We start from the raw sequence: 66069 nt of genomic DNA, 5'->3' as shown, positions 1-66069 counted from the left end.
TTATTGGTTGTTGGTCATAGCCCATCCTCCATAGACTATGGTGATGTCTCTTTGATGGTCTCTCTGATTCCACATTTGATTCTCTATAATCCATTTCCACATCACAGGCAAAAGTAATTCATCTTCCAGAACATAAACCTTCTTTAAAAACCTTCAGTGGCTTTTTATTTTATTTGTAACAAATCCAACCTCCTTGCAAGTCTTGTGGGCTCTGTCGATCTACCTGATCTGTCTCTGCTGATCGCTCCAAACTTATGCTGCACTACACCATCACTACACCAAAGTCACTCTTTTTCAAACACACGCAAATCTTTCCTACTTCAAGATGTTCACACATGCTGCTCCTTCTGTTCTTTTCTCTCCACTGTTGACTCGTGTGACTTGCCTGTTGGAAATCAGCTTAAATATTGTCTTTGACGTGGATGGCTTTTTTGATCAATCAGACTAAAGTAGGTAGCATTTCTATTCCATCTATCTGTGAGTGATCTAAATATCTTTCAAATGACAATTGCTTATTTTCAATCTATTCTCAGAAAACAACTTCTTTCCCTAATGGTGATATAAATCCCAGTGATCTATTCTTGGAAAAGCCAGTTTAAATATAAAATACTGACTGTGATATGATAACAGTTTCATGACAATGGATTTGGATTCAAATTTGAGCTTAAACTTGTTGCTTTAAAATCAGCTCTTCCTTCCTCTGTTTCTTAATTAGCAGATAGATGATAAATCAAACAGAATGAGATAAAGGAGAGACGGAATACAACTGCTGAATGATAAGACAGTATCGTAAGACTTCCTGCATTCAGGAACAGAGGAGTCATGAGGAAAGGGTCAAACATTCATTAGATGCTTGCTCTGTATGAGGCACTATGCGTGCCTGCATCCTCAGTCACTTCAGCCGTGTCCGACTCTGTGACCCCATGGACTGGAGCCCACCAGGCTCCTCTGTTCATGGGATTCTCCAGGCAAGGTTACTGGAGTGGGCTGCCATGCCCTCCTCGAGGGGAACTTCTCGGCCCAGGGATTGAACTGAGGTCTCTCTCCTGCACTGCAGGCGGATTCTTTACCACGGAGCCCCCGGGGAAGCCCCGTTGGGTACTGTACTAGATACTTAACTAGCTCTTCTGACTTTACAGCATTACTGGCCCAAAGTCGGGGCTGTTGTTGTTCAGTCACTGAGTCATGTCCGACTCTTTGAGACCCCATGGACTGCAGCAGGCCAGTCTTCCCTGTCCTTTACTATCTCCCAGAAGTTGCTCAAACTCATGTCCATCGAGTCAGTGATGCCATCCAACCATCTCATCCTCTGTCATCTCCTTCTCCTCCTGCCTTCAATCTTTCCCAGCATCAGGGTATTTTCAAATGAGTCAGTTCTTCGCGTCAGGTGGCCAAAGTTTTGGAGCTTCAGCTTCAGCATCAGTCCTTCCAATGCGTATTCAGGGTTGATTTCCTTTAGGATTGACTGGTTGGATCTCCTTGCAGTCCAAGAGGCTCTCAAGAGTCTTCTCCAGCACCACAGTTCAAAACCATCTTTGGCACTCAGCCATCTTTATGGTCCAGCTCTCACATCTGTACGTGACTACAGGAAAAACCATAGCTTTGACTATATGGGCCTTTGTTGGCAAAGTGATGTCTCTGCTTTTTAATGTGATTCTAGGTTTTTCATAGCATTTCTTCCAAGGAGCAAGAAGTCATGGGCTATTAACTCATACTATTTTAGAGCTGGAAAGAATCTCAAAGATCTAAGATCCTTTAGTTTATTATGTGATGAACATGCTCATTATGTGATTCCTCTAGCAATACATCATCTAATGCTTTCCTGGTCTCCCCTTGAACTCTCTACCTCCCACTACAGCTCATTCCATGGTTAATAATTCTAATTACCAGAATATTTTAGCTCAATGGCCTGTAACTGTCTCCATGTAACTTCTACTCACTATAACTATGTCTATGCCCTGCAGCCCAGCAAAGTGAGATGTCTCTGTCCACCCCATGAGTCATCCATGTATTAGAAGGTGGTCATCAAGTGGCCTTCAGGGCTCCTCCAAGCCAAATGTTATCAAGATGGTTTTAGACTTAGGGTTACTGTGATTTGAGGCTCACTGACCACAACTAGAATTCCTGCAGACTTCCTTCCTTCATTTTTCCCCTGTGCCTCTGGGCCAGGTAAACATGGTTGAGATCATTTTGCAGTTCCTTATCTCTAAATAAATATTTTTAGGTGTAAGGATGCTCCTATTATTATTGTCCATAGAATAGCTGCTCTTTAAATGCTGCATTTTATTTGTGCTGCTGCTGCTAAGTCGCTTTTGTGCTAGATGTATATTAACTTTAATCCAGTGGCTTCCCAGGTGGCTCAGTGATAAAGAATGTGCCTGCCAATGCAAGAGACACAGGAGGCCTTGAGTTTGATCCCTGGGTCGGGAAGATCCCCGGGAGGAAGAAATGGCAACCCATTCCAGTATTCTTGCCTGGGAAATTCCATGGACAGAGGAAGCTACAGTCCACGGGGTCGCAAAGAGTCAGACATGACTTAGCAACTAAGCAACAACAAAAACAACTTTAACCCTCACAGTATCCTTGGATGGTAGGTAATAGTTTGAAACATATGAAACCATCATTTTTACAGGTAAAAAATGGCTGACTAGCAGAGATATTACTTTGCCAGTGAAGGTCTCTCTAGTCAAAGCTATGGTTTTTTCCAGTAATCGTGTATGGATGTGAGAGTTGGACTATAAACAAAGCTGAGCATCGAAGAATTGATGCTTTTGAACTGTGGGGTTGGAGAAGAATCTTGAGAGTCCCTTGGACTGCAAGGAGATCCAACCAGTCCATCCTAAAGGAAGTCAGTCCTGAATATTCATCGAAGAGACTGATAATGAAGCTGAAACTCCAATCCTTTGGCCACCTGATGCTAAGAACTGACTCAATGGAAAAGACCCTGATGCTGGCGAAAATTGAAGGCAGGAGGAGAAGGGGAAGACAGAGGATGGGATGGTTGGATGGCATCACTGACTCAATGGACATGAGTTTGAATAACCTCTGGGAGTTGGTAGTGGAGGACAGGGAAGTCTGGCGTGCTGCAGTCCATGGGGTTACAGAGTCGGACACGACTGAGTAACTGAACTGAACTGAACTGATCAACAACTTCAAACAGTGCAATTATTACTAATCTCATTTTACAGATGAGAAAATCAGAGACTTAGACTTGCTACATAGCTTGTTCAAGGTCACAAAGCCAAGAGCAGGGTGAGGTCTACCCCTACATCCGTCCAGCTTGAGAGGTGGCTCATTGGCTGCACGTGCTGCTTCCTTTATGCATTGCAGATGCAAGAAATCTAGGTAAAGAGAAAGAGACCACAGTCGCCCATAACACGGCAAGGCAGAGTGGAAAGGAAACAGGAATTTGAGGGAACTGTGTATTTGCTAATTAAGTCATTATCCCAACACTTACTATTTGCCTGACCTTGAGAAAGTTACTGAACTTCCCTGAAGGCCAATTAGCGTGTCTCTAAAATTGGGTTATTAATATTTCACTTGCAGGGCTTGTGTGAGAATTCCGTGGGTTGACATTCTATCGAGCTCCCGCCCAGCACCTTCCTGGCCTGTCTTGCTGTACGGTTTCAGCCCACCCACTGTCTCATTCTCCTACATCAAGGGACAGTCAGTTTTTTCCTAAAAGGCCATTAGTAGATGTTACAGACTTTGTGAGCTGAGAGTAAAAACCCTGAGCTCTTCAAGCACCTGTTCTCACCAAAAGGCTATAGTTATCTTTACATTCTACTTTGAAAAAATGTAAAAGCCATTCTTAACTCACAGGCCATATAAAAAGAGGTGGGCCAAGGGGCTGGGGTTTGCCAGTCCCTCCACTAGCTGGCTGTTAGCATATTTTGCTCTCTCTTCTCAAGTCTCCAACACTTTCTCACTCATGTGTGTGTGAGCTTAGTCGCTAAGTTGTGTCCAACTCTCTGTGACCCCATGGACTGTAGCCCACCAGGCTCCTCTGTCCAAGGGGTTCTCCAGGCAAGAATACTGAAGTGGGCTGCCATTTCCTCCTCCAGGGGTCTTCCTGACCCAGGGATCGAGCCTGTGTCTCCTGCATCGGCGGGCAGGGTCTTTACCACAGAACCACCTGGGAAGTCCCTCTGGCTCATGCTCACTGTCAATGATTACATTGCTTCCTCTTTCATTGGGACAATAGAAGCAATCAAAAAAGACATAGCGGCAGCTCCCCTGGCCTCACCTCCCTTTGTTGTGCTTCAGTCTCCTCGTTTCTTTAACTAAAGAGCTCTCTGGGCTCCTGACACAAGCAACCACTTCTGCTAATGCACTCAGTTCCATTGCCTCCTACTTACTCAGAAACAATGCTCTAACAATTTTCCCCTAGCTCCTTCAAGGCACTGACATTTCTTTCCCTGCTGGGTCAAACATGCTGTGATTTCTCTCACCTTAAGGAAACTCTCCCTTGACCCCACTTTCTCTTTCACTTACCACTCACTCCCCATTTCTTGCAGTAAAACTCCATGAATGGATTAACTATGTGGGCTAACTCTAATTTTTCTTTTCTCTTTCTTCACTATCAGTAATGACCTCTAGGTGGCCTACGTGAATGAGCAGTTCCCAGTCTTCATTTAGCCTGTTTCATCAGCAGTGTTTGCCACAGGATTATTCCTTTCTCTCTGAAACCTTCCTTCACTAGCCTTCTTGGGTACCAGCCTCTACTTCTTGTCCTCCTTAACCACTGCGGCTCCTTCTCAGGATCTTTGCTGTCCCTCCTCATCTTCACGACCTCTTAATGCTGGAGCATCCCAGGGACTGGTCCTTAGCTCTCATCTATTTTCTATCTATACTCAGTCTTGTAATAATCTTATACAGCCTTATGGCTTTATCTATGTGTTATGACTTCCATATGTCTATTTCCAGCCTGGCTTATTTCTTGAACCCCAGATTTTTATATCTGACTGTCTGTTTAACATCTCTGCTTCCATATCTTATAGGTATTTCAAGTTCAACGTGCATTTCAGCTCCTGCTATTTCCCCATCAACAAAATAGCTTTCTCTCTCTTTTTTTTTTATTTATTTTTAGACCTCAGTTTCGATGAGGAGACGGTAGTGAGTTCTCACTCATAGCTTTCTCTTTTTGTCCTTCTCATTTATGTAAATTGCAGCTCTATTATTTTGGTCACTTAAGATAAAACCCCTAGCTTTATCCTCTTTAAAAAAATTTTAATCAACTTTTGAGATATAATTTATGCTCATTAGACTGTCCATTTAAAGTGCACAATTCAATGAATTTCGACCGATGTACATGTCATGAAACCACCGCCACAATCAATATACAGAACATTTCTATTTCCCTTTGTCACCCATTTGCCCGGCTACATCTTCAACTACTTTCTTTTTCTCACATCTGAAATTCCATCCATCAGCAAATCCTGTTGCCCAAGTCTTCAAAATACACCTAGAATCCTATTCCTTCTTATCCTATTACTACTACTGTTCCAAGACACTCATTTTTTGTGGGTTTTTGCGATGACTTCCTGCTTATGCACTTCAGTGTATTCAAAACACAGCAGTTGAATATACACTTGTTAAATATGAGTAGTTTCTATCACTCCATTGTTTAAACCCTTGATGTCTTCCCTTTTCAGGGCAAATGCCAAGCTCATTACAGGGGTACACTTCACTCTTTCCAATCTGTCCATCCATCATGCCCTTATCTTTCCACGTTCCGACTTCTCTCTCTCTCCTTTCCTTGTCTCCACCCTATTCCTTGAATATACCAAGTCTGCTCCTACCTCAGGGCTCTTGCATAGGCTGAGTTCCGGCCCCTTTCTTTCTCAGGTACACACATGACTTGCATCCTCACTTCCTTAAGATCTTTACTGCAAAGACCCTTTTCTCTATGAACCTTTTCTTGATTCTCTCATTTAAAATTATACCCCCCTCCCACTCTTTATTCCATATTCCTACCTTATTTTGCCATTGTACTTATCACTATTTGGTAGTCAACATATGCAGGTTGTGCCAGTGGCAAAGAACGCCCCTGCCAATGCAGGAGACGTTAGAGATGTGGATTTGATCCCTCAGTCAGGAAGATCCCCAGGGGGAGGGCATGGCAACCCACTCCAGTATTTTTGCCTGGAGAATCCCATGGTCAGAGGAGTCTGGTGGGCCATGATCCATCAGATTGCAAAGTGTTGAACACAAATGAAGCAATTTAGCATGCACCCACACATACATTTGTTGACCCTGCTATATGCCAATGACTATTCTAGGCACTTGGAATGCAGTATTAAATGAAACAGTCGGAAATGTCTATCATCCTGGAGTTTTCACATATTTTACTAATTTTTCCTGCTTCTCAGTCATCTCCCATTAATGAGAATTAAAGCTCTGCAATAACAGGGATTATGTCTATTTTGTTCAATGCTATATCAGTAGTGTCCAGAAAAATGCTGGCAAGTAGTGGGATTTTAACACATACCAGCTGTTGTCTTTTAATTTTATTTCTTGGGATAAAAAAGCAACCTCTGGTCCAAGCTTTATTAATGTAGAATAGATTCCTGCAGTGTCCTACTTTAGACCTTGAGGGAATTTGCAGCCTGTGAAAATTGAAGACACAATTGAATTACTAATTAAAAAATGAAACCAGTTCAATTCTGTGATCCTCTAAGAGTGGGATTTAAACTCTGAAGTGGTATTAATCTAACTTTCCAGAGAACTTATCAAGAAAACTCCAGTTCTCTGCAGACAGCCTTTTCTAAGACTTTTGGCTTGATGAGCAGCTGCCTGCATGTTGAGTAATGAGGTGGGCTATGCCACAGATTGCTCCTTCCTGAGAAACGTGCCTTATAACACTATTGTCTGGATTAGTGCTTCCCAAAGTGTGGTCCCTTGACTATCTGCATTGGCACTGATCAACTCGAACCACTAAATCAGGATCTCTGGGGGTAAGATTCTAAAATCTTCATTCTTTGCTAACTCCTGATATAGATGTTTCTTTGAAGTTTACAGTTATTTGGCTTAAAATTTGTCTGAGTTAGGACAACTGGGGCTAGCAGGATTGAATCACTGTAGCTGAAAGAGAAAGTCAAGAATTCTCAGCAGGTGGGTTGCGGTGGTCAGGTGAGGATTGAAAGATGTGATTGAATTCAAAGGTTAGAATTTCTGGCTATGCTCTTGTTGTGGGTTGAATGGTACCCCTACAAAAAAGAGAGTCCCAACTCCCAGCCCCTCAGAATGTTACCTGGTTTGAAAATTGTTGCAGATATAATTAGTTAAGATGAGGCCCTATGGGGGTAGGTGGGATCTCTAATCCAATATGATTGATGTCCTTACAAAAAGAGCTCAATGTAAAAACAGGAAAAATGCCACGTGAAGATGGAGGATTTGACGATGAATCTATAACCCAGGGGACACCAAATTGTCAGCAAAGCATGTGAAGCTAGGGAAAGACAAGGGAGGATTTCTTTATAGGTCCCTGAGGGACCATGACTCTGCCCACATCTTGATTTTGAATTTCCAGCTTCTAGAAACGAGAGACAACTAGTTTAAGCTCCCCGGTTTGTGGTATGTTGTTTGGCAGCCTCAGGGGACCAGGAGTGCCCTTGTCCTTCAGTTATTTATCAGACAACTACAAATGATGTTGTTCAGACTTATGGACGAGGGGAGAGGGGAGGAGAGGGTGAGATGTATGGAAAGAGTGACATGGAAACTTATATCATCATATGTAAAATAGACAGCCAATGGGAATTTGCTCTCTGGCTCAGGAAACTCAAACAGGGGCTCTGTATCAACCTAGAGGGGTGGGGTGGGGAGGGAGATGGGAGGGAGGGTCAGAAGGGAGGGGACATATGATTCATGTTGCGGTTTGATAGAAAACAACAAAGACTCTGTGAAGCAATTATCCTTCAATTAAAAAAATAAATTAATTAAAAAAAGAAAAAAAATAATGTTGTTGAGGTGGGATTGTAGATAAAAGAAGAAGAGGCTAGAGTAACAACTTCAGAGACTTCTAGACTAAGGGAATTTTCAAAGTAGACTGGAAATTTTTCTAGAGGATAGACAAATAGACCAATGGAAGATGAAAGAAGCTAGAAAAATGTTCATACTGCATCAAAGCTGATGTGTGACAGAAATGGCATTGTTAGAAAGTGAGAGAGACATGGACTAAATAATATAAAGGAGTGAAAAATTTGGCTATCCACATACAAAAATAAAATTAGATCCCTACTTCATGTAATAACAGTAATGACTTAAACACATTTAGTAGGTACAGTTCTAAGAGCTTTTTGCATATCCCTGTTGCAACTTCACACTTACCTATCAATAGACACTGTAATTTGTATACCCATTTTACAGATTAAGAGACTAGGGCACATAAAGGTTAAGTGACTGGCTAAAAAGCGATAGAGCTGAGATGTGAGCCCAAGCAGTCTAGTTTCAGATTCCATGCTCTTAATCACTATGCCATACTATTTCTCACTTCATAAAGAAATCGAGTTAAGATATATTAAAAATTTGACTCTGAAGATAAAAAAACTGAAAAAATTTAGAAGAAAACAAAGAAGAATATCTTTAAGACTTCTGACATGAAATAAATAAAACTGGTAAAGTACAAGTTATAAAAAATATGGATGGCATATACTATGATGAAAATTTTCTTCATCAAAAGACATCACAATAAAAGTGAAAAAGATATCTGCAGCATGTACAATCAACAGAGACTTAGTATGCAGTCTATATAGAAGAAATCATTCTCATCACTATGGAAAGGACAGACAAAACAGTAAAAAAGTAACACATGAAAAACACACGGTGACATGGAACCTCACTGATGAGGAAACAGAAATAACTAATAATCACTTGAGAAGATGTTTGTAATTTCACACCTGTCACATTGACAGAAATTTTAAAAATTTCTGACAATACTACAATACTACATCATGACAAGAATGTAAAGCAGTGGCAAGTCCTACACACTTCAGGGGGAATGTAAATTGGTGTAGCCGCACTGGAGATCAGTTTTACAATATTTAATAAAGTTGCAGATTCACTTGCCTTATAACTCAGCGACCCACAAGAATATACCCCATGGCAACTTGTCCAGGAGACAGAGATGCTCACAGCAAAATATGTTTTGTTAAAGTGTTTGTAATAGCAAACACTAAGTCATCAACAGAAAAGTGGATAAACTCATGATGGTATATTCACACAAAGGACTACTATGCAGCACTGAAAATTAATAAACTAGGGCCAAGTATATTTATAAAAGAACCTTATAAACATAGTGATACTTTAGAAAATTGAAGAATATGTAAAAGTTAAATACATAAAGCTATATAAATGTTAAAAAGTTAAAAAATATATAATGGTTAGCAAATTTAAAAAAGTATATAAAAAATAAAAAGTATATAAAGGTTAAAAGCATATAACACAATTCAAGAATTGTTAAAGGTTAGATATACACAGAATAAAACTACCAAAAATGATTGGAAAAGGCAAACCCTAAATTCAGCGGTGGTTACCTTTAGAGTGAAGGGGGGGATATATGTGTAATGAGTAAGCAGAGGGCATTAAACATACTGGGTTAGTGTCTTTTGAGATGAGGTGGTCACATAGCATCAGCCACCAATTCAGTGGACATGAACTTGGGCAAACTCTCGGAGATGGTGAGGGACAGGGAAGCCTGGCGTGCTCCATGGAGTCACAAAGAGTCAGACACGACTTAGTGACTGAGCGACAGCAGCAACAAAGTGCTATTTTATTCCTTAAACTAAGGGTGGGTGCATGGTACTTACTTGCTGTTTCCTTTTCTATGTATTAAATATTCCCCAAATAAATTTTTTTAAGAGAAAAGAGCTGTAAAATGCAGGCAAGTCATCTGAATGTTAATTGTTGTTGAGCTTTCAGCTCAGAAGAGGCAAGAAGTGACCACATTGCCTCCTGTGGCATCCACTCTCTTCCCTTCTCTTATTCCAGGAAAGAGAAATGCTGTTAAGAATATTTTTGGACTTCCTCTTTCTGAGAGCCAGGCTCTTTGTGTTTCTGTCCTAGGATTCCCTTCCTCGTGGTCTGGATAGGGTACTGTTTGGGTAAAGCAAGCTCTTTGCCGAGTGAGTACTTTTTGCAGAGTCACTGAGGTTTCTAGTCTTCTGTGTTTGACAAGCTGTTTTTGATTGAATGTTTTTTAAGTGTGCTTTTTATTAACATGCTCTTAGTGACAAAATTCTCTCACAAATAAAGTGTGCCTGACATATAGCTATATTCCTCCTCTGCACAACCAAAGGGTCTTCTGGATGAGCCATAAATAAGAATGGAAGAGCTTGGTGTCTGGTGCCTCTGGAGGGCTCATAGCATCTCTCTGGGAATCTGTTTGGTCTCAACCAAAAGGAAAAGCTGGAGAGAAGGAGGTGTTTTTCACACAGTCGTGGTGTTTTCTACACTCTTCTGTGCAGCAACATCAACTGAAAATGTCATTCTGGTTGTGGATGTTATTGTGTAATATCAATACTTTGCCACAGTGAGTTTTACCCAAGTATTTTAGTATAGTGGGTAGAATAAATCTGAGTTCAGATATTACTCTTTTTGTATTATTTCAGTAGTATTTTCCCCTTTTCAGCATCCTGGCCATCAGCTTTAGTATTTGCAAAGCACCAAGGGGAGGAATAGAAAGCAGCCGACCACCTCTTTGTTTACGTAAATTCAGAAGGATTCAACCTGGAAAACTATTATAAAAACTGGAAAAAAAAATGCTTTCTCTCCCTTGAAAATTTACATTTCATAATAATCATTATTTTGATTACAGTGGCAGGGAAAATTCTTCCAGGGAATTCAGCATTTTTTTATTGTTTCAAGGAGTTTTTTTTTTTTTTTTAATTTTTTGGTTTTGTCAATTGCTGGTCATTTAAATTTGGTTCCACTACTGAAACTGAATTTGGAGTTTAAGAATGGAAAGATTTATTTTAACAAACTTCTTAAAGTACATGACTTTCTAAAGTGGTAATAAGAGGGAGGCATTGCCTGGATATGGTAGGATCGGGGTCAAGGAACAGGTATGATCCGAGAGTTCTCCTTGTCTGCAGGAACATTCCTCTGTAACAGTCATCATTATGAAGTGGCATGGGCGGGGGTAGACCTGCCCCTGGAGTCCTGTTTATTGTGCATAAAAGAATGCCTTTTTATTGTGCAGTTGCCAAGTTGTCTCCAACTCTTCACCACCCATTGGACTGCAGCATGCCAGGCTTCCCTGCTCCTCACCATCTCCCACACTTTGTCCAAGTTCATGTCCCTTGCATCAGTGATGCCATCCAACCATCTTAGACACCACTTAAAGCCGTTGCCTTGATATCAATGTATGACAAAACCCACTGGAAAAAAAAAAAAATAATAATAATAAAAATTAAAAAAAAAAAAATAAAAACAAGTGTGACCCCCCCCCCCCCAAAAAAATAAATAAATAAACTCCTGTGATGCTGGAATGGTGAATTTAAAAAGTATTTATTTATGTGGCTGCCTCACACATTAGTTGCATCATGTGGGGTCTTTCCTTGGGTCGCCCGAGTCTCTAGCTGTGGCCCGCAGGCTCCAAAGCAGTTGGGTTCAGTGGATGTAGCACTTTGATTGAGTTGCTCTGTGGTGTGTGGGATCTTATTTCCCCAATCAGGGATCAAACCCATATGCCCTCCATTACAAGTCAGATTCTTAACCACTGGGCTATCAGAGAAATCTCTGGAATGCTGAATTTTATCACCTGATTAGCCATTTTCTACCAGCATCCAGTAAACACTTTCTACTCTGCAGTCCTCTGAGTGAGAACAATTTTTCAATAGTATTATTTAATCCTTAGAAGCATATTTATTTTCCTAGATCACTTGCATTTGGTTACTTAGCAAAGAATGTACGAAAACGTCCTTGTTAAGCATGGAGCATGCGGTGGATGTGCCTGGATGCACGGCAGACCTGGGAGGCCGGGCCGAGTGCTTTTATATTGTTCATGTGGATGCTATTGTCCAAATTTCCGTAGCTGTGTCACAACAATATAGTTGTTCTAAGGGGTTTGTAGTGTGGAAGAGGGAGATGTCAGGGTAGAAGGACATGCGCTCATCTTCTCCTGCGAGAACTCCGAAATTACAACTTGCTGCTGAACAACTGTTGACAGGAGAATGTTGGATCCCACCAGAAAAAGACACCTCACGTCCAAGGGCAAAGAATCCCCAGCAAGATGGTAGGAGGGGCGAAGTCACATTTGGAATCAAACCCCATACCCGCCAGAGACATTTGGAGGGCTCAAACTTTGTGCGCACCAGGACCCAGAGACCCAACAGAGACTGAGCCAGATCTGTGTCTGAGTGTCTCCTGCAGAGGTGAGGGTCAGTAGTGGCCTGCCGCAGGGGCAGAGGCTCTGGGTGCAGCAGACCTGGGTGTGGCATAAGCCCTCTTGGAGGAGGTTGCCATTAACCCTACCATAGAGTCGCCAGAACTTACACAGGACTAGGGAAATGGACTCTTTGAGGGCACAAACAGAACCTTGTGTGCACCAGGACCCAGGAGAAAGGGGCAGGGACCCCACAGAGACTGACCCAGACTTGCCCGTGAGTGTCAACGAGTCTCCAGCGGAGGTGTGGGTCGGAGGTGGTCCGCTGCAGGGTTGGGGGAACTGAGTGCAGCAGTGACTGCTTGGGACCTTTTGAAGGAGGTCTCTGTTATCTTCATTATCTCCACTAGAGTTTGGCCTCAGGTCAAACAACAGGGAGGGAACACAGCCCCACCATCAACAGAAAATTGGATTAAAGATGTACTGAGCATGGCCCTGCCCATCAGAACAAGACCCAGTTTCCCACTCAGTCAGTCTCTTCCCAACAGGAAGCTTCCATTAGGTTCTTATCCTTATCCATCAGACCACCAACAGAATGTAAACCACAACCACAGAAAACTAATCAGACTGACCACATGGACCACAGGATTGTCTAATTCAATGAATTGTCTAACTCTGAGCCATGCCGTGTAGGGCCACCCAAGATGGACAGGTCATGGTAGAGAGTTCTGCCAAAATGTGGTCCACTGGAGAAGGCAATGGCAAACACTTCAGTATTCTTGTCTTGAGAACCCCATGAACAATTTGGAAAGGCAAAAAGATACAATATTGAAAGATGAACTCCCCAGGTTGGTAGGTGCCCAATATGCTCCTGGAGATCAGTGGAGAAATAACTCCAGAAAGAATGAAAAGACCGAGCCAAAGTAAAAACAACACCCAGTTGTGGATGTTACTGGTGATGGAAGTAAAGTCCGAGGCTGTAAAGAGCAATATTGCATAGGAACCTGGAATGTTAGGTCCATGAATCAAGGCAAATTGGAAGTGGTCAAACAGGAGATGGGAAGAGTGAACATTGACATTTTAGGAATCAGTGAACTAAAATGGACTGGAATGGGTGAATTTAACTCAGATGACCACTATGTCTACTACTGTGGACCAGAATCCCTTAGAAGAAATGGAGTAGCCACCATAGTCAACCAAAGAGTCCTAAATACAGTACTTGGATGCAATCTCAAAACTGACAGAATGATCTCTGTTCATTTCCAAGGCAAATCATTCAATGTTACAGTAATCCAAGTCTATGTCCTGACCCGTAATGCTGAAGAAGCTGAGGTTGAATGGTTCTATGAAGACCTACAAGACCGTCTAGAACTAACACAAAAAAAATATATCCTTTTCATTATAATGACTGGAATGCCAAAGTAGGAAGTCAAGAGATACCTGGAGTAACAGGCAAATTTGGCCTTGGAGTACAGAATGAAGCAGGGCAAAGGCTAACAGAGATTTGCGAAAAGAAGGCACTGGTCAGAGCAAACACCCTCTTCCAACAGCACAAGAGAAGACTCTACACATGGACATCACCAGATGGTCAATACAGAAATCAGATTGATTATATTCTTTGCAGCCAAAGATGGAAAAGCTCTATACAGACAGCAAAAACAAGACTGGGAGCTGACTGTGGCTCAGATCATGAACTCCTTATTGCCAAATTCAGACTTAAACTGAAGAAAGTAGGGAAAACCACTAGACCATTCAGGTATGACCTAAATCAAATCCCTTATGACTATACAGTGGAAGTGAGAAATAGATTTAAGGGACTAGATCTGATAGACAGAGAGCCTGATGAACTACAGATGGAGGTTCGTGACATTGTACAGGAGACAGGGATCTAGACCATCCCCATGGAAAAGAAATGCAAAAAGGCAAAAGGGTTGTCTAAGGAGGCCTTACAAATAGCTGAGAAAAGAAGAGAAGCAAAAAGCAAAGGAGAAAAGGAAAGATATTCCCATTTGAATGCAGAGTTCCAAAGAATAGCCAGGAGAGATAAGAAAGCCTTCCTCAGTGATCAGTGCAAAGAAATAGAGGAAAACAACAGAATGGGAAAGACTAGATATCTCTTCAAGAAAATTAGAGATAGCAAGGGAACATTTCATGCAAAGTTGGGTTCGATAAAGGGCAGAAATGGTATAGACCTAACAGAAGCAGAAGATATTAAGAAGAGGTGACAAGAATACACAGAAGAACTGTACAAAAAAGATCTTCATGACCCAGATAATCACGATGGTGTGATCACTCACCTAGACCCAGACATCCTGGAATGTGAAGTCAAGAAGGCTTTAGAAAACATCACTACAAAGAAAGCTAGTGGAGGTGATGGAATTCTGGTTGAGCTATTTCAAATCCTGAAAGATGATGCTGTGAAAGTGCTGCACTCAACATGCCAGCAAATTTGGAAAACTCAGCAGTGGCCACAGGACTGGAAAAGGTCCGTTTTCATTCCAATCCCAAAGAATGCTCAAACTACCACTCAATTGCACTCATCTTACACACTAGTAAAGTAATGCTCAAAATTCTCCAAGCCAGGCTTCAGCAATACATGAACTGTGAACTTCCAGATGTTCAAGCTGGTTTTAGGAAAGGAAGAGGAAATTTGCCAAGATCAAATTGCCAACATCTGTTTGGATCACTGAAAAAGCGTGAGAGTTTCAGAAAGACATCTACTTCTACTTTACTGACTATGCCAAAGCCTTTGACTGTGTGGATCACAAAAAACAGTGGAAAATTCTGAAAGAGATGGGACTACCAGACCACTTGACCTGCCTCTTGAGAAACCTATATGCAGGTCAGGAAGCAACAGTTAGAACTGGACATGGAACAACACACTGGTTCCAAATTGGGAAAGGAGTACATCAAGGCTGTATATTGTCACTCTGCTTATTTAACTTACATGCAGAATGCATCATGAGAAACGCTGGACTGGAAGAAGCACAAACTGGAATCAAGATTGCCAGGAGAAATATCAATAACCTCAGATTTGCAGATGACACCACCCTTATGGCAGAAAGTGAAGAGGAACTAAAAACCTCTTGATGAAAGTGAAAGAGGAGAGTGAAAAAGTTGGCTTAAAGCTCAACATTCAGAAAACTAAGATCATGGCATCTTGTCCCATCACTTCATGGGAAATAGATGGGGAAACAGTGGAAACAGTGTCAGTCTTTATTTTTGGGGGCTCCAAAATCACTGCAGATGGTGATTGCAGCCATGACATTAAAAGACGCTTACTCCTTGGAAGGAAAGTTATGACCAACCCAGACAGCATATTAAAATCAGAGCCATTACTTTGCCAACAAAGGTCTGTGTAATCAAGGCTATGGTTTTCCCAGTGGTCATGTATGGATGTGAGAGTTGGACTATAAAGAAAGCTGAGTGCTGAAAAATGGATGCTTTTGAACTGTGGTATTGGAGAAGACTCTTGAGAGTCCCTTGGACTGCAAGGAGATTCAACCAGTCCATCCTAAAAGAGATCAGTCCTGGGTGTTCATTGGAAGGACTGATGCTGAAGCTGAAACCTCAGTACTTTGGCCTCCTGATGTGAAGAGTTGACTCACTGGAAAAGACCATGATGCTGGGAGATATTGGGGGCAGGAGGAGAAGGGGCTGACAGAGGATGAGATGGCTGGATGGCATCACCGACTCGATGGACATGAGTTTGAATAAACTCCAGGAGTTGGTGATGGACAGGGAGGCCTGGCATGCTGCGATTCATGGAGTTGCAAAGAGTTGGACATGACTGAGCGACTGAACTGAACTGAACTGAACAGGAGCCAGGGATCAAGACTATCCCCAAGAAAAAGAAATGCAAAAAAGGCAAAATGGTTGCCTGAGGAGGCCTTACAAATAGCTGACAAGAGAAGAGAAGCTAAAGGTAAAGGAGAAAAGGAAAGATATATCCATTTGAATGCAGAGTTTCAAAGAATATCAAGGACAGATAAAGCCTTCCTAAGTGATCAATGCAAAGAAATAGAGGAAAACAATAGAATGGGAAACACTAGAGTTCTCTTCAAGAAAATGAGAGATAGCAAGAGAACATTTCATGCAAAGATGGCACAATTAAGGACAGAAATGGTATGGACCTAACAGAAACAGAAGATATTAAGAAGAGGTGGAAAGAATACACAGAAGAACTATACAAGAAAGATCTTCATGACCCAGATAACCATGATGGTGTGATCACTCACCTAGAGTCAGACATCTTGGAGTGCAGAGTCAAATGGGCCTTAGGAGGCATCACTATGAACAAAGCTAGTGGAGGTGATGGAATTCTGGTTGAGCTATTTCAAATCCTAAAAGATGATGCACTCAATATGCCAGCAAATTTGGAAAACTCAGCAGTGGCCACAGGACTGGAAAAGGTCAGTTTTCATTCTAATCCCAAAGAAATCAATCCCAAAGAATACTCAAACTACCATACAGTTGCACTCATCTCACACACTAGTAAAGTAATGCTCAAAATTCTCCAAGCCAGGCTTCAGCAATACATGAACCGTGAACTTCCAGATGTTCAAGCTGGTTTTAGAAAAGGCAGAGGAACCAGAGATCAAACTGCCGACATCTGTTGGATCATTGAAAAAGCATGAGAGTTCCAGAAAGACATCTACTTCTGCTTTACTGACTATGACAAAGACATTGACTGTGTGGATTGCCACAAACTGTGGAAAATTCTGAAAGAGATGGGAATACCAGACTACCTTACCTGCCTTCTGAGAAATGTGTATGCAGGTCAAGAAGCAACAGTTAGAACTGGACATGGAACAACCAACTGGTTGCAAATCGGAAAAGGAGTATGTCAAGGCTGTATATTGTCACCCTGCTTATTAACTTATATTTAGAGTACATCATGTGAAATGCTGGGCTGGATGAAGCACAAGCTGGAATCAAGATTGCTAGGAGAAATATCAATAACCTCAGATATGCAAATGACACCACTGTTATGGCAAAAAGCGAAGAGGAACAAAACAACCTTTTGATGAAAGTGAAAGAGGAGAGTGAAAAAGTTGGCTTAAAACTCAGCATTCAGAAAACTAAGATCAAGGCAATCTGGTCCCATCACTTCATGGGAAATAGATGGGGAAACAGTGGAAACAGTATCAGACTTTATTTTCCTGGGCTCCAAAATCACTGTAGATGGTGACTGCAGGCATGAAATTTTTTTTAAAAGACACTTGGTCCTTGGAAGAAAATTATGACCAACCTAGAGAGCATTTTAAAAAGCAGAGACATTACTTTGCCAACAAAGGTCTGTCTAGTCAAAGCTATGGTTTTTCCAGTAGTCATGTATGGATGTGGGAGTTGGATTATAAAGAAAGCTAAGCACTGAAGAACTGATGCTTTTGAACTGTGGTGTTGGAGAAGACTCTTGAGAGTCCCTTGGACAGCAAAGAGATCCAACAAGTCCATCCTTAAGGACATCTGTCCTGAATATTCATTGGAAGGACTGATGCTAAAGCTGAAACACCAGTACTTTGTCCATGTGATGGGAAGAGCTGACTTCTTGGAAAAGACCCTGATGCTAGGAAAGATTGAAGGCAGGAGGAGAAGGGGATGACAGAGGATGAGTTGGTTGGATGGCATCACTGACTCGATGGCCATGAATTTGAGTAAGTTCTGGGAGTTGGTGATGGACAGGGAACCCTGGCATGCTGCCACCCATGGGGTTGCAAAGAGTCGGACAGGCCTGAGCGACTGAACTGTACTGAAGGCGTGGTCTGTAAAAGTAGATGTGATGGTCTTGTTCATGCTCTGTATTCATATGTAAAACAAGGTCTGCCACATAATACATGCTGTTTGCCCATTGAAGGAAAAGAAGCATTAATGAATGAATAGGTGACAGATTGAATACAAGACTTTTTATGTTCATCATGTTCATTCTTCTAACATTCCAGAATACCAGTTTTCTCTAACTAGGGCTGCTGGGAGATACAAAGAGCAGTAGGAAGTACCCAGAAAAGAGACAAGAAAGCAGCAGCTGGGAAGCACAGGCAGGTCGTAGGTCTCTAATCATTTTCTGTTTTATACACACAAGATTAAAGATTCCCTCTGAGTTTTGATTAAGGATGCACAGTTACAAGATTAAATATGGGTGAGTCAAATTAGAAAAGGTTTAACTCCAATCTCAGAATTAATCAAGGCTCCCTCTGCTACCCGCTCCCTCCCATTAAGCTGTCTTTACAGCATGGGATTAGAGAAAACCATCTAAGACTTTGTGTCCTCTGGCTCTCTGGTACCTTTTCCATACAGCTGTCCTCGTTCAGATCACAAACAATTCTCCCGTCAAGAATCAAAGCTCATTTCCCCTTGAAGTTTCTGTTTATAAGCATGACAAAATTCATTCCAGAGTCTGCACATATTTATTTATTTTGGCGACTGGCAGGGTCTGGTATCAGGTACAGCATGCTCTCACCTTATGCATTGTCACGAAATGTATTAAAACTTGGTACGCTTGTCTATGTCCAAAAACACCTCCTTAATCATTCCAGTAATTATGCAAACGCTCCCATGGGTCCGACTATAAACATGTCCTTCCCTTCCCAAGAAGCCTTCTGATTCTCTCCTTGGAAGCCACACCAAAGGGAGTGTGGGCAGAACGCACCATTAATAAATCCACTGAGGGGAGGTTAATTTGATCACGAGGCATCTGTGAAATAAAGCTGTCATGGCTTTATTAAAGGCTGTAGTTCAGGCACAAGCTTGCATGGTAACAATCAAATAATTCTTAAGAAAGAAATAAAAGGATCAGAAAGAAAAATGTGGATCCTAACTGTAGACTAGATTCCAGATTTTGCAAATATGTTTTCTTGATTGATAAAGAATAAGAGCTATTGCCCTTTAAATGCGTTATTGGTTGTAAGAAAATGTTCAAGTCCAAGAAAACTCTATAGAGACTTTGTTACTTATGGCTCAAAACCTGGCAAGAGTTTCCTAAGCACACTGAACCCTCGGTGGTCCATATTTGATGTAGGTCCATCTCTTCAAGGGGTAGATGATCATGCTTATTCATGGAGGTCTTCCTTTCCCCCCCATGGGAGGGGACCATGAGTTTCAGAGACTCAGAGTCATTTAAAAAGGCTTATATTATCTTCTCTATCTTCTCTCTTCTTTGTTTTCTGTTTTGTCTTACCTAGTACCAAGGAAGACCAGGAGAAATGTGAAAAGTTAGACCCTAGGTTCTTATGTAAGGTTCGAAACACAAAAGAGCCTTCATGATCCGGTGTGTGTGTGTGTGTGTGTGTGTGTGTGTGTGTGTGTGTGTGTGTGTGCATGCACACTCAGCTGTGTCTGACTCTTTGTGACCCCAGGGACTGTAGCCTGCCAGTCTCCTCTGTCCATGGAATTTCCCAGGCAAGAACACTGAGTTGGTTGCTACTTCCTTTTCCTGGAGATCTTCCCAACCCAAGGATTGAACCCTTGCATCTCCTGCATTGGCACACCTGTTCTTTACCAGCTGAGCCACCATTATCAGATAAAGATATACAATCTCACAAAATGGAAAATGTCAAATATAAAGATACTGGAACTCCATTGAGTGCTAACATGGACTCTTTAAGGAACCTGGGCCAAGGGAGAACCATAGACTCTGACGTGTGGCAGCCCACATTGGCTGTTTATAGTTGAGTGAAGGAGTCGATGCTTTGGGTTCCCAGATCCCAAATCATTGAGACACAATTTTCATTTCAAACTGTCTGCAGGGCATGATGGGAGGATCCCTGAGAAACTATTGCGATAACCCTTCCAGCCTCTAAGATTAGAATGTAGTGTTCCCTGAGAAAGAAGCATCAGACATCTGGAAAATGTGGATTAGCAGAGAAGGCTTTTATGGTCAAATAGAAAATCCTGGGCTTTATCCTTTAGATCACAGAGTCAATGGAGAAGTTTGGAGAGAGGTATAATGGGACAGAAATGGTGTCTAAAAATATGGATTTGAGTATGGTGTAACTTGAAGGATTTCTGGCAAAGAAGCTAGTTCAGAATATTTTTCCAACAATCTGTGTCTGAGAAGATGAAATCCTGTTGGTCTGTTGAATGAGCTGAACTCAACAAGAAGGGAAATAAGGAACAACTTTATTTTCATTCATCTATTGTATTTGAACATGTTCTGTCCAATCCTCTCCCCTTATTCCTGGATGAAGTCTGGGCAAGATCTCACAGCTCTCTTGTCCTTTTGCCTCATTAGAAAAGTCCCATTTTACTGTCACTTATTAAACGGTCCAGTCCAGTCTTAACGGAAACCTCAGCTTCATATCCAATTCTGAGCTTCTCTCCTTTCCCCTGGCTCAGGTTTGAACTATCATCTAAGAAAGGGGTACAGTCTTTCCTTCTTATACTCCTTTCTCTTCTTTGTACCTCCTGCAAGTCACTCGTCCTGGATTGGAACATGAGAAAGAAGGGGTTAGAATGAAATGGAGAAAAACATTTTTACCTAGTTCACGTTATTTGTCAGGTTCCCCTGGCTGTTATTGATTTGTGTGGCTGGCCTCCATGTTCTGGCTTATCTGTGGGCTGCTGAGTGATCTGCTGTGTGTATCACGTGGGGTTTGAATGGTGTGGCAGGAAATTCACTCCTCAGTTGGCTTCTTCCCACCCTCTGTCTACCACTTTCTGCCCTGCATTATATGCATATCTGCTTGCATCCCATCAAGACGGTGCAAGCCTGGCTACCTTCTAGTGTTCACTGAACCCATGGGAAATGCATGGCTCCTTGCCATTCCAAACTCAGGCTGTCTCTGATGTTCTTTTCCTCTCCTACCAGCATCTCCACCTTCTACCTTCTCCAGTGGGAAGCAGGCACCAGACTGTATGTTCAACAAACACCCCTGAATTCTAGCACATCCACGTCAAACACTCCAGAGAACAATTCCACCGTATTCTTCTCCAGGGAAGTAAGAATTTCTGCAGTTTGTCAAGCCTCCATCTGAGGAGTGAGATATTATTAAGGGCAGAATGCATCTGTTGAAGTCTCAGCCCTTGGACTTCAGCATGTGACTGTACTTACAGATAGAATTTGGGAAGTAATTAAAACAGAGTCACCGGGGTGGGCTCTAATCTGCTCTGACTGGTGTTCTTATAAAAAGAGAAGGTTTAGACACAGAGAGTTGCAGAGAGAAGACCGTGTGAAGGTACACGGAGAGAAAGGCCAAGGAGAGAGACTTCAGAAAGAACCAACTCTCCTGGCACCTGGACTGTGAGAACTGATGACTGTGAGAAGAGAAAGTTGTGTTGTTTGAGGCGTCCAGTCTGTGACATTTGTTACGGCAGACCTAACACACTAATATGTTGTTGTTCTTGTGGCTCAGTTGCTAAGTCATGTCTGGCTCTTGCAACCCCAAGGACTGTAGTCCAGCAGGCGCCTCTCTCCAAGGGATTTCCCAGGCAAGAATATTGGAGTGCATTCCCTTCTCCAGGGAATCTTCCTGACCCAGGGATCAAACCCAGGTCTCCTGCATTGGCAGGCAGATGCTTACCACTCTGCCACCTGGGAAGCCCAGCAAACTAGCCTAGGTACCCATTCTCATTTTGCCCATTTCTGTAAATTGGGATGTGTGAATCAGGAATTTTGAAAATTCTCCAGAGTTCAGCTGGACTCTGAAGGCAAGAGTGTAGACTTGTGTGAGTGGCACCAAGAGCTTGGGCCTCTCTGCACTGGGGTAGTACGGGGCAGACTGGAGGAATTCAGCTGTGAACAGAGGCCGTACCCTGAAGCTGAGAGGTTGCTGGTCTGGCCCTGTGCCTGCCCAGTTCAGCCGTGGGCATCCTGGGAAGAGGGCCCCTCCGTCTGCACGCACCTGTGGTTTAGCTCTGCAGCACCCCGCCTGTATCTATGTGCATATTTGTTTGATTCTTTCAACTCGGATGCTCACGTTTAAGTCTGTTTCTATTTCTGCCACAACAGTGGGCAGGATTTTCCTTTGAATGGTGGATGCTTTGAGAGAATTTTGCTTTGAGAGAATTTTACTTTATTTGTACTTGTGTGTGTGTTTTTCTCTCTCACATTCTAGTTATTCAAGCTGAAAAAAAATGAGACGAAACTAACCGTTCATTTGAATTTCAACTTCAGGCTATAGCCTATCTTGAAATTCCAATTTGGATGGCGTTTGTTTCAGGACTTAAAATAATGCAGGATTCTTTTAGCTGAAAATGTGAAATCAATGCCTTTTTGATGAATAGAAGTTTTACATCTGAATAATAAATAGGCTGTTCTTTGTTTTCATAAATAGCTGGGGAAAATCATAAACCTCAGTTATCTCCTGTCATTAAACTCATCCTGGAGATGTGTGGAATCTACTTTAGAAATACTTAACAAAAATAAGTTCACAAATGTAGATTATCCAAGGAGAAAACATTAAGCACTAAATATAGAGACTATGAATAAATTATTTGTTCTGTATAAAAACAGAGAAGCTCACAATGGAAGCATGAAATAGAGTTAAGCGTCATTGTTGTTGTTCAGCTGCTAAGTCGTGTCTGACTCTGAAACCCTACGGACTACTGCATGCTAGGTTCCTCTGTCCTCCACTATTTCCTAGAGTTTGCTCAAATTCATGTCCATTGAGTTAGTGATTTTATCTAACTGTCTCATCCTCTGCCACTGCCTTTGCCTTCTGCCTTCAATCTTTCCCAGCATTAGGGTCTTTTCCAATGAATCAACTCTTTGCATCTCGTGGCCAAAGTATTGGAGCTTCAGTTTCAGCATCAGTTCTTCCAATGAATACTCATGGTTGATTTCCTGTAGGATTAACTGGTTTGATCTCCTTGCAGTCCAAAGGACTATCAAGAATCTTCTCCAGCACCACAATTTGAAAGCATCAATTATTTGGCACTAAGCCTTCTATATAGTTCAATTCTCACCTGAACATGGCTACTGGAAAAAATTATAGCCTTGACTACACAAACCTTTGTTGGCAAAGTGAAGTCTCTGCTTTTGAATATGCTGTCTGGGTTTGTCATAGATTTTCTTCCAAGGAGCAAGTGTCTTTTAATTTCATGGCTGCAGTCACAATCCTCAGTGATTTTGGAGCCCAAGAAAATGAAATCTGTTCATTTTTCACCTTCTATTTGCCATGAAGTGGTGGGACTGGGTGCCATGATCTGAGTTTTTTGACTGCTGAGTTTTAAGTCAGCTTTTTCATTTTCCTCTTTCACCCTCATCAAGATGCTATTTTTTTCCACTTCTTACCATTAGAGTGGTATCATCTGCATATCTGAGGTTGTTAATATTTCTCCCATCAATCTTGAGTCCAGGTTGTGATTCATCCAGCCTGGTATTTCTCATGATGTACTCTGCATATAAGTAAAAAAAAAGGAGGACGACAATATACAACTTTATTGTACTTCTTTCCAATTTTGAACCAGTCAGTTGTTCCATATCCGGTTCTAACTGTTGCTTCTTGACTTGCATACAGATTTCTCAAGAGACAGGTAAAGTGGTCTGGTATTCCCATCTCTAAGAATTTAAGAATTCCCAGTTTGTTGTGACCCAAACAGTCAAAAGTTTTAGCATAGTCAATGAAGCAATAGTAGTTGTTTTTCCAGAATTCCTTTGCTTTCTCTATGATCCAACAGATGTTGACAGTTTGATCTTTGGTTCCTTTGCCTCTTTGAAGCCCAGCTTGTACATCTGGAAGTTTTCAGTTCACAGACTACTTAAGCTTAGCATGAAGAATTTTGAGCATTACCTTGCTAGCATGTGAAATGAGTGTAACTGTATAGTAGTTTGAACATTCTCTAGCATTGCCTTTCTTTGGGATTGGAATGAAAACTGATCTTTTCCAGTCCTGTGGCCACTGCTGAGTTTTCCAAATTTGCTGACATATTGAGTGTAGCACATTCACAGCATCATCTTTTAGGATTTGAAATAGCTCAGCTGGAATTCCTTTACCTCCACTAGCTTTGCTTGTAGTAATGCTTTCTAAGGCCCACTTGACTTCACATTCCAGGTTGTCTGGCTCTACGTGAGTGACCACACCATCATAGTTATTTGGGTCATTAAGACTTTTTTTTTTTTTTTTCTTTTATATTTCTTCTGTGTATTCTTATCACCTCTTCTTAATATTTTCTGCTTTTGTTGAAAAGCAGGTGGCTTCCCGGGTGGCTCAGAGGGTAAAGCATCTGCCTGCAATGCAGGAGACCTGGGTTTGATCCCCAGGTTGGGAAGATTTCCTGGAGGAGAAAATGGTGACCCACTGCAGTACTCTTGCCTGGAAAATGCCATGGATGGAGGTGCCTGAGGGTCCATGGGGTCACAAAGAGTTGTACACTTTGTGTACACTCAGTTGTGACTGAGCACCGTCACTTCTCTACCATTTCTGCCCTTTTCTTGCCCATCCTTGCATGAAAATTTCCCTTGATAGCTCATTTTCTTGAAGAGGTCTTTCCCATTCTGTTGTTTCCTTCTATTTCTTTGCATTGTTCATTCAAGAAGGCCTTCTTATCTCTCCTTTTTATTCTCTAGAACTCTGCATTCAGTTGGGTATATTTTTCCCTTTCTCCCTTGCCTTTTGCTTCTCTTTTTTCTCAGCTATTTGTAAACCCCCTCGGACAACCACTTTGCCTTCTGGCATTTCTTTTTCATTGGGGTGGTTTTGATCTCTGCCTCCTATACAGTGTTACGAAGTTCCATCTATAGTTCTTCAGGCACTCTGTCCATCAGATCTAATCCCTTGAATCTATTCATCACCTCTACTGTATAATTCTAAGGGAGTTGAGTCATATATGAGTGGCCTAGTGGTTTCCCTACTGTCTCTCATTTAAGCCTGAATTTTACAATAAGGAGCTGGTGATTGGAGCGACAGTCAGCTCCAGGTCTTGCTTTTGCTGACTGTTTAGAGCTTCTCCCTCTTTGGCTGCAAAGAACATAATCAATCTGATTTTGGTATTGACCGTATGGTGATGTCCATGTGTAAAGTTGTTTCTTGTGTCGCTGGAAAGGGGTGTTTGCTATAGCCAGTGTGTTCTCTTGACAAAATTCTGTTAGTCTTTGCCCTGCTTCATTTTGTACTCCAGGCCAAAGTTGTCTGTTATTCTGGATATCTCTTCACTTCCTACTTTTGCAGTCCAATCTCCTATGATAAAAAGAAAACTTTTTTTGAGTGTTAGTTCTAGGTGTTGTACATCTTCACAGATCTGGTCAACTTTAGTTTCTTAGGCATTTGTGGTTGGGGCATAGACTTGGATTACTGTGATGCTGAATGGTTTGCCTTGGAAATGAACCAAGATCACTCTGTTATTTTTGAGATTGCACCCAAGTACTGCCTCAGACTCTTTTGTTGACTATGGGGGCTACTCCATTTCTCCTAAGGGATTCTTGCCCACAGTATTAGATATGTGGTCATCTAAATAAAATTTGTCCATTCCCATCTGTTTCAGTTCACTTATTCCTAAGCTGTCGATGTTCAATCTTGCCATCTCCTGCTTGGCCACATCCAATTTTTCTTGATTCATGGACCTAACATTCCAGGTTCCTGTGCAATATTGTTCTTTATCGCATTGAACTTTACTTTCACCACCAGACACATCCACAGCTGGGAGACATTTCCACTTTGGCCCAGTCGCTTCCTTTTTTCTGGAGCTAATAGTAATGGCCCTTTGCCCAGTAGCATATTGGAGACCTTCCATCCTGGTGGGTCATCTTCCAATATCATATCTTTTTGCCTTTTCGTATGGTTCGTGGGGTTCCCGCAGTAAGAATACTGGAGTGATTTGCCATTTCCTTCTCAGTGGACCACATTTTGTCAGAACTCTTCACAATGACCCATCTGTCTTGGGTGGCCCTGCACAGCATGGCTCATAGGCTCATTGAGTTACTCAAGTCCCTTCATCACAACAAGGCTGTGATCCATGAAGGGGACAGCATCATAGTAATTACCAAATATAAGACACTTCAAAAAAGACTTTAGTGTTTATGTTTATCTGAGGTTGATTTACCAGTTACTACATGGTCAGTCTTCTTCCAGTGGCCATAAAGGATGATTTATAATAAGCATAAAGAGTAGGCTATCCTCTGTGATTGATACCTTGATGAAGTAGGAAAATATATCGCAATTAAATTACCATTGCTTTAATAGTTACAAAATTAGTATATATGGCTTAGTATTATAAGCATGAATGCTATTTGGTTGTCTTATCAATTTTGGGTCTGTATTATATTAAAAAATATCACACAAATAGAGTTCTTATGAGATTCTGCTTGATTTTCATTTGGGGAACTATTTGGTCCTCTTGGGGGAGGACTTGTACTTCTACGATTTTCTTCCAAGAACAACTTCTGGCTCATTTCATTTTAGTAAGGTATGTATAATTTACTGTTTTTAAAGTTCTACCCTTTTGGTGGAGCACAAGGAAACAGAATTTGGGAAATGGATTACAGATTTCATATGAATTCAATGTAGAAACTATGTAAAGAAAGCAAGCATAATATTTAATCTCTGATACCCAAGCACAATCACTAAGCACAGAAACATATCACTAGAGGTGTTTTACTTTTAAATTTTTTTAAAAGTAAAAATCCCCACTTTTTTGGGGTAGTATATTGGACACGACTGAGTGACTGAATTGAAGTATGCATTGATTTCTGTATATGTATTAACTGTTCTGCTTTAACGAGCATTCTCTTGTTAACGATTATTATTTTAAACATTTATATTTTGAAGTAATTATTTACTCACAGAGGTAAAGAGAAGTCTATGTACCATTCATTCAGTTTCTGCATTGTTAATATCTTACATAACTGTAGTGCAAGAGCAATATCAGGAAACTGACATTGGTACAATGTGTGTATGTAATTTCATCCCATGTTACAGATTTGTGTAATCACCTTCACAAAATACAAAACTATTCCATCACTGTAAATGTGCTACCCTTTTATAGTTAAGTCTCTCTGTCCTCCACCATTCCTTACTCCTGCTAACACAAGTTTGTTTTTCTTCTCTATTACATTGTCATTTTGAGAAAGTTATAGGAATACAATCATCTAGTATGTGACCTTTTGAGGTTGGCTTGTTTTCCAGCTGGGCAGAATGCCCTGAGGTTCATCCAAATCGTTGCATGTTTCAAGTTCTGTCTTTTAAATGCTGAGTAGGAGTTCATGGTGTGGCTGTATCAGTTTGTTTAGCCCTTCACCTGTTGAAGTACATTTGAGTAGCTTCTGCCTGTTTGCTATTGCAAATAAAGCTGATACGAACAATCCTGTCCCAGTTTTTCTGTGCTCCTAAGTTTTCACTTCTCTGGGATATTCTCAGGAGTGTGATTATTGGGTCACAAGATGAATATATGCTTAGTTTAGCTTTTTTCTTTAAAGAAACTATCAGGTCATTTTTAAGAAACTGATGAGTTTAAGAATGTGCCAAGGCATATGGTGTAAAGATGTACCATTTTGCATTTCACCAGCAAGATTTTAGAGGTAGAGTTTTGTCACATCCTCATAAGCATTTGGTATTATCACTATTTTTAATTTGAGTACTTCTGTTAAAGGTATAGTGACATCTCATCATGGTCTTTTAAATATTCTTTTAAAATATGATTTTTAGTAGTTGGGGTTGTCTTCCTCCAGCATATATTTGAGATCTTAATAGATGATTGTTTTTCTATGCCATCTTAGCCAATAACCATTATAGCCTATTCAATGATATTTCCTCAAAAATTCTATTCTCACTGTTTTATTGAGCTATTACCTGGCCAGAGAAAACAGCCTACAGGTTGTCTCTTTCTTTAGACCAACTATTTATACATTGCCTTTGTGTTAACTACTCTCTCATAGGCTTGCAGGGAGAGAGAGACAGAGAAAGAGAGAGACAGAGAAAGAGAGAGACAGGGAATCAATGTATCCTGATTTAAAATGAATACATTTGATGCTGCTGTTTGAACCTAGGTTGTGAGTTTATTGTGTTGGTTTCTGGCCTGGCGTATATCATCAGGAGGCATTTGAAGTCCCTGTTATCTGGTCAACATAAACCTTCCTCGCTGCCTTGCACAATTAATTTTTGTAATCACCAGAATTTGGCTGAGGAATCGCCTTTGGCCTTCAAGAGACCACAGCTCCTTGTCTGAATTTCCTTTCATTGCCAATTGGGGAGGGCTTCAGAGAGGAGGAACATGAAGGCAGGGGTGCATGCGGAGGTGGGTTTATGCGGGTGAGGAATGCAGTTTCATAAAATGAGTTTTGCTAGGGGAACAAAGTGCTCCCGCCTTCGTGGGAAGACAAGATTGAAGAAGAAGGTCTCCTTAATGCATTAGGCAAGAGCAGGTCGATGGATGAATCTGCCAAACTCCCTTCCTGGGAAGAAACAAGTCCCCCAAACCCGAGAGCTAATGGCATGCCAGCCAGTTTAAAAATGGACATTAGACCTGAGGCAAATGTGATGCCTATTAAACTGTAGAGGTTGCGAGAGAGGGGCACCTAATTAGAGCATAAGTCAGCCCAGTGTGACAGCACTCGGTTCAGGGAAGATGGATTCACCAGCCTGATGCTGAACTTCCTGGCTGAGCTGAGTAGGTTCACCTCTTGCTGGTGTCATCACAGATAATCCTCCTGGGACATGAGGTCTTAATGTATGAGTTCGTCAAGGCTAGATGTGAGACTTAATAACTCCATAAATCTCTGGGAGACTTTTTTTTTCCTAACTGACTACTTCATAACAGCGCTTATTGATGATGAGCTGAGTTTTCAGAAATCAATTGCTAATTAGTGACCCAGACAAGAAAATGATATAGATGATACCCAGGTTGCAGACAAAAGCTATGAAAAAAAGGGGAAAGCTACTGAATACAGAAAGAACTCAAAGGCAAACAAGACCTGAATGCCAAGTCAGCTATAGAAAAACTCCTTGGGCTTGAAAGTAGGAGGCCTAGCATCTAGTTCTAATGCCAGCGTGAACTTTGAGAGCGTTTCCGGGATGTTCATTTTGTGGACTAAAGTAAGTGATCTGGAGAGTCTGATGTGGACTTATTCTTTTTTCTTAAGTAGACTTTCTTTTTTAGGGCAATTCTGGGCTCACCACAAAAATTGAGTGAGAGGTGCAGAGATTGCCAATAAATTCCCAGTGTCCACATATGCATAACCTCCCCTACTGTCAAAATCCAAAACCAGAGTGGGAGTTTTACATTTTCACAATGGCTGAGCCACACTGATATTTCACTGTAATCCTAAGTCCATGGCTTACATTGGGGCTCACTCTTGTTTTCATATATCCTATGGGCTTTGACAATGGATAAATGATACGTACAGGCGTGCTCGGTTGCTTCAGTCATGTCTTGACTCTTTACAACCCTGTGGACTGCAGTCTGCCAGGCCCCTCTGTCCAAGGGATCCTCCAGGCAAGAATATTGGAGTAGGTTGCTATGCCTTCCTCCATGCCTTGACCCAGGGATTGAACCCGCATCTTTTACATTGGCAGGTGGATTTTTTTTTTAACCACTAGAGCCAACTGGGAAGCCCACAAATGATATACCTCCACTTTTATAAGATATAGACTAGTGTCACTGCTCTGAAAAGTCCTCTGGGTTCCACTTCTTCACCTCTCCTTTCCCCCAACCCTTAATAACCAATGATTCTTTTACTGCCTCCAAAGTTTTATCTTTCCTAGAATGTCATGCAGTTAAATCAAGCAGTATGTAATTTTTCACTTAGAAACACACATTTATTATACTTTTCCTGCTTGTCTACTCATAGCTTGACAGCTCATTTCTTTTTAGTGTTAAGTAACATTGCATCATCTGGAGGCACCACAGCTTATTGATCCATTCTCCTGCTGAAGTACGTCTTGGCTGCTTCTAGGTTCTGGCAATCATGACTAAAGCTGTTCTACATATCTACGTGGGGCTTCCCAGGTGGATCAGCAGTAAAGAATCCACCTGCCAATGCAGGAAACATGGGTTCGATCCCTGGGTTGGGAAGTGGCAATCCTCTCCAGCATTCTTGCCTGGGAAATCCCATGTACAGAAGAGCCTGGCAGGCTACAGTCCATGGGGTCACAGAGTCCAACACAGCTGATTGACTGAGAACACACATGCACACATTGTGTGAATCATTTTTAACTGACAATCCATAATTGACATTAGAGTTTATTCTGTGTTATATAGTTTTGAGAGTTTAGTAGAATGAATAATAACATGTATCCATCAAACAAATAGCATATAGATTTGGCTTCCTTGACCTAAAAACTCCCACTGCCACACCTACTTCTTCTTTACCCTCTCCTTCTCATCCCCTGGCCAAGTATTGAACTTTTTACTGTTTTCATAGTTTTCACCTTTTCCAGAATATCCTATGGATGAAATTGTATAGTATAAAGCCTTTTTTGGATTGGTTCTTTTATTTAGCAAAACACATATAAGATCCCCCATATCTCTTTTGTAGCTTGATACCTATATTGTTAAGATTAATTAATTTGACCATGAGTTATTCAATGCATAGTTGGGACTAAAGACAAAATCACAAATGAGAAACAGCTGTCCTTATATGAAGTTTGCATGGAAACCAGTGGAGAGACAGATGATTAGACAGTGGCACTGTAAGGCAGAAAGGAAGAAATGAGGTGGAGAGTGAAGACAGTGTGTGGCATCAGGGGATGTTTAAGAGAAGAGAGCAGGGTGATATAGGAGTGTAGTGAAGGAGACAAGGCTTGAACATAAGCTGAACCAGCTTCCCATTTTATAAGCCAGAAAGGGGAAAGGAAACATGAAAAAAAAATCCACCAGCTGAGAAATTAATGCATTAGAGGAGAGTGAGAAAGTGAGACAGAAGACAACAAAGAAAAATGTATTTTTAGTTGTAGTGATTCTGAATGAATATTTGGTATGAACATTTTATATTATTTCTTCTCATAACATGAAATAATCTATCTGGTGCCTAGAACAAAATTAATTCCTTTCTCCTGAATAACTAAGTTTAGATATGGGTCTTTTTCTGCTGAAAATTGTGGTATTTTAAAACTGGAAGGAACCTTGATGGAAAATTGGTCTAACTCATTCATTTTGCAGATGAAGATACTAATGGCTAAAAACGAAGTGATTTTCCCAGGTATTTAGGAAATAGGAGTGTGGGGCTGGAAAGTAGGTCTTGTGATTCTAATGATCTTACTCTGCCTTCTTTCTAAAGATACAGAAAAAAATGAGCAATAAATATGTCCAACAAAAAATTCTAAAATACACTCGGACAAAGAGGAGAATGACGGGTGAAACTTTCTTACCCAAGTAAGAGATGAGTCCAGAGAGTTCTTATATACCAGATATGACTGAAATCAGGAACTATGAGTAAAAGGGGGAGATAAGAATAGTTGGTGTGGAGAGAGAAGAAAGGAACGGAAACCAGTAGAGAAAGGAGTGGTGGGGACGGAAAGAGCGAATGAACAAGCATGCTGTTTGATCCTTCACTTTAAAGAGGATGTTGCCATTTTTATAGAGTCAAAACACTGAGTGCTGGGCAACTTTAAATTTCCAGATAGCCAAGGATGTGTGAAAATAACATCAGTTCCAGGAAGGAAGTCAATTTCTGGTCATCTTTTGAGAAAATCTCAAGTGTGAGGCTATTCTTCTGAGGTCAACCCACTCTCACAGATGTCCTTGTTTCTCCAATTTTCTATACCATTTTTCTGTGTTGTTCTAGAGTGCTTGGATGTAAGCAACTTGCATACTGCTGGGGGAGCTGATGGAAAGCTCATTTGTTCTTGCCAGGCCTGTTCATGTCCCACCGGAAAGGATTAAGATCTGTCCTTTTTCTCCTTTTCCTTCTCATCTCCCTCTTCTTTCTCCTTCTGTTCCTCTTTCTCTCTCTCTGTCTTTTAGCTGTGGATAAAGATGGTCTGCATCCCTGCAAATTGTTTCCTGTGCCTAAGACATTATTTTTTTGACTGATGTTTTTAAATGGCTTTGCATCTTTTCTCTCTTCCTTCCCAGACAGAGAGGTTTTTACCTACTCTGGGGATAAGAGATGGTGGGGTGTGGGTGATGATAACAGGGAAAAGGAACATTTTTAAAATCCAAAGCTAAAATAATGGCCTCTTAGTTCTTTGAGAGAATTGCAATGACACATACATGGAACACAGTCCCTGAAATCCTCTTGTCCAGCAGCATGAATGGGATGGATGCAATGGGGGTGGTTGTAGGAATATGAATTAATGCTTCACAATATGGGCTTCCCTGGTGGCTCAAATGGTAAAGAATCTGCCTGCAATGCAGGAGACCTGGGTTCAATCCCTGGGTCAGGAAGATCCCCTGGAGAAGGAAATGGCAACCCACTCCAGTACTCTTGCCTGGAAAGTTCCATGGAGAGAGGAGCCTGGTGGGCTATAGTCCACGGGGTCACAAAGAGTCTGACATGACTGAGTGATTAGCTTTCACTTTTTCACTTTTCCTCACAATATATCCCAGCATATGGAAACAGTGGCAGATTTCATTTTCTTGGGCTCCAAAATCACTGCAGACAGTGACTGCAGCCATGAAATAAAAAGATGCTTTCTCCTTGGAAGAAAAGCTATGACCAACTTAGCATATTAAAAAGCAGAGACATTACTTTGCCAACAAAGTTCCATCTAGTCAAAGCTATGGTTTTTCCAGTAGTCATGTATGGATGTGAGAGTTGGACCATAGAGAAGGCTGAGTGCCAGATAATTGATGCTTCTGAACTGTGGTACTAGACAAGACTCTTGAGAGTCCCTTGGACTGCAAGGAGATCCAACCAGTCAATCCTGAAAGAAATCAACCCTGAATATTCCTTGGAAGGACTGATACTGAAGCGCCAATACTCGGGCCACTTTATGTGAAGAGCCGACTCATTGGAAAAGAGTCAGGAAAGACTCTGATGCTGGGAAAGATTGAAGGCAGGAGGAGAAGGGGATGACAGAGGCCGAGATGGTTGAATGGCATCACCAACTCAGTGGACATGAGTTTCAGCAGACTCTGAGGGATAGTGAAGGACAGGGAAGCCTGGTATGCTGCAGTCCATGAGATCTCAAAGAGTTGGACACAATTTACCAACTGAACAACAATATAATAATAATGATAATAATGAAAAGTTCAAAATATCACTAGAATTACTAAAAGTGACATAGACTAGGGACTTTCTGGTGGTCCTGTGGTTAAGAATCCATCTGCCAATGCAGGGAACATGGGTTGGATCCCTGGTCAGGAAACTGAGATTCCACATTCCCATGTGGCAACTACTGGGCCTGTGAGCCCCAACTAAGATGTGACACAGGCAAAAACAAAATAAATAAATAAAATAAGAATGACATAGAGTAGATATGAAGTGAGCAAATGCTGTTGGAGAAATGGTGTTAACAGGATCGCTTGACAAAGTGTTTCCAGCAAACCTTCAATTTGTAAAAAATGCAACATCTGGAAAGTGCAGAAAAATGAGGTATGTTTGTATATGAATTTCCCAGATGGTATTAGTGGTAAATAACTCACCTGCCAATGCTGAAGTTGTCTTACAACTTGGGTTCGATTCCTGGGTCAATTCCTTGGTCAATTCCTGGGTCAATTCCTTGGGTTCAATTCCTGGGTCAGGAAGATCCCCTGGAGGAGGAAATGGTTTCCCACCCTAATATTCTTGCCTGAGAAATCCCGTGGACAGAGGAGCCTGGTGGGTTACAGTCCATGGGATACCAAAGAATCAGACATGACAGAGCAACAGAGCTACACAGATGCCTGTATATGCCAGTGCTTTTTAATAGACTATTTTTGATAGTTGTTTTACAAATTCTTTCCAGTTTGCTGCTTATATATGATACCTAATTAACATGCCACATATTTGCCTTTCAAAACTATCCCAGTGTTGCCAGTGACTTTACTTGTTTCATTTGGATTAAGGAAGTGGTTCTCAAAACACAGAGATGTTACTTCGCTGACAAAGGTCCGTCTCGTCAAAGCTATGGTTTTTCCAGTAGTCATGTATGGATGTGAGAGTTGGACCATAAAGAAGGCTGAAGACCCAAGAATTGATGCTTTTGAGCTGTGGTGTTGGAGAAGACTCTTGAGAGTCCCTTGGACTCCAAGGAGATCAAACCAGTCCATCCTAAAGGAAATAAGTCCTGAATATTCTTTAGGGTGAAGCTCCAATACTTTGGCCATGTGATGTTCACTAGAAAGGACCCTGATGCTGGGAAAGATTGAGGGCAGGAGGAGAAGGGGATGACAGAGGATGAGATGGTTGGATGGCATCACTGACTCAATGGACATGAGTTTGAACAAACTCCAGGAGATAATGTAGGACGGAGGAGCCTGTCATGCTACAGTCCATGAGGTTGCAGAGTTAGAATCAATTTAGTGACTGAACAACAACAGCAACAAATCTCTATATCTACATCTAGATCTTTATATCTATCTCTCTCTATAACTCAGCAATATCTGTTAATATATATTTCTATCTCTGTTTATCTATGTCTTCTTTTTCAGATTCTTTTCCCTCATAGATTATTGCAAGATATTGAACAGATTTCCCTGTGCTATACAGTCCTTGTTTGTCTATTTTATACATAGTAGTGTGCATTTATTAATCCCAAACTCTTAATTTATCCCACCCCCCATGATCCTCCTTGATAACCATGTTTGTTTTCTATGTCTGTGAGTCTGTTTTGTATTCATTCATATTATTTTTTTTGAGACTCCGCATATAAGTGATATCATATGGCATTTATCTTTCTCTGTCTGACTTACTTCACTTAGTCTGATAATCTCTAGGTCCATACATGTTGCTGCAAATGGCATCATTTCATTCATCCTGCCATGCTTTTTAAGGCCTTCCAACTGATTAAGCCAGGCCTGCCAGATTATCCAAGATAATTTCCCTTAATTAAAGTCAACTGAGTAGGGACTTTAATGAAATCTGCAAAAATCTTTTCATAGCAATGACTAAGTTTGTGTTTGATTGAATAACTGGAGACAATAGCTCAGCCAAGTTAACACATCACAGAAGCCACTACAGAAGGCATGGACTGACTTGAAAGGGAGAGGACCAGGAAGCGTTAAATGGTGGTTTTGAGGCTCAAGAATATAAATCTTCTCCCCTTCTCAGTTTTGGGTGTGCTCTGCATTCAGAAATTTTCTCCTAATGCATTTGGAAAGAAAGCAAAATAAGACCTCAATAATCATTTCTGCAAATGTGTGAAAGCCGAATGTGAAGAGAGAAGCTTGTTTTCAGAAACTGGGAACTGACTCACCTTTAAAAGGAAAATCAGTTGCCTCTAGAAAAGTGGAAATGCAGTGTTGTCCTGAATGGCAATTTGCCCTGGATGGCAAAATTTATTACCAACCTATCAGGCAAAACACTGAAGACAAAGCTTTTATGTCTCAGTCAGTCAGTGATGCAGCCTTGGACCCAGGTGAGGGCCATAAGCCTGGAGAGGAAGGCTGCCTCCCTTTCATCTCGGGGTGTTTGATGAGAATTTGGACAGGTAGATCATGGTTTATTTTAGTGTATCATAAAAATGACTATGACCCTCCTCCCTATATCTGAGGGAGTTTTGCTAGTCTATTAATTAAAGATCCACACTTAATTTAAAAATCCCTGATTGTCAGGGAATCAATCACTTAGCAGTGACAGGTAAACTCTTAAGAACTTGGAGCACAATTTAATTTCCATCTCAGAGAGTCAGAGATTAATGTGGCACTTATGGCAGCCAGAATGGATAATGATATGTTCGATAAGAGTCCACCATGACAGTCTATCATGAGTCCTGGGGTTAGCAGATAAATGTTATTATTGAAGGACAGTAGAAATCACTGCTGTCATAAAGTACACCTTTCAGGGGAAAACTGCCTGAAAAGGACGGAGTCCACATGAAAACCATGAATTATATCACACATAGAGGAAAATACTCATCAGGGTCAGTGTAATGGAAAAGTAGCACCGCTTTATCTCCTCTTTATGTTCTTCTTGGTCTCTTACGTTACAGCCTCCTGGCACCATCTTGATGCTCTCTGGGTACCCAAAGGTCTTCCTCAAATCTTCCCTCTCAGGTTTTTAGTCTGCCTTTGATTCTTTCCCTCCCAAATTTCTTCTCTTAAGACATAGCTCTCCTGTAAATAATAACCCTCAGAACTCTATTTTCAGTACTCTGACTTCTGGGAGATGTTCTGACAATGGAATTCACTCATTGGTGGTAGATCACAGATTAAAATATGAAGTTCCCACTGGTTTGACATGGAATTTTTTTTTTTATTAAGAAGTTGAATATTTTATTATTAAATTGTTTATTCTCCTGCAAGGCTGTTGCTTCACTGTATAAAAATAGCACCAGCAAACACAGTATATTGCAAAATTAAGACAGTAATATTCTTCACTGGACACTATACAACTAACAAACTTTTCTCCACTGGCATTTATTTCTAGTGGGAAGATCATTTTGACCCAAATCCAAGGATAGCTGTAAGCAAGTTACAATGTCATATAAGGTATAAGATAACCATGTTATCCTGGAATTACATAATTTTTGTAATTAGTTTTATCAGAGATAATTTCAGGAATTCTGAATATTATAACTGGAGCCTAGCCTAAAAATCACAGGATGCTGTGGAAAAAATGCACAGTGTTTAACTGAAGGCATTAGAAAGTTAAGGGGTATTTTCTTCAGGAAACATTGTTACAAGTAGTTTCTTTTGCTAAAAGTTGCTTTTTAAATATCTATCCACCACTAATTTAAGACAACTATGCTAGATTAAGTTGTTTCAAAGTAGTTTATTTAGGGGTTCCATTTTCATTCCTCAATAGATTTTATGTATTTTTCATATGCTTCTTCACTCATTAGTTCATCTAGTTCTGAAGGGTTACTGAATGTCATCTTGATCAGCCAACCATCTTCATAACAAGACTTGTTGACAAGTCCTGGATTTTCTGCTAGAGCTGTATTAATTTCAGTTACTTCTCCTGATAGAGGGGAATAGAGTTCACCAGCAGCTTTCACACTTTCCAAAGCTCCAAACTCCTCTTGTTTGTTCACCTTTGTCCCAACTTCAGGCAGACTACAGTAAACAACATCTCCCAAAGCTTCGTGTGCAAAATTGCTGATTCCCACTGTTCCAACACCGTTTTCTGTTGTTACCCATTCATGTTTTTCTGTGAATTTCCACACCGACAGCAGAGCAGGGCCGGTGCGCAGCGCCCGGCCGGCACCCGCCCGCAGTCCCCAGGGCCGCTGCGAGCAGAACGCGCTGGCTGCAGAGATGGCGCGCAGGCTGCCGACCGCGGCCCGCACGCTCCGCGCGGCACCTAGAGCACCCCGGCCGTGACATGGAAATTTAACTGTTTTAATTCACCTTCTTTCTTGTAGAGGAAGGATGGCATGGAGATACTTTCTCATCCATTTCCTGGGAAAGAGGACTAATTTTTTGGCTGCTGCTGATGGAGTTTGATGCGCCATCAGATTCCATCAGAAAAGAAAGAGAGGGAGGAAAGTATTTCAGCAGAGAGAATATATACCTGGGAATGTGTACTTATCTTCCCCAAGCTCAAGACCAGTTGAGGATAATGATAAGGAAGTCGTTCTTCCATCATGTCCAACTCTTTGCAACCCCATGAACTGCAGCATGCCAGTCTTCCCTATCCTTCAGTATGTCCCAGAGTTTGCTCAAAATCATGTTCATTAAGTCCATGATGCCATCCAACCATCTCCTCCTCTGTCACCCCCTTCTCCTTTTGCCTTCAGTCTTTTCCAGCCTCAGGGTCATTTCTGATGAGTCAGCACTTCACATCCTGAGGTCCAAATATTGGAGCTTCAGCTTCAGCATTCATCCCTCCAATGACTATTCAGTGTTGATCTCCTTCAGGACTGACTGGTCTGATCTCCTTGCAGTTCAACAAGGAAGTATTAAGACCGAATATTGTCTTTATTTCTATTGTAGTTGACCTTGAGAATGTGACATATATGTAGGCAAGTGGAGTCCTGATTCTGAACCCAAGAAACAGACAGGCTTACCCTCTCAGTCCTAGGCTATGTTGGACCAGCACAGGACTCCCCATAGGGATGCCTCTGTAAGACATTCATCATGGAATAACAGAAGAATGTTGACTCCCTTTGAGCAGCTCCCTCTAAGAGAGGATCAAGGAGGGCCTGGAAAGCATAGCCCGTTTCTTACCTCTTATTCTTTAATAAAATAAAAATTTCTCTCTCAATTCTTAGGGATAGAGTAGGTGAGAAGGAAGAAATAGCCAGAAGTGTTACCTATTGCACTCCCTTTCTATGGGGGAGAAATTCATCTCTTCTTGAGAAAGAATGATGTTGAGGAGATTCCCATGTAGGTAGAAGGAGAGATCTGTGCTTGCTGGAACAGAGGAGCTCTGCGCTCAGCTCCTGGACGCACTTCTGGAAGAACTGAGAAGAAATGACTGGTTGTCAGTATTTAAAGAAGCAGAACCCCAGGCACCTGACTTACCAGCCTTCTCAAAGATTAACACACATCAAAACATGGGCTAGAGGTAGTTGAATGACTAGAGTTGAATTTACCATCAGGGTGTCAGAATAGGGGGTAGGAACTGAAATGCACCTGAGCTATAGACAACTAAGGAATGGGATATTATATTTTGTGAACTCTAAGATGCTTAAAGCTCAACATTCAGAAAACTAAGTTCATGGCATCCGATCCCAACACTTCATGGCAAATAGATGGGAAACAGTGGAAACAGTGGCTGACTTTATATTTGGGGGCTCCAAAATCACTGTAGATGGTGATTGCAGCCATGAAATTAAAAGACGCTTACCCCTTGGAAGGAAAGTTATGACCAACCCAGATAGCATATTAAAAAGCAGAGACATTACTTTGTCAACAAAGGTCCCTCTGGTCAAGGCTATGGTTTTTCCAGTAGTCATGTATGGATGTGAGAGTTGGCCTATAAAGAAAGGTGAGCACCAAAGAATTGATGCTTTTGAACTGTGGTGTTGGAGAAGACTCTTGAGAGTCCCTTGGACTGCAAGGAGATCCAACCAGTTCATCCTAAAGGAAATCAGTCCTGAATATTCATTGGAAGGACTGATGCTGAAGCTGAAACTCCAATACTTTGGCCACCTGATGTGAAGAACTGACTCATTGGAAAAGACCCTGATGCTCAGAAAGATTGAGGGTGGGAGGAGAAGGGGATGACAGAGGATGAGATGGTTGCATGGCATCACTGACTCAATGGACATGAATTTGGGTAAACTCCAGGAGTTGGTGATGGACAGGGAGGCCTGGCATGCTGTGGTTCATGGGGTTGCAAAGAGTCAGACACAACTGAGCGTCTGAACTGAACTGAAGATGCTGAATTCAGTTATACTCCACCAAGAAAAATGTTGCTACTAAACTGTGACTTAATTCTATCATTTCTCTTGGTGTTTTTACTTTATACTGATGAAAACATTTTTCCTAGATTTCTCTAGGTATATAGAATTCTGTCATGTACTACCCCTATGCATAAATAAAAAGGAAAATATAAGCAGAATCAATTTTAATCCACATTAATAGTAGTCTTTCCCACTTGGAGTTTTCTGAATACAGTTTTCTGTATTTCATTTTGATTTCATTTCTGAATTTCATTTTGATTCAGACTTGTCAGTGTTCATGGTTTCTTTTCAGTACCTTCCTCTGTGCTATGAAAGCATTGGGCATGCAGCATTTATGAAAAGTATGTTCCTTGAAATTAATATGATGTTCAATTAAGAAAAGAAATAGATAGGAAAGAGAGGGGAAAAAAGCTTGTTCCACCATTGTTTCTGGATGTTCACTTCCCATTTCACCATAACTGCCACATGGTGACAATGGCGGTAAGACATTTTTGATTGTAAAAATTCTCCCAATTTCAGAGATGTTAAGATGTAAATTTTAAAAAATGTGTAGTCTAGAATGGATGGATAGTATTTTTTTGTTTGTTTGTTTTTTTGCACAACTGAGTTTCATTCCTATTACATTTATAATTGGGAGATAGCTTAAAGGCCTATTTTCCAATATTTTACAAAATGATAATAAAATCAAGGCTTATATAAGCTATGTCTATTTCTCAGGATCACAAAATCTTGTGGGTTTTAATGTAATACTGCTTAGAGGTGTGTGTACGTTCAATTGTTCAGCCATGTCCAACTCTTTGCGACCCCATGGATCGTATGTAGCCTGCAAGGCTCCTCTGTCCATAGAATTTCCCAGGCAAGAATACTGGAGTGGGTTGCCATTTCCTCCTCCAGGGGATCTTCTAAACCCAGGGATCAAATCTGTGTCTCCTGCATTGTAGGGAGATCCTTTACCACTCAGCCACTGGGGAAGCCCACTGCTTAGAGGTATGACAACTTAATTCTCAGTAATGACAGCTCCTTGTGGGCTCTGGGCAGTGGGGTCATGATTGGTTATGTAACAGCTGGGTCTCTTTCTCTTATATCTTAAATTACATAAATATGCCACCATCTACTATCTGTGTTTCAATAGGGTCTTTTATTGATCATTACAAAGAGGCATTAGACTGATTTAGGAATAGAAAAATAGGATGCATTTACTCCAATATTCAAAATGATAATAAAACCAGTACAAAATGATAATAAAACCAAGGCTCATATAAGCTATGTCTATTTCCCAGATCACATAATCTTGTGGATTTCAATATAATACTGCTTAGAGGTGTATTGGCTTCCTTTGTAGCTTAGTCGGTAAAGAATCTGCCTGTAGTGCAGGAGATCTGGCTTTGATCCCTGGGTCTGGAAGATCCCCTGAAGAAGGAAATGGCAACCCACTCCGGTATCCTTGCCTGGAAAATCTCATGGACAGAAAAGCCTAGTGGGCTGCTGTCCATGGGGTTGCAAAGAGTCAGACATGAGTGGGCGACTAACACTTACTTACTTACTCCAATATTTAGTGCCTCTCAGTTTATCACCTTTTGCCTTAACCAAATATTAAATGTTAACTGATGTATAGGTCAATGGAGTTCTATGAACTGTATGATCTTGGGATGTCACTTGGTTTATCTGGCTATTGAGTTACTTAGTTACAGAGTTGGGGTTTTCCTGGTGGCTCCACGGTAATAGAATCTGCTGGAGATGTGGATTTGATCCCTGGGATCAGAAGATCGCCTGGAGGAGGAAATGGCAACTCATTCCAGTATTCTTGCCTGGGAAATCCCATGGACAGAGAAGTCTGGTGGGCTACAGTCCATGGGGTTGCAAAGAGTCAGACTTGACTTAGTGACTAAACAACAACATCTGTAGAATACACAGGTTAAATTAGATCATCTTCCAACAGGACACGTAATGATCTTCCGGTTCATCACAGCTCATCACGATACAAGATACACATCTACAGGAAATAAGGTCTAAGTTGAATGGTTTATCTTTGTTGGAGAAATGCGAAACCAAAATGGTTCTGACAGAATGATTAGCAATAAATTGATCCCTGAAAGATCAATTATGCCAAGATTTATTTCTGTACAAGCGAAGGACTATTTAGTCATTCTGGATAATTTTAGGTTTTAATCTTCAAATGTCATCACTGTAGCTTGGGATTTAAGTCATTTTGGTAGGGTTTATAATTCCACATCAAGTCATGGCTAACAATAAGAGGAAGTTCAGGGGCTCAAAAATGGCTATAAGAGCAGAGAAAGGGACCTGTAGTGAATCCACAAGCTAACCAGATACCTGATGCAGGAATGTGTATTTTCTAAGAGATACCACCCCTGTGAGTGATGTTGATCTGAGTCTCAGAGAAATGAGGAGTGTCTTGCAATCTTTCTGCTGGCTAATGCACCAGAAACCTAGCTGGCCCATTCCTCGGATACTTGGTTCTGCTTCTTTATTTTCCAGCTGCTGTTATCTATATTCTTCTGTCCAGCTTTCTCCACAGGATCCTCTTATGCACATATTTCCCTTAACTTTTCCCCACTCTGCTGTATCTGAGGCAAGCCTAACAATGATTTTATTGTTTATTTGTTTATATTGCTAAGGACTACATGATCAAAAAAGGTAACCAATCTTAGCAAAAAAATCTCATAATATATGAAGTCTCTAGAGTTCGCTGAAATGGAAAGAAGTTTACATATACATTCTGGCAGCCTCTTTTGCAGACTACCAGTCCTGATGGCTCAGCAGGTTAAGAATCTGCCTGCAAGGCTGGAGACTCCAGTTCGATCCCTGGGTTGGGAAGATCCCCTGGAGGAGGAAATGGCAACCCGCTTCAGTATTCCTGCCTGGAACATCCCGTGGACAGAGGAGCCTGGTGGGCTACAGTCCGTGGGGTTGCAAAGAGTCAGACACGGCTGAGTGATTAAGCCAGCAGCAACAGCAGCAGTCCTGACTACGTTGGGTTCTGGTCCAGGGTGCTCCAAAGTCAGCCTCGAGTCCAGCAGCTCTGGCACTGTTGGTGCCTGCATTGTGTGGCTCCCTCCTTCCTGTATTTCTTTGTCATATTCCTTCCTTAACCTTTAAGCTATTTTTAAAAGCTGGCCTTTAGTCCAAATGGTGTGTCCAGAGTTGGTCATTATAACATGATCACGCTTGGGTTGGTTTTCAGGTTATTATTTTCTCTCTTCGCCTTGATCCGTGGGAATGCCACTTCTTTCTTGCTGACTCCTAGTTCCCCACCTTGGTCCAGGTCAATACTTTTCTACATTCATCTCAACTCCAAATGGGAGATTCTTTCCAGTGGTATGCTGTTAAATGTTTAGCAGCCAGCTCTTAGAAGCAGAAGGAAAATCTGTCCTGTGGCATTTGCAATTTCCACGGTGTAAGTACTCCCACTGCGGTTGATTTCAAACTACCTATGTGGTACCACTGAACTAGTATTTGGGGACAGAAGCACAGAGATGGCTGTTACTAGCTGGCTCCAGTATCCCACTGGTTCTCTCTCTAACTAATTTATTGAGAACGGTGGTTGGCATAGTGCATGGAGAAACCAAATTTATTCTTACTGCATCTCAAAAAACAAAACAAAACAAAAAACTTTTGTCATTTTTTCCCCCTCATCTTAAGAAATCCTAGGCAGATTCCATAACTTCTCTGATGACTTTTAGTATTAAAATATCTACTCAATGTACAGTTCATGTAAAAAAAGCTGGCGCTTGGAGCCTGATGCTCATTTTTTACCCCAAGTCCAGGTGACCTCAGGGGGTCCTTCCAGAGCTAATATGCTGGGAAAATCAGAAATACTTGTTCACAGTCCTTTGTGACTTGGCTTTATTGATGTGAGCCAGTAGTCTATAATCTGGTCAACTTGTAATGTTGAATTTCTCTCTCTCTCTTTTTGATACTCTTTGGTCTGACCCAACAAAGCGCTTATGGGCTCTAGAACTAGATTGCCTGGTTTTGAATCTTGGCTTTGCCACTTCCTAGCAGTGAGACTTTGACCTTCCCATGCCTTTGTTTTCTCACCTGGAAAATGGGGAAATTAGGAGAGCACCTATTTCATAGTGTTCTGCAGATTACAGGGTTATTATGGGTATAGGATTTGCAGCAGTGACGTGAGTGGTGGGTACTATATACATGTCAGATACCATTGAAAAGTGTGAAAGTGTTAGTCACTCAGTCGTGTCCGACTTTTTTGCAACCTCATGGACTGTAGCCTGCCAGGCTCCTCTGTCCATTGGATTCACCAGGCAAGAATACCGGAGTGGGTAGCCATTCCCTTCTCCAGGGGATCTTCCTGACCCAGGGATCAAACCTGGGTCTCCTGCATTGCAGGTAGATTCTTTATCATCTGAGCCACCAGGGAAGCTCTAGATATCTTCAGTTCAGTTCAGTCACTCAGTCGTGTCCGGCACTTTGCGACCCCATGGACTGCAGCATGCCAGGCCTCCCTGTCCATCACCAACTCCCAGAGCTTACTCAAACTCATGTCCATCGAGTTGGTGATGCCATCCATCCATCTCATCCTCTGTCGTCCCCTTCTCCTCCCGCCTTCAATCTTTCCCAGCACCAGGGTCTTTTCCAATGAGTTGGTTCTTCGCCGTATATTATCACTATCAAAAAATGATGGAGACACACAGGCTACTTCTCTCTGCCTCCTGCAGGCGGTGTGGCGTCTCTCTCTGCATTAGGTTCTCTCTGAGCTTGAGGAACACACATCCTCCGTATGACTCTCTTCTGCCATGTTCACTTTCCCTGGCTGAAGGAGCTGTGCCTCCCCCCTCTGTGGGCGGGAGGGTAAGTACCACGGCCTAGGACACGTGAGGCTGTGTTCCCTCTCTGGTCTTTCCAAGGTCCTCATGAGGTTCATCTTTCCAATAGTTCTTTTTTTGAACTAATAACTCCATTCCTGGTAATCAATCCTAATAAACAAAAACTCAAATAATGGCAAAGCCTCCTGTTTAAAGATGTTCTTTGTATCTCTCTCCTTTTGGTTTTCTCTTATATACTCTGGTGTGGGGGAGGGTGGTATTTGGTAAAGCTGTTAGAACTGGTTTTAGCTACCCCGTGGCAAGTCTTACACAGATACCCCTTTAAAATCATGAGGATACTTGTCAGGGAATGTTCTCCATTTGGGGTCTCAGGTGAAAATGGAAGACAGGAGGGTTGGTCTTAATATTCTGCCACACACCCTTTCCTGGATCCTCCCACAAACTTCCCTAAAATACAGAATATTAAATCTGTATTCTGCAAATTCTTCTATCCAGCTAGACTTGTTCCCTTCTGTGACTTTTTGTGTCTTTAAACTTATTTTCTAATGACAACCTTCTGCAACACTTAAAACATTTACCAAATATATTTTCTGGTTTATCTAAAAAATGTGTTCTTTTAAAAAATTTATTTTTGGCCCATACCCTGGGGGTGCTAGAATATTTGCTTCCTTTTATAAGTTACACCTGATATCAAGAACATTAACACCAATTTTGACAAAATAGTAATTGCACTGTACATTTTATGTATGTTACAATTCATAGTAAGTTGAAACAGGAGTATTTTTCATAAGCTCCCACCACTGCAATTTTTATAATCTAATACATAGTAAGGATGCTAACTAGTTAGAATCAATGTGTTCAAGAAAGACTTTGAAGCTGTATTTTAATTTTAAGAATTTATTTATAGCTCTGATAAATGGCATTTTACATGTTGTATCACAATGGGGTTCATTCTAAGCACTAAGTGTGGGACTTATGAATTACAAAAGAATCTTCTACTTTACACCAAATGCTTTGCCTCTTAATGGAGATTTATCATTGATTTTATTTGAAATAACTTGCTTTTTGAGACCATAAATAATTCAGTTTCTATTGAATTAAATCATAACCTCAGGACTATAAATCTAGCAATCTAGAATAGTTGATTAATGCTATGAAATGTTAAGCTTGAGTAAAGGGTTATGAATACATGAAAGGATGGGGAAAGTGATAGTATTGGAAACTTTAAATACATTGGCATTATTATATTAATGCAGTTCTAGGATATTTATTCGTAATATGTGGATTATATCACAATGTATTATATTATTGGAAACCCTGCATGTGTGTGTATGCTCCTCTACCCGTGGGATGCTCTAGGCAAGAATACTAAGGTGGGTCGCCATGCCCTTCTCCAGCGAATCTTTCCAACCCGGGGACTGAACCTGCGTCTCTTAAGTCTCCTGTATCCACAGACAGGTCCTTTATCACTAGCACCACCTGGGAAACCCTAAATAAACTCCAATGAAAACACTTAAATTTTATAACAGGATAAGTAATGAGTTTATTTGCAAATTAAGATGACAATAAAATGTCACATAAAAGCCAAATAGGGTCGGGCATTAGCACTCAATGGGATATTATGTACTTGTTTGAAGGTGATTTTGTAAAAATGTATAATAGGAGAATTATTCATGCCATAGTAAAGAAAGTTAGGTACTTTTGTCTACACAGACACACACACACACACATATATATATACATTCAGTTCAGTTCAGTTTAGTTGCTAAGTCATATCTGACCCTTTGTAACCACATGGACTGCTGCACGGGGCTTCCCTGTCCATCATGAACTCCCAGAGCTTACTCAAACTTATGTTAATCGAGTCAGTGATGCCATCCAACCATTGCATCCTCTGTCATCCCCTTCTCCTCCCACCCTCAATCTCTCTGAGCATCAGGGTCTTTTCCAATGAGTCAGTTCTTCACATCAGGTGGCCAAAGTATTGGAGTTTCAGCTTCAGCATCAGTCCTTCCAATGAATATTCAGGACTGATCTTCTTTAGGATGGACTGGTTGGATCTCCTTGCAGTCCAAGGGACTCTCAAGAGTCTTCTCCAACACCACAGTTCAAAAGCATCAATTCTTCTGCGCTCAGCTTTCTTTATAGTCCAACTCTCACATCCATACATGACTACTGGGCAAACCATAGCTTTGACTAGATGGACATTTGTTGGTAAAGTAATGTCTCTGCTTTTTAATATGCTGTCTAGGTTGGTCATAGCTTTTCTTCCAAGGAGCAAGTGTCTTTTAATTTCATGGCTGCAGTCACACCATCTGCAGTGATTTTGGAGCCCCCCAAAATAAAGTCTGTCACTGTTTCCCCATCTATTTGCCATGAAGTGATGGAACTGGATGCCATGATCTTCGTTTTCTGAATGTTGAGCTTTAAGCCAACTTTTTACTCTCCTCTTTCACTTTCATCAAGCGGCTCTTTAGTTCTTCTTTGCTTTCTGCCATAAGGGTGGTGTCATCTGTGTATCTGAGGTTATTGGTATTTCTTCCGGCAATCTTTATTCCAGCTTGTGCTTCATCCAGCCTGGCATTACACATGATGTACTCTGCATATAAGTTGAATAAGCAGGGTGACAATATACAGCCTTGATGTACTCCTTTCCCTATTTGGAACCAGTCTGTTTTCCATGTCCAATTCTAACTGTTGCTTCTTGGCCTGCATACAGATTTCTCAGGAGGCAGGTAAGGTAGTCTGGTATTCCCATCTCTTGAAGAATTTTCCACAGTTTGTTGTGATCCACACAGTCAAAGACTTTGGCGTAGTCAATAAAGCAAAAGTAGATGTTTTTCTGGAACTCTCTTGCTTTTTCGATGATCTAGTGGATGTTGGCAATTTGATATATTGCATATGTGTATATATTTATATATACATGTGAAGTTTCATATATAAAAATGAACATGATTATATGAAACCAAAAAGAAAAAAACAAAATCCAAAATTCCATTTAGATCCACAAAAAAAGAAAATCAAGTCATCAAGTGTTAACACTGATAGTATTTTGTATAGTGGGAGTATGGCTGATCTTTTTTCTCTGTTTTCTATTTTCCATAATGAGCATATATTCGTTTTAGAATGAACAAAACAAGAAAGTTTTCAAAAGTAATGCAGCCACACATAATGGTTTCCCTGTATTAAATTTACATAAATGTGTGATTTCATTAAACAGAAATGCATTAGCACCAAACTGCACTTCCTATTACCGTGTGTCACTTCAGGCAGTTATTGAGAATCCTTCCCACCTTAAAGAGTATAAACCTATTTCTTTAGTTCTGCAGCCTAAGTTAAAAGGTGGAGTAAGTGCTAACATTTCTTTTTGAAGAAAAAAACATCAATTTTAGTGCAGACTTTCTACCTAGCACTGAAAACGTCATTAGGAAATTGTAGTCCTTAACCTAAAAGCTTAAAAATCTAAATTATATGGATGAATCAGTTTAGACTCATGAATAATATGAAAAGGTCTTTTAATCGTAAAAAGGCCTGGACAATAAAATGAATCGTTTTGAGGTTGGCTATTTCTGTGTAAGATGAGATTTTTTTTTTTCCCTCAGAAACATTTGAAAGAGTATTGAAGCTGGAAATCATTCCAACAGTGAAGGGAAAAAAATAGAGCTATAAACAGGATGAAGAAACAAGTGAGCAATTAGAAAACAGAGGAACAAACTGAAGACAACAATAGAGGCTGGGAAAACAGCAGCAGTAGATTCAGAATATGTGTTTACTAACGGCCTATGTAAGCAGAGAGAGGAGAGACTGTCCATCATGTATGGATCCATGTGACTTTTTGACGCCTGGTTTCACATATAATAGGAGATTATTTAAGTCAGGACCTCTAGAAATAAATAATCTTTTGCTGCCATTCAAGAATAATAACATAGTTATTAACAATAAGAATTAATGTCTAATAATAAGAATATATGAAATCAGCTTGTCCATTAGTTTTTTTTTTTTTTTTTTTGAGTTTTCATATGCAACATATACAAATTTTAGCTCACATTGCAATTGTGATGTGCAGAGGAAAATAATTATTTTTTCTGCAACTGATCTGTTTCTCTCCCAGAGAGCTCATCTTCTAGTTAGTAGGGAAAAAATATTACCTAAATGTGCAGTTTAAAGCCAAGACCCCTTGGATGAATTAAACACTTCCAAGCAACTACCAAGACTCTATTGTGGAGTGATTTTTCAGCATTTTATGAGAAGTTTATCTTTCTGAGCTGCAATTCAGGTGTATGGAGGGAGGTTGGTTGCCCTTGGCAATGAGTGAAGGCTAGGTTGGGCTGGTCCTTGATTCTACCCAGATGCTGTATTCTTTTGTGTCCCTTTGGGCCCTGCCTTCCTCATACTGACAAGTTTGTAGCTGGAGAACTCCCAAGCCCTTTTAATGGTTTAGGAATGACCTACCATTTCCCTTCAGATCTTAATGGTGCTGGGCTTTGGTTAAATTATTTCCTTAAACTTAATTTTTTCATGCATGTGTGTATTTATTCATGTGCATAAGTGTTCAGATTTATGTATGTATCTGATCATCTGTGTCTATTTTTATTTGTGAAAAGTTGATTTACAGTATTAAATAAATTTCAGGTGTACAAGATAATGATTCACAGTTTTTAAAGCTTGTACGCCATTTACAATTTTGGCTGTATTTCCTGTGCCATACAATATACCCTTGCAGCTTATTTACCTTATACATAGTAGCTAGTATGACTTAATCTCCCACCCCTCTCTTGTCCCTCCCATCTTCCTTCTCCCCACTGGTAACCACTAGTTTGTTCCTTTTATCTGTGAGTCTGTTTCTTCTTTGTTATATTTACTGGTTTGTTGTTTGTCTTATTTTTTAGATTCCACATATAAGTGATAAATACAGTATTTGTCTGTGTCTGATTTATTTCATTAGGCATAGTATTCTCTAGGTTCAACCATGTTGCTTCAAATGGAAAAAAATTATTTTTTATGGCTGAGTAGTATCCCACTGTGTGTGCACACATGTATTTGATGTTGTTGTTGTTTCGTCACTAAGTCAAGTCCAACTCTTTGTGTCCTCATGGACTGTAGCCCGCCACGTACCTCTGGCCATGGGATTTTCCAGGCGAGAATACTGGAGTGGGTTACCATTTCCTTCTCTGACAAATACATATACCATGTCTTATTCATCAGTTCATTCATTGATGGACACTTAGATTGCTCCCATATCTTGGCAAGTGTAAGTAAACGTTTATAAATATTGGGATGCGGTATCTTTTCAAACTAGTGCTGTTTTCTTTGGCTCCATGCTCAAGAGTGGAATTGCTGGACCATATGGTAGTTCTATTTTTAGTGTTTTAAGGAAACTCCACACTATTTTCCACAGTGGCTGCACCAGTTTACATTCTCATCATGTGTTTTTCATATTTAGGTGTGTATCTGCTCATGTCCACCTTTTGTGAGGACAGCAGGAAGGGGAGAGAAAGCATAGGTATTAAACTCTATTTTGTATGTATGAAGTCTAGGTATTTATGGGCATCATTATCATATATAATCTTCATGGAAATCTTAGCAGTAGCTACTGTTATCATTTCTTAATCAATAAAGAAGGTGAACCTGAAATTTAATATCAGAAACAGAGCCCATGTCTAATTGAATTCAAAATATATGTTCATTTTATTGTGTTATGGGTGTAGTAAGAATGGAAAAAATAAGTTTATGACCCTTGGTGTTCATTTTGTGATGTTGCCATTTAAATCGGTTATACCAGTTACAGTATTACCAAAAATGTTTTCTAGTTTGTAGCTGCATGATAGTATTCAAGTTTGCTTCAATGTGCATATCTTTGATATTTGGTGAGAAAGAGCATATTTTCACTTGTTTAAATGTATTTGTATTTTTTTCTTGTATAAATTGCTGCCTATTTCAATTTTAATGGTATTATTGTTGTTCTTGTACAGTTTAGTGAAAGATTAAATGCTGTAGAAGTCCCCTGGACAGCAAGGAGATCAAACCAGTCAATATTAAAGGAAAGTGAAAGTGAAGTCACTTAGTCATGTCCGACTCTTTGCAACCCCATGGACTGTAGCCTATCAGGCTCCTCTGACCATGGGATTTTCCAGGCAAGAATACTGGAGTGGGTTGCCATTTCCTTCTCCAGGGGAATCTTCCCAACCCAGGGATTGAACCTGGGTCTCCTGCACTGTAGGCAGACGCTTTACCATCTGAGCCACCAGGGAAGCTCAATTAAAGGAAATCAACCCTGAATATGCATTGGAAGGACAGATGCTGAAACTGAAGCTCCAATACTTTGGCCACCTGATGCTGAGAGGTGACTCATTGGAAAAGACCCTGATGCTGGGAAAGATTGAGGACAGGAGAACAAAGGGGTGACAGAGGATGAGATGGTTGGATGGCATCATTGACTCAATCAACATGACTTTGAGCAAATTCCAGGAGACAGTGAAGAACAGGGAATCCTGTCATGCTGCAGTTCCTGGGGCCAAGAGTCACAGATGACTGAGCAGTTGAACAACATTTGCCATAGAAAGAAATATTTTGCATATTTGATATCAATATTGTTTCTATCTCTTTTTCCTTTCCAGCTGAAGTTTTCTGTGTTTGGTAAACTTTTTAAGATAAAAGTTTAAAATTTGGCAAACACAAATTTCATGATTTTTTCTTTGCAATTTTACTTGGTACTTAGACCTAGAAAGTTATTGTACATGTGTAAAGCAATTATCCTCTTATTAAAAAAATAAAATAGACATTAAAAAAATAATCGTTCCTCTGCAGGTAAAGGAGATATCTTAATTATTCTAACATTTATGAATTTGCTAAAAATGATTCTTTTATGGACCTAGCCTTTATTTAGGGGATGATAAAAGGTAAATATATAACTTAATTTCTTTTAAAATTGGTATATTTTATCAATATAATTTATTTATAATTTTTATTTTAGCCAATGGGGCTTTAATATAATGCTGCTGCAGTTTCTGATTTATCTGTTTTGTTCTATTCATCCTTTTTTTCCAGTCTTATGACAGCTAAATTTTTATCACTGATGTTTTGTAAGCTTTTTAAAGAATTTATTTATTTACTTATTTCGCTGTGCTGGGTCTTATTTACGGCGGGAAAGAGCTTTCACTTTGGCACTGGGACTCTCCGGTGCGATGCAGGGGCTCCAGAGTGTGCCGGCTCAGCTGCTCCGTGGCCTGTGAGATCCCCCTGAACCGGGATGGAGCCTGCGTCCCTGCAGTGGAAGGTGAATTCTTAGCCAGTGGACCACCAGGGAAGTCCCTATAAGATTTTCATATCTGATAAAACTCAGTTCTCCCAGAAGAATACTTTGCTTTTCCTGCATTTAAAAAACCTGTGATGATTCCTTTTTAAAAAATATTTCTTTAATATTCCAATTACTTTAAATGTTTTTTCAGAATCAGTTTTAGAAGTTTTTTGTTATCTTCCTACCACTCCCAATTGGGGATGTGAATGAGATTATAATACCCATATAAATTAACTTGGAGAAAATATTAATCTCTTTATTGAGGTCTAGGTCATAACTTTTCATTAGGGAAGTTTTTCTTTATATTTTCTACTTGACATTTTTTTTTCATTGTAAAAGTTCTGTGTAGCTTTCATTAAACTTCATTAATATTTTATAATTTTATTATTATTGAAAAATAATCTCCTTTATGATTGTGTTTTAGCTACCTGTTATGGCATACAAAACTTGTATGAACTTTAGATGTTCTAGCTTTCCATTTCACTTTTATTATTTCTAGCTGATCATTTATTTCTGGTTGATCATTTATTTCTAATCGATTCATTTGGCTCTTTTAGTTATGTAGTTATTCTAATTGTACACATTGACTTTTAAGTTCCCAATATAGTTTTTATTTCTTATTCTAACCTTATGTTACAAAAGCAACTGTAGAAGAGACGTTGATTAGTTTCCCTGTCTGTTCAATCTCACTTCCTAATTGTTCTACTTGCAGACTTCGTTCTATTTCATTAATGAGTCCGTGAACAGCAAGGACTGGGAGTTAGATGGTGTTCTAAGGAAGCCACGGGATAAGTACTGTGGAGGCTGGAGTTGACACTATGTCAACCCCAAGCCTCCTGGAAACCCCAGGAGCAGGAACTGGCAGTCCTGACTCCGGGGTGCTCACACACACACACACACACACACACACACACACACACACACACCGCAACCGCTAAAAACAATCTGAGACAACATCCAGCCTCAGAAAGACAGGAAGAGAAACCGCTCCATACCTTTCGGCTTATTACAGGGCAGTTTCTCTTTCAGACTTTAGCTTCTACTGTAACAAATCCTTTTTTTCGTGGCTTATCTCTGGTGCACTTCTGTTTCTCACAACCCTGAATCTCCTAAGACGTTGTTGATATCCTCCTTAAAATAGTTTTTATTTATTTGGCTGCAGCGGGTCTCGGCTGTGGCATGCGGGAGCTTTAGGTGCATCGTGTGAACTGTTAGGCGCAGGGTGTGGGGTCTAGCTCCCTGACTAGGGATTGAACCCGGGCCGCCTGTATTGGGGGTGTGGAGTCTCAGCCACTGGATCACCAGGGAAGTCCTGATATTTCCAGGTTTTTAAAATGAATGTCGCATGTATTTCAACTTTAGATTTCATATAAGTGATGACAAGAAGGTGTTCTCCTTTTCTTACTTTAAAAATCTTTGAACATGGTGTTGAAATTTCTTAGACTTGTGGGGGCACCTGTTGAAATAATCCTATCCTGTGACTTTGTTAACCGAACATTTCTTAAGTGGAGCAGAGGGCGTTGGATGGGGGAACCCCAGTTCAGCAACAGATCACAAGAGAAATTAAAATAGAGACGTTCATTACTCACAGGTCCTGGGGAAAGGATCCTATGGGTCTCAAGGGTCCAGCGAGGTGGAAGAGAGGTCAAGGCAGAGTGCAGAAAGAGAGAGAGATAGGACCAGGGGCACGTGTCTCCACTAGGGTCTATGAATGGAGTGCTTTGGCGTTCCTAGGTGAAGGCCAAATTGATCAGTGCAAGGGAAAGAGCAGCCTCTTGGTACACTCCTCTAGGGTCTTATCCAAGGGGCACACAAGAGGAAGGCCATATGAGAGACATGGGTGGCTGATGAACAAGGGCTGTTGGGGAGTCATTTCAGGAGCTTACCTTCACTCATGACTTTGGGGCTGGTGTTCATCTAAGTCCCTGTAGGTTGAACTAGATGGATGCCGAGGCAGCAATATCACAGAACAGAGCAGCTAAACTCTCCACACACATGCATTTTTTTCTTATTTAATCTATGTGTTGCCTATGACATCTACAGATAATCAAATATATTGAACTATAAGTTCAAGTTTCCTGGCATTTGGTTAAATGATCTTTTCATCACACCACACAATGCAAGCTGTATAATATTTCAAAGAAAAGAGACCATGTCTTTCTTATTTTTCCTAGAGGAGAAGAGAATCACAAATTTGTTATGATGTACCTAATAATTATTTTTAGTATTGTGCTTGCTCAGTGGCTAGGTCATGTCTAATTCTTTGTGACACTTTGGGCTGTAGTCCACCAGGCTCCACCGTCCATGGGATTTTTCCAGCAAGAATCCTGAAGCGGGTTTCCTTCTCCAGGGGATCCTCCCAACCCAGGGATCGAACCCACATCTCCTGTGTGTCCTGCATTGCAGACAGATTCTTTATCCACTGAGCCACTAGGGAAGCCCCATTTTTTTTTTTTTTTTTACCGGGTGGCATAATGGCCCCATTGATGGTCCCATCTGATGCCAAGGCCCTGATTCTGTCACAGATTCTTAACTTTCCCTCTTATCAAAGCTTATGATTCAGAAATATATTTCAGATCAATATCTGCCTCCAGCCTGGGGGTGTGGGGAGCTGCTGAGTGGTCCTTCTCAGCCCGTCAATGCTCAGTATTACTGCTAAGGAAGCGGACACATGCTAAGGACACATTTTCAGTGACATTGACAGCTCAACCATCTTTACAAAGATATAAAACATGGTCATTAAAATACACATCATCATATGTGATAGCTCACTGTTTTTTCCTCCAAAATTTTAATGTGAGCATTTTCTAATATATACAGACATTGCAAAAATGGTATAATAGATTTAATGCTTAACTTTTTGGGTCATGGTTTCTTTTTTCTTTGAGTTTAAAAATTTGATTCAGCTCTTTATTGGCCAGATTAAAGACTTCATGGCTTTTCTATTGCCTCATTTCTTGTATATGTCTTTTATATGTCTGCCTGATGCTTTTAAATGTGAACAACTTCTTAGCTGGAGATAATTCTCTTGGGAAACCATTTTATTTCTCTTAGACCATAATAGGCCTTATACTATCATCATCTGGCATTCATTGACACAGTGAATAAATAGAAGGCCAATGTGATGTTTTAACTCTCGTGGGCGATTTTCCCAGTTTGCCTGGATGCCTGTTTGTTTCTTAATTCTTTTTTAATGTTTATTGATTTATTTGGGCTGTGCTGAGTATTCCGTGCCAGGGCTATTCTCCAGTTGCAGTGAGTGGGCTTCTCTTTGCAGCGGCCTCTCTGTGGAGCACGGGGTCTAGGGTGCTCAGGCTTTCAGTCGTGACTCCCAGTGTCTAGAACACAGGATCAATAGCTGTGTCACAACAGCTCCACGGCATGTGGGATGCTCCCAGATCAGGGATCGAACCCATGTCTCCTACAGTGGCAGGTGGATTCTCTACCGAGTCATTACGGAAGCCCTATTTTTTTTTTTTTTTATTCTTGATGTTTGATAGTCTCTCGGTGGGGAGGGTTCTCTATCACGCTGGCTATGCCCAGTCACGATACACTCTTTCACTCTAACACATTAGTTTTACCTATAGCATTTCAGGGTTTGTTTTTCTTGTGCTATAACTTATATTTTGTGAGTTAATTTGTTGGATTTTCTGCCTCAGAGGCACTAGTTCTTCTTAGGGTGGAGTGCTTCTGTCCTTCATAAAATTTAGTTCCTCTCTTTGTTGTTCAATCGTTCAGTCGTGTCCAACTCTTTGCGACCCCATGGACTGCAGCACGCCAGGCTTCCTGTCCTTCACCGTCTCCCGGAGTTTGCTCAAACTCATGTCTGTTGAGTTGGTGATGCCATTCAACCATCTCATCCTCTGTTGTCTGCTTCTCTTCCTGTCTTCAATCTTTCCCAGCATCAGGGTCTTTTCCAGTGAGTTGGCTCTTCACATCAGGTGGCCAGGGTATTGGAGTTTCAGCTTCAGCATCAGTCCTTCTAATGAATATTCAGGGTTGATTTCCCATAGGATGGACTGGTTTAATCTACTTGCTGTCTAATTGTTTAAATTTCTCCATTTTTTAAAAAGCTGCATTCATGGCCTCTACTTTCTACATGCCGTTAATTTGCTCTTTAGCAATATGTATTCAACTCCTTGCTACTTCTAATAAATTTTTTTTTAGTTCAGGAGTGATGTTGATTTGGGCATCAATTTACTGCCTTAGCTATAACAATCTCCCTTTTCATCTCATTCTGTCCTTTTATCATCTCTCTCTATCCATTAAATAATTAAGCCATTTTATAGTGCAACACAATTTGTAGCAGTTTGTGATTTCCTTCTGTTCACTGAGTAATTTTTTCCCTCCGGTCTTGGGTCTTTGTCTTTCTGATGTTCTGCTCCTACAACTGCTCCCACTCATTTTGCCGTCACCTGTTTGCAGAGTGGCCACGCTGTTTCTCTTCACCTTGCTTACACTTTGGCAGTTCTATGCGGACATTCTATTTGCTCAGTTGAGGAGCTCTCTTTTTTTAAATTTATTTTTTAATTGGAGGAAAGTTGCTTTACAATATTGTGTTGATTTCTGCTGCACAACAGCACAAATTAGTCATAATTATATATATATATTTCCTCCCTCCCCATCCCCACCACCATATCTCTCTAGGTCATCACGGAGTGCCAGGCTGGACTCCCTGTGTTACATTGCAGCTTCCCACTAGCTATCTACTTTACACGTGATAGTGCATACGTGTCAATACTACTTTCTCAGTTCATCCCACCCTTTCCTTCCCCTGATGTGTCTGTCCACAAAGATACCTAGGATATGTTCTGCCTCCACAATTTTTAAACCATATATGTTCGATACAACTAGCTAGGAGGCGTTCATGTTTCCATGGGGCAGGGATATCCTTGAACTTCAGCTTAATCTTCAGTTCAAGTCAATATGGCTTTCTTCATTTAACCCAGTTCACTCCAGGAACCATTCCATTGTCCCTCTGTTACAAGAGGAAAAAAAATAGAAATGTGCAATCAGGCTGCTTCTGTTCAGGCTTGGGTGTATTAGTGAACCATTTCCGGGCTTCATAAGCTCACTGATACCCCTGGGATGTGGGGACTCTTGGAGGAGGGGTGTGAAGCGGTCCTGTGTCCCTCTCTAGTCTAGAGTCACCTGTAACTTCCCTTCCATTACTTTAAGAACCGTACATTCCTAGTTTAATTCTTTTTTTTTTTGGTTGATGCAATACCTTTTCCTCTGCTTCTTAGATGTCAGTGGAGGGAAGTTCCGTGTTGCAGTTTAAATTTGTGTTTATCCAGAAATCCTGCTAAGCATGCTATTCATGATGCTGTGAAGAGGGTATTGACATACCCAGCCTGCAGAGATACCTAGAGTTGTTAATAAGATGCTCATGAACATATAAATTAATAAGTGGAAGAACCATACATCAAGCCAATTTCTTTTCATTCCAGACCATTGCTTTTTTACACTAGTGTTCCCTAAACATCAGGTTATTTAATTATTTAAGCAAATATGTATATATAATTAAAATATAAATATTTACATAATTTATATAAATATTACATATTGTTTTACTATGCTTGGCATGTTTTTACAAGATTTCAATTACAAGTTGGAGGGTACTTTGGAAAAGAATGGCAAGGTTATTTCTGTTTGTTCAGTAGACACATTACCACCCAGCTGTGTGTAAAATTAACTCTTCTGGATGGTATATTTAAAATGAACACTGCGGTCACTATTTACTTGTTTATTTCTCCCCAGATTTACTGGGATATAATTGACACATAACATTGTATCAACTTAAGCTGTACAACTAGTTTTTTTTAATTAATTAATTTATTTTAATTGGAGGCTAATGGCTTGACAATATTGTGGCAGTTTTTGCCATATATTGACATGAATCAGCCATGGGAGTACATGTGTCTCTCCATCCTGAACCACTGGACACATTTTTTGTTGCAGAATGATTGCCATGATGAATTAGCTATAACCTCCATCACATCACATAGTTAGCATTTTTTTTATGTGATGAGAATACTTAGCAGCATTCACCCATCTGATGCAGTGTTACCTATAATCACCATGCTGTAATAAGTTACAGAAATAAGTTCTCTAGAACTTCCTAATTTTGTAACTGAAGGTTTGTACCTGTGACTAATATCTCCCCATTCCCCAACCCTTGTAACCACCGCTCTATTCTGCTTTTTAGATTCTACACATAAGTGACACATTTGTCTTTCTCTGTCTGACTTATTTCACTTAACATAATGCCCTCAACATTCATACAGGTTGCTGCAAATGGAGGATAGCCTCCTCTCTCATGGCTGAATAATATTCCATTGCAAATATATACTGCATCTTCTTTATTCATTCATCAACTAATTGACACTTAGATTGTTGCCATATTTTGGCTGTTGTGAATAATGCTTCAATAAACATGGAAGTGCAGGTATCTCTATGAGATCATGTTTCTAATCCCTTTGGGTAAATACCCAGATGTAGAATTGCTGGATTATATGGGGGCTCTATTTTAATTTTCTGAGAAAATTTCAGGTTTCTTTTTTTGTAATAATTTTTACCAATTTACATTCCCACCAACAGAGCACTGTTTCCCTTTTCCCTACACCCTATATGCTCACTACTAAAATAACCCTGTAGAAGACAAGTGATAATTTGAATAAAGTTCTGGGAAGTTGATTTTTAAAATATGCAGTTGGTTTTGTTTTATTTATAGAATGAAGCACACTCGTATCAGAAGTTACCAAGAAGTTTTGCAAAATCTCCCTTGAAAGAATTTAAACCAGGGTGAAAAGTCATCTTGCTGTAATAGTTTATGGGAAACTGGAGACCAAGGGAATAGACTCAGTAGTACAAATTTGTTCCAGGCCTATAATTCCTTCAGAAAACAGACTTCCCAAGATTTTAGATTTTCACTTCTCAGAGCGACACTGCTTCTTGTTTCTTCACATTGATTCATTTCTTTTATATAGATTCTGGCTTCCCTGGTGGCTCAGAGGGTAAAGCGTCTGCCTGCAATGCGGGAGACCCGGGTTCGATCCCTGGGTCAGGGAGATCCCCTGGAGAAGGAAATGGCAACCCACTCCAGTATTCTTGCCTGGAGAATCCCAAGGACAGAGCAGCCTGGTAGGCTACAGTCCACGGGGTCGCAGAATCAGACATGACTGAGTGACTTCACTTTATATAGATTCTAGATCAAAAGCTTCTCGAAGTTCAGAGTACTTGACCAGCTGAAGTTGTGCCTTGTTGATGAAGCGCCTTCTGGGTCATGCAATGGGTACCACACGGCGCAGTTCTCTCTCACTGTTTACAGCTCACGGCAGTCATTCCGTGTTGGGGATCGATTCCTGTTTTCCCAAAGTCATTTTCTACTGGCAGTGATGTGTTTGCATCCCCTTTTTACAGAGCACTGGGGCGTTTGTTTGTGAGAATATGACAGGAACCAATGTCTTTATTTCTGCCAAAGCTGGGAAGTTTTGCTTTTGTTTCCTCTCTTGATCTCTACTGGGCTAGGGTTAGGGTTAGGGTTAGGGTTATGTCCAGGGTTAGGGTTGGGCTGTTCCCATGTATAATGTGAAGAGGGTTTTGTGTTAGTGCCTGAGTCTTATTTGTATACCCGTAGCTTTAATAATCTGGTTCAGTGAGTCTTATACTGTATTACACCCAAGTATTGCCTAGGATGCTTGCTAAAATATAGTGTTTGCACCCACCGTTAGAAATTCTGATTCCAAAGCATTAGGGTAGGACTTAGGAATCTGCTTTTAACAAAGTCCACAGATGATTTCAAAGGAAGATAGTCCATCACCCACTTTTTAAGAAACACCACTTTGGATCACTTAAGAGTTAGAATTTGGTTAACCAAGGAATTCTTCTCTCGCTCTGGTTATCAGAGAAGTAACTATTCTTCACGTGCTGCCATTGCCCTAATGAACAGAAACCTGATACAAAATGGGGCTGTAAGTTATATAAAAGGAGAATGTGGGATTTAAAATTGGAATATTAGAGATAGACATTTGAATGAAAAATTAGATCTAATAACTCGATCTTAATTTCACTAATGTGATGTGGAAAATGTACAAAAGAAGTTATAAGAATATTATTGACATGTATACACATAGCTTGTAGAAGAAAATGGCAACCCACTCCAGTAGTCTTGCCTGGGAGATCCCATGGACAGAGGAGCCTGGTGAGCTACAGTCCTTGGGATTACAAGAGTTGGACACAACTTAGCAACTAAACCACCACCACACGTATACCTGATTCACTTTGCTGTACAGTAGAAAATAGCACTATTGTAAAACAATTTTACTCTGATAACAAAAAAAGAATATTATTGATAACAGAGGTTAAATTTACTTTTATATGTCACACTTGGCTAGGTTGTGGTACCTGTTTATTTGGTCAAACACTAGTTCTGATGTTGTGAAGATGTTCTTTAGTTGTGATTAACACTTATAATCAGTTGACTTTAAGTAAAGCAGATTACCCTCCAAAATGTGATTGGGCCTCATCCAATCAGTTGAAGACCTTAAGAGAAAAGACTGAGGTTTCTTGAAGAAGTTCTGTCTTGAGGCTGCAACATGGAAATCCTGCTTGAGTTTCCAGCCTATGGACTGCCTTGCAGATTTCACACTTGTCAGCTCCCACAATTGTGTGTCAGTTTCTTAAAATTTTTCTTTCTTTTTCTCTCCATGTATACACACACACACACATTTCCTATTGTTTTTGTTTCTCTGGAGAATGTTGACTAACACAAATGGCAGCAACTTTTGTTGTTGTTATATAAAAGCTTCTTTTTGACATCCAAAGAAATGCCCTGGGTTTGAAAGTAGAAGATATAGATTCAAACTCATTTCTCATCAGATACATTAAATCCCCTTTAATTGTTGTGTGATCGTGGACTAGTTAACATGTTTCTGCTTGAAGGCACCCTTATCTGTTAAGAGGTTATTATAACACCTTTCCAAATCCTTCAAGTTTTTATTGTGAGGCTCAATTAGGATAATTTACGGGCAAGCTTTCTGAAAAACAAATTGTGATACCTTAGAAGAGTTCACCCATCACAGATGTTCTCTGCTGTGAATGCAAGAGAATGGGACAGTTTTGCACTCAGAACCATTTCAGTTCAGTGGCTACTTGCAATCTTTAATCTTTGTAGATGCATCTTGTTCTACCACCCCCATTCTTTTATTACATATCCTGCCTTATCTATTGGCAATGCCTGCAAAGAATGCCTCATAGCTCTGTTTTCTTTAGGGGAATATTATTAGCCGTTATTTTCTGGAGTCCATGCTTGTTTATTATTTTCCTTTGTGAACCTATAGAATGGGAGCCAGGTCTCTTTTCTGTGCTTTCAGTTAAAGGCAGTTTGACAATTTTCTAGAGAAATTAATCATTAAATTTTTTTTTTTTTTCTGGGGGGAGCTCAGTTTTTATTTATTCTGCTGGTTGCTTTGACCTCAGTTTTTATTTCCAAAGCTCAACTTAATAATACCATCTAGAAGCACTGGGAAGCATCCATTCTGTTTGTTTGCCAGACTGTTCACACATCCTCACAATTCATTGTATAGTTTCCCTGTTTTGGACTTAACCTGAGTGATGCGAAGTTAACGAATGGTCGTATTGGCCTGGCTTCTGATTTATAGATGAATCATTATATCAGCACTGCAGAGGGTTGACCATCTTCTAATTTCCATGTTCCTTAAGATTTGGAAACAAACATTAAAGTGATCCTAAGAAGGATAGAAACTGTTCCAGCACTTTTTTTTCTAAGTCTGTCACTAAGACCCTTTTGAATTGGGGTTAGATTTTCAAGGCATTTGAATTACCTGCATTTATGAATCTCTGGAGTTAAGTGGGAAACTAGGAAGAGACAAATGTACAGTCAACATAAGGCAAGTTTAAGGCCTAACAAAGCGGATGGAATGATATTTATCAGGAGGGTACTGTTCTTCAATTCACAGGCACAGACTCCCACATTCATCTGTGACATTGAATTGACATTGAATCTATTTTCCAATGAGAGTTGTCTTCCTCTTCCTCTGTGCTCCTTGCTCAAATTTCAGAGTCTTCATCTGCAATTCTGGGAAAGATGATGTATCACTTGCTTTCATTCAGAAAGAAAGGGGCATAACTTTCGATTCCAAATGTCTGATGCTGGTATCATATCCTTTATTAAGTATTCCTGAAAGAAAGTATAGCTGTTTTACTTTACTTCACAGTCATCAGATACATTAAATCCCCTGAATCTTGGTAAATTATTAAGCAACTATTGATTTTGTTGTGGTGAACATCAAGATGTATTGACTTTTACCCAAGTCAGTATTTCCCAAAGGCATAATAAATCTTGGTGTTTATTGAAACATGCATGTTGATTTCAGTGAATATGTCAGTGCATACACACACACACATACACACACGTATCTCAACATCCAGATACTTATATTGTCTTTCTGGATATCTTTACAAAAAACTATTTTACCCCAAAGATCCTATTATTTTTGGTCTGTTTGTATGTTAATGTTTCATTTAGTCTCAAAAATTTTAACCTCATTTATCCTTCTCTTGGTTGATAATAGTAAGGGAAACTAAGGTTTGTGAAGAAATCTATCTACCTTTCACAAACTAGTTGGGGTTAATCTGGTGAGCTTGTCATTAATTGAAAAGTGGGTCTTGCTTTCTGTCTCCAGTTCTGATCAGTTCTGATCGAGAACTGATCCAGTTCAAGGATCAATGAAACAATAAAAAATTATTGTTGTTAAAATTGAGAAAGTTAAAGAATTTCACTCTCTACATCCAACAAAGAATGGTTTTTATTTCAGCATTGATAAGATCAACACTAAATCAGGGACTACATCTGAGAATCCACTTCATTTCATATCAATATTTTTAAAAATTATATGGGCATACACACCAAGGAAACCAGATCTGAAAGAGACACGTGTACCCCAATGTTCATCGCAGCACTGTTTATAATAGCCAGGACATGGAAGCAACCTAGATGCCCATCAGCAGATGAATGGATAAGAAATCTGTGGTACATATACACTATGGAATATTACTCAGCCATTAAAAAGAATTAATTTGAATCAGTTCTAATGAGATGGATGAAACTGGAGCCCATTATACAGAGTGAAGTGAGCCAGAAAGAGAAAGACCAATACAGTATGCTAGCGCATATATATGGAATTTAAAAGATGGTAATGATAACCCTATATGCAAAACAGAAAAATAGACACAGAAGTACAGAACAGACTTTTAGACTGTGGGAGAAGGCGAGGGTGGGATGTTCAGAGAGAACAGCATTGAAACAAGTATACTATCAAGGGTGAAACAGATCACCAGCCCAGGTTGGATGCATGAGATGGGTGCTCAGGGCTGGTGCACTGGGAAGACCCAGAGGGATGGGATGGAGAGGGAGGTGGGAGGGGGGATCGGGGTGAGGAACACATGTAAATCCATGGCTGATTCATGTCAATGTATAGCAAAAACAACTACAATATTGTAAAGTAATTAGCCTCCAACGAATAAAAATAAATGGGAAAAATAAGTCATTGTACCATAAAAAAAAAAAATTATATGGTACAAAAAGACAAATATAAGGTCAAATTTGCATTTAGATAAAGTTAAGTGATCAACTACACGATGCAATTTAATGGATACAAAACTAAAACTAAATCTTTATTGTCTTCCACATGATCTTAAATTCTACCACTAAGAATTTATTATAAGTTCTCTTAGAAAATTAAAATTGCTTCTGGGTAAAGAATAAAGTCAATCAGGGGCCCATTTATTGACGATCTGCCGTATGTCTAAGCATTTGCTCTCCTTTTGAGCTGCGGTTTGCTCTGTGGTCCTTACCTACGTCTCATGTTTCTTTAACCTCGGTGTTGTTTCTTGTGTATTAATTGGCTATTCTGTGAGCAAATGAGATAGTGCCTATTTGATCACTGAGGTTTTTCCTTCCAGCTAGAAAAGTGCTTATCATTCAAGAAGTGGGTGCTTTGATGGCCTGTAAGGAAGGCAAGAAGTGAGGAATACATTTAGAATAGTGCAAACTGTGGGCTTCCCTGCTAGCTCAGACAGTAAAGAATCTGCCTGCAATGTGGGAGAGCCAGCTTTGATTCCTGGGTTGGGGAGATTCCCTGGAGAATATATGCATTCACCTTGCTATGGTTTGAATGTTCGTGTTCCCCTCAGGTTTGTATGTTGAAATCCTGATCCACACAGGTGATGGTATTAGCAGGTAGAACCTTTGGCAGGTGGCTTAAGTCAGGAAGGTGAAGCCCTTACAAAAGTACTTTTGAAAGAAGCTTCAGAGAGATCCCTTCCTTTTTCTGCCATATCAGAATATAACAAAAAGTCTGCTCATTCAATGCTGCCGGCCCCCTGATCTCAGACTCCCAGCCTTTAGACTGTGAGAAATAAGTTTCTATTGTTTATATAAACCCAGGGATGCTCTGGTGGCTCAGGCAATAAAAAATTTGCCTGCAATGCAGGAGATCGGGTTCAATCCCTGGGTCAAGAAGATTCCCTGGAGAAAAGAATGGCTACGCACTCCGGTAATCTTGCCTGGAAAATCCGAGGACAGAGGAGCCTGGTGGTCTACAGTCCATGGAGTCATAAAGAGAAAGACATGACTAAGCTACTAACATAAACTACCCAGACTGTGGTATTTTGTTATAGTAGCCCCAGTGGACCAAGACACTCCCTTACAAATGTGTATGTATTTATACATACATACGGTAAAGCAGATAACAATATTTTTCCATGAGGCAGGTTGGTAAACTGACATACCCAGAGGAGTTTCAAGCAAGTTGTAGAGACTTTGAATAATAACTGATGTTCCAGGGGAGAATGAGGTCAGGAAAAGAGAAGATATTGCAAACGTGATAAAATCAATCTTTCTCATTAAAACAATTGCCCTAATTGATCAATGATTTGAAATGTTCCATGTAGCACCAAGGGGAAGAAGTGCTAGACAAATAATTTTTTTCTTTCTTTCATTTTCTTACAAAAGAGAAAGCTTTGGTGACAGAGACAGCATGACAATGGTCAAGTCCACTTTTTAAGAAGAGTAATCTTCAAATGCTTTGCACAGTGATTAAGGCCAATGTGGAGAAAATAACAGCTTCCATCCTGCATGTTTAAAGCTAAGAACTTAAAAAATAAGATTTTATGTTCATATGGTTTTTATCACTCTGCTTTGAGCCAGTGTGACTCCTGATAAAATGCATCAGTGTGGTTTGCAGACACTACTACATGGGAATGAAAGAAAAGTCATTCTGAACTTAAATATATGGATTTTTTATGAAGCTTTTATAGCCAAGATGGCCTTTACACTTTAAGCTTTCAATACAAAGAGGAATTATGTTTAAAGCACTTTGGGCAGAAGTGAAGTGTTATTCCTGTGGAATGCAGGGAAAGATGGCAAATCTGCCGATGGCTTCTTTTTTCCTTTCTTTTTCATGCCATGTAAAAATTTGGATTAGAACACATGTCTATACAAGAGCCTGTTTGTTTTTTTTTCCTCTAAATGTCCACAGGAATCAGGAAATGTGAAATCAAATGTGCTGTTGGCTCTCCTTCAGGGTCCCCAGGATAGTCATTTTTTTTCATGGTAATAGACCTGCCTTGACTTGGATCTTCAGTGACATTGGTATTTCATGGAAGGAGCAAATAAGTTCATGCCTTTCATGTGTCTTTGTTCATTGTTTATGAAATGCCTTATGATGGATCTGTGCTCCGCTCCTAGCTCTTGGCAAATGGTGAGGAAAGGGAGGTTTGATTTCAGTACCCAGAGTGTTCAGTATGTTCTGATTCACCCTACACCTCACTATCCTCTGCTCCCTAGTTGATGCTCTTATGTTCTTATTTATTAGGTTAATATTATTATTATATATTTGCATATTTTATCTTATAAATATTAAAAGTACTGTTGCTCTGTGATGACCTAGAAAGGTGGGTCGGGGGTGTGAAAGGGAGGCCCAAGAGGGAGGGGATATATGTATACATATAGCTGATTCACTTTATTGCATAGAAACAATGAAGCTAACACAATATTGTAAAGCAATTATACTCAAATAAAAAAAAGAATAAGTTAGTTTTTGAAAGTTATTAAGAGTAGCATTTGACATGAATAATGTAAATGTAAGCCAGTGCGTGTTTTTTATAATCAAGTGTGCATATGTGCTCAGTCACTCTTTGCAACTCCATGGACTGTAGCCCACCAGCCTCCTCTGTCCATGGAATTTCTGGAGTGGGTTGCCATTTCCAACTCCAGGGGATCTTCCCAACCCGGAGATCGAACCCGTGTTTCTTGTGTTT

At 40.3% G+C, this 66069-nt stretch overlaps 1 protein-coding gene and 2 non-coding genes across 3 annotated transcripts; 1 reads left to right on the top strand and 2 right to left on the bottom strand.

Annotated features, from left to right (window-relative positions):
• Positions 1–24457: 24457 nt before the first annotated feature.
• TRNAC-GCA (transfer RNA cysteine (anticodon GCA)) lies at positions 24458–24529 on the top strand. Its single transcript has one exon. It is a non-coding gene; the product is annotated as a tRNA-Cys (tRNA).
• A 12493-nt stretch (positions 24530–37022) lies between these two features.
• On the bottom strand, positions 37023–53643 carry LOC133049963 (glycine cleavage system H protein, mitochondrial-like). The gene is made up of 2 exons (XM_061134046.1): positions 53613–53643; positions 37023–37610 (listed from the first exon to the last, which is right to left on the bottom strand). The coding sequence occupies exons 1-2, from the start codon at positions 53641–53643 to the stop codon at positions 37066–37068; spliced, it is 576 nt and encodes a 191-aa protein (XP_060990029.1). The 3' UTR covers positions 37023–37065.
• TRNAC-ACA (transfer RNA cysteine (anticodon ACA)) lies at positions 50609–50680 on the bottom strand. Its single transcript has one exon. It is a non-coding gene; the product is annotated as a tRNA-Cys (tRNA).
• Positions 53644–66069: the final 12426 nt, after the last annotated feature.

The sequence above is a fragment of the Dama dama genome, chromosome 31 (genome assembly GCF_033118175.1).
Source record: "Dama dama isolate Ldn47 chromosome 31, ASM3311817v1, whole genome shotgun sequence".
In the NCBI taxonomy this organism is placed as follows: Eukaryota; Metazoa; Chordata; class Mammalia; order Artiodactyla; family Cervidae; genus Dama; species Dama dama.
This window is presented reverse-complemented; position numbering and strand designations above follow the sequence as displayed.

Bases quoted from the DNA above. Each gene is read 5' to 3' on its own strand.
- LOC133049963 (XM_061134046.1), bottom strand. From the start codon at position 53,643: ATGAACACCAGCCCCAAAGTCATGAGTGAAG. The intron at 37,611-53,612 runs GTAAGCTCCTGA...GAATTAAAACAG, and splicing joins CCCCAAAGTCATGAGTGAAG to TTAAATTTCCATGTCACGGC.